Genomic DNA, 72,089 nt, shown 5'->3' with positions numbered 1-72,089 from the left:
CCTTTCCTTTTGGCATGATCCATATGATACAACGAAACGAGCAAGCACACAACTTTCACAAATGATTCTATTCTTAGAAGTACTAGGGTTGCCTATGTTCTGGATTCCCCATATGTCCTACTATTATATCGTCTGTTCATGGGTCTCATAACGTTCTGAGAGATCTTATTGACTTACTTATTGCATCTATTTATACATATATATTGACCCATTACCAAATGATGTTATATACGCGTATAGTATATGTATATGGGGTATATGGAAAGGTTATAGCGTTATATACGCACTACCACCTGATCAGCTGGTATATGTTTATTATTTCACCCATAGAGGATGAGATGATATGATGGGATGCTCTCAGAGGTTTGATGATGTTATCTATGCATATACCTATGCATGACATGACATTTATACATATATGCATGACATTATAAATGTTTCATGATTCACAGAGCTATTTAGACTTATAGGTTGAGTCCTTTACTCCATGTTTCTTTCATGGCTTTTATATGCTAATTTTATGCCTTACAAACTTGGTACATTATTCGTACTGATGCCTTTATTGCCTGGGGGCCTGTGTTTCATGCCCGTAGGTGTAGGTAGACAGACTGACGGTCCCCTTTCTTAGGATCCTTGCTCAGCGAGAGTTGGTGTGCTCCATTTGATCCGGAGCTGTTATTGAGATTTGGTACGGTACTTTTGTATACATATGGGTATGACAAGACCAGTCCCATCCTTTATACAGTGTACACTCTATTAGAGGTCTATAGACAGTCATATGTAGTTAGATAGTATGTGTCCTTGTCGGCTCGCCTTACCGTATTGTATATATGTCTTTTGGGCATGTTTTTCCGCATATGCTGTTCACATGAATCAATATTTTATTGCTAGGCATTATGCATGACCTACACTTATTTTATTTTTTTATCTTAGATATATGCTTAGGGTTGTTCGATAGGTAGAACTCAGGCATTCATCACACTCCATCAGTTTAGAGCCCAGTCGAGTTCTTGCATGTGTTGTGGCTCAGTCTTCATTAGTTGAGCGAAGCAAGGCTCGGTAATGAGATGATCCGCCCATTTTGTTTCTCAGAGAAATGGTACTATAGGGTGGTGCCAAGGAGGTTACATTCAGTGATGATGGTGTTCAGCGACTCTAGGGTCGCCTATATGTTCCTAATGTTGATTTCTTGAGGGAGAAAATTTTAGAGAAGGTGCACAATTCTCGGTATTCTATTCATTTAGGTGCTACGAAGATGTATTGTGATCTGAGGCAACACTATTGGTGTCGACGGATGAAGAAGGATATAGTTGAGTATGTGGGGAGATGTCTAAATTTCCAGCAGGTCAAGTATGAGCACCCAACGCCAGGTGGCCTACTCCAGCAGATGGACTTTGTTGTTGGGTTGGCACGGATATTGAGGATGTTTGATGTCTTTTGGGTCATTGCCGACAGGCTGACCAAGTCGGTACTCTTTATTTCGGTGATGACAACATACTCTTCAGAGAGGTTTGCCCAAATTTACATTCAGGAGATTGTTCGGTTGCATGGTGTTCCTCTTTCCATCATATCAGATAGAGGCCCCCAATTCACTTCACATTTCTGGACAGCAGTACAGAGCAAGTTGGGTACCCGAGTAGATCTTAGCACAACCTTTCATCTACAGACTGACAGGAAATCAGTTCTGACAGTTCATATTCTAGAGGATATGCTGAGAGCATGTGTTATTGACTTCGAAGGGCAGTGAGATAGATTCTTTCCATTGGATGAGTTTTATTAAAACAACAGTTATCAGTCCAACATTGAGATAGCTCCATTTGAGGCTTTATATGGTCGGCAATGTCGTTCTCCCATCATATGGTTTGAGCCCGGCGGCACTGATTTAGTGAAGGATGCCTTGGAAAAGGTAAAGTTGTTTTAGGAGCGGCTTCGCATGACATAGTCCAGACAGAAGAGCTATGTAGATAAGAAGTGCGTGATTTATCATTTATGGTGGGTGAGAAGGTTCTCTTGAAAGTTTTGCCGATGAAGGGCATCATGAGGTTCAAAAAGAAGGGCAAGCTGATCCTAAGATTTATTGGCCCATTTAAGGTGCTGAGGCGAGTTGGGGAGGTTGCTTATGAGCTTGCCTTGCCTCCCAACCTATCGGGAGTTCATCCGATCTTCCACGTGTTTATTCTATAGAGGTACCATGCCGACAGGTCGCATGTGTTAGATTACATCACGGTTCAGCTAGATAGGAGTCTGGGTTATGAGGAAGAGCCAATTGCCATTGTTGATAGGCAGGTTCGCCAATTGCCATCTAAGAAGATTGTTGCAGTAATGGTCCAGTGGAGGGATCAACCAGTTGAGGAAGTGACTTAGGAGGCCGAGGAGGACATGAAGAGCAGATACCTGCACTTATTCGGCACTCCAGGTATGATTCTAGACCCGTTCAAGGACGAACATTTGTTTAAGAGGTGGAGAATGTAATGACCCGATCGGTCATTTTGCTTACTAGATCCCCGTACCCCTAATTAAGACTCCCCATATTTTTTTTACTATTTTATCACTTGCAGGGATGGTTGGTTTAGGTTTGAAAGGGTTTGAGTTGAAATCAGAACACTTAGTTCCTGAATAGTGGCCTAAGATGGCCAAGTTTGACTTGAGTCAATATTTTTAGTAAACAACCTCGAAATAGGGATTTGAATGTTTCAAGAAGTTTGTATGATGATTTTGGAGTTGGGAGTGTGTTCGGATAGGGTTTCAGGTAACCCGAGAGTGTTTCAGTGCTTAATGTGGAAAGTTGGTTCATTAGAGGTTTTCTAGTTTTTTTAAATTTGGTTTGGAGTAGACTTGGTGTTATCAAGGTCTGTTTGGGATTTCGAGCTTGGGAATATTTTCGTATGGTGATTTATGACTTGTACGCAAAATTTGGTTTCATTCTGAGTAATCTAAGTGTGATTCTATGCGTTCGGAGCTAATTGAAAAGTTTGAAGTTCATAAGTTGATTCAAGTTAGTTTTGGGGTACAATTCTTGATTTTTATGTTGTATTACATGTTTTGAGAGGTTGAGCAGGTCCGTATTATGTTTGTGGACTTGTTGGTGCTATTGGTCAGGGTCCCCGGTGGCTCGGGTGAATTTCGGACCAACCGGAGCTAAGTAAAAAAAAATGATATTGCTGGTTCTGATTTCCTCCTTTGCGAACACAGAGGTGGAGTCACATTCATGGAGAAGGAATTGGGGACTGGGCATTTTTCCCTTCGCATTTGTGTACATAGGGCCACATTCCCGAAGGTCTGGGACTGGTAGCCTTCGAGTATAAGGTCTCGCGTTTGCGTAGAACAAATGGCCTAGGGTTGATCAACCGTGTTTTCTCTTCGCGCTCGTGAAAGGCTGACCGCATTCATGAAGCTTATAATGGGAAAGTCTTTGCGATCGTGAGACAGCCCTCGCATTCGCGAAGAAGGGCTTCACTGCCTAGGCCCGTTATGCCTTTGCGATCGCGAGGCTTCTTCCGCGATCGCGAAGAAGAAATCAGTGGGCATAATTGATTTTTAATGTGGGACTTGGTCTCTTTTCTCTCATTTCCCACTTGGTCTTGGGCTATTTTGAGAGCATCTTGTGGGGGATTTTCATTAACATCAAGAGGTAAATGAACCCTATCAATTCTTTAGTTAAATACACCGAATATATGTAGGTTTAACATGAAATAAAGGGAAAAATTGTGAGATTTTGTTAGAACGTAGGGTTTCATAAAAATAAGATTTGACCCAAAAAGCTATTATGTATTTGAGAATAAATTATATATTTGGGTTCGTGAGGTCACGAGTAACATTTATATTCGAATATTTTTGGAATCCAGACACATGGGCTTGGGGATACATTTTAGGAATCTTTCAAATTGGGTTGGGTAATTATTCCAATAGCTAAATTACGAAATTTTAAGTGTATATTTATTAGTTTATGCGACTTTTGTTTAGTTTCAGAGTCCTCAACATCGTTTGAGGAGTTCTAGTGAGGTTGAAGTGCCGGATTGAGGACTGGGAACCAAGGTAAGTCTCTTGGCCAACCTTGCAAGATGGAACTTATCCCCTTAGATTTATTAATTGTTATGTACTACTTGTTGTGTGAGAGCTACATATGCACGAGGTGACGAGAGTTAATAAGTAACTATATTTATGATATGTCCTGGTAGACTTAGAATCACATCAGGCCTTTAATTGTGCTATTTTATGCCTATCTTGTGTATTAATTGTCTTGATTAGGACTGAGATTTAGGATTTTTATTAGAGATATCGACTTATTTTCTTACTTTAGAAAATTGGGAAATACTCGATAAACTATAAATCAGTGCCTTCTCGTCTTGCAAGTGTTTCCGCGAGCGAGGTAAATTTCTCTACTCTTATGGGATCGGTCCATTCACCTCGGTAGTATGGTAATACTCTTATGGGATTGGACCATTCGCCTCGGCAATATGGTAGCACTACTCTTTTGGGATCGGGTCATTCACTTCGGCAGGTTGGTAACACTATTCTTATGGGATCTGGCCATTCGCCTCGGCAGTACTGAGTACCACTATTCCTATGGGATGGAGCCGTTTGCCTCAGGATCTTCATGCTTAATAATTGGAACTGGATGTGGTTTGGTAATAAATAGCGCCTTCACGACCGGCTATGATATGTTTAGTGATTTGATATAGACTCATGAGTGAATTTACTATAGTTACTTTTATTTGCTTCATTGATACTTGTTGTACACTCACCACGTCTAATTTATGTATTTATATTATTATTTGACCTCTAATAAATGTCAAGTCAACACCTCGTCACTACTACTTCGAGGTTAGACTAGATACTTACTGGGTACACGATATTTTTCGTACTTATGCTATAATTCTGCACTGAATGTGCAGGTACTGAGACATGTACTAGCAGTGGTCACACGAGCGTATAGTCGATTATCTATGGAGATTTAGTGGTGAGCTGCTTGCCTTGCTACGATCTGCAACACAGGAGTCTCCTTCTACCTTGTTTATTATTTTTGTCTATCACTTTCAGACAATAGTTGTATTGGTTTTGTATATTCTCTAGATTGCTCATGTACTTGTGGCACCGACTTTTGGAGACTTTTAGTATTTATGCGCTGCTGTACTTATTATTTCTATTACTACAATGGATGTACTTGTTATGCTAGTATTTTGTTAAGAAAAGAGTATGCATGGTTGCATGAGATCTTACTTATTCATTCTTTTAAAAGGAAAACTTTTATTTTAAATGTTGAAAAGGGGTAAATGAATAGTAGTTTCACTTATTGTCTTGACTAACAATGATATTAGGTTTCATCGCAACCTATTATGGGTTTTGGGTCATGATAGAAGCATCAAAAGGGGCAACACAAGTTAAGAAAATCTAGAATCACCAAACAACTGTTGAACTTCCATGAATTGTAGGAATGTAAGGAAACAAGGAACGAATTGTGATCGAGGCGGCAAGGCCTAACCTTGCAAATATGACACTGGCCATTGTCAATTCGACCATCGCTAGTCATTTTGAACTGAAACAATATATGGTATAAATAATAAAATCCCAAGGTTAATATGTGGGGCTGCCACACGAGGATTTGCAAAGACATATCAATACTTTTTGGAGATCATTGGGATACGACTGATCGTTCAATTTGATTATTTGAAGCCCATTTCCCTATTTGAAGCTTTCTACATGTGTTTTTGATTTTTTGTGACTAGCGCAGATGGGTGGTTTGGTTTTCTTGGGGTTGGGAAATGATTTGGAACACTTAGTTTTATTTTGGAAGCCTTAAGATGGAAGAGTTGACCAAGGTTTGACTATTGTACAAACGACCTTGGATTGGTGATTGGATTGTTCCAGTAGGTTCGTATGGTGATTTTGGACTTTGGTGTATTTTCAGATTTGGATTTGGAGATTCTTACAAGATTTTGAGCCTATTTACCGAATGTTGGCAATATGAAAAATTGAGGAATTTTTAAGTTTAACCTTATCTTTGATAATATCAAACTCCGAATGGTGTTCCGAAAGATGGAATAAGCTTTTTTGTGGTATGAAACTTGTGTGTAAAATTTGGTTGTGATCCAAGTTAGTTAAGCATGAATTATATGCTTGGTTGGAAGTTTAGAAGTTCTTAAACTTAAGAGAAGTGCAACTTGAATCTTGGTGCATGATTCTTGATTGTAGATGTAACCTTGATATTTTGAGCTTACAAGCGAGTTCGTATGAGGTTTATATACTTGTGTGGATATTTTAAATGGGGCCCAAGGGCACGGGTGAGTTTAAAACTTATTTCTAAGTTAGGATTTTTCTAGTGCTACAATCATCGCATTTGCGATGATCTGATCGCAAATGCGAGGTCCGCATTTGCGGACTGATACTCGCATTTGTAATAGGGGGCTAGGAAAGCCAGCTTCACAATTATAAAGTTAGTGTTGCATTTACGAGGGGTGTGTTGCATTTGCAACCCTGGCTCCGCAATTGCAACCAAGAGTTCGCAATAATGGCATTTGTAGCTGGGTTTATAGATGGAATTTTGGGATTTTAGTCCCTTTTCCTATTTTGAATCCTAGACTTGGAGAGAGGTGATTTTGCTTGGAGATTTTCATATAAAGCTAATAGGAAAGAGACTTTTACTTATTTATGTATTATTTCATGAACCTACATGGATCATTAACACCTAAAACATGAAGTTTTGGGATGAAATTTTGGATTTCTATCTACAACCTAAGAGAGTGAAAATTAAGATTTTGAGCTATGATTTTGATTTGGATTTGGAAACTAAACATATATTCGAACTCGTGGGGTTATGGGTAAACGGGAGTTTTCCCTAGACTCAAATTGTAACCATGTGGGCACGCGGTTGACTTTGTTAATATTTTGAAAATTGATTAAAGGTTAAAGCTTTACCATTTGGAATTGATTCCTATAGCTTTGTATAATATTATTGAGTTGTATTTGGCTTGATTTAAGACCGTTGGAGGTGATTTTAAAAGCAAAGGCGACTTTGGAAGGTTGATTTGGGCTTTTTAAGGTAAGTGTCTTAGCTAATCTCATTGGTGGCTAATCTCATTGTGAGGGAATAACCCTTAAGATATGATATATATCTAATTGGAATGTTTAAAATATTGTATATTCAAGGTTAAAGGTGTATATATGGGCTCTGTTTATGATTCATGGCCGCATTATACCGTAGGCTTCTATCATGCCTTTTTTGGACTGTGTGCTTTCTATGATTTATGTCTTAATCATTGAATGACTACGTGAACTTCTTGAATTATGGTAGAGATCATGTGTAGGTTTTGATTTTCTATTTGAACATGATACTCATTACATGCACCTTAACATGTTATTTTCCTCAGTCCACGAGTATTTGATTTGATATTCATTGTTCATATACATTTGGTCTTGTATATGCTTTCTACATGATGGACTGGATTGATAGAACATGAGTATCCATGCGGTTTTTATGATTATGGCACGTGAGTTGTCTGTGCAGCATGAGGATAAAGATTCATCCCCTTGCGTCGTATTCTTATATTTCTCATTGATGATGTTTCTCGGATTATGCAAAATTGATCAGTGTATGCACTTTTTATATCTTCTCTATATGCAAACTCCTTATATGTATACATGATTTTACAACATATCTTCTCTATATGCTAGCTCCGGAATGTGTACATGCCTTCTATGCATATCTTCTCTATATGTTGCTTTACTTGATGAAATATATCACTGTACATATCTTATCTATATGTCAAACGGTGTAACGTGATTTGTTAATTCTTGCATTGTGAGGTTGTATGTTTCAGACTCCAGTTGTGTTATAGCTTGTACTGTCGCTCGGTCTTTCTTGTTTGAGCGCATCAGGGAGTGGCAGTATGATGACCCTCATTTGCTTTTTCATGGGGACACAGTGCATCATAGTGATGCCAAGCAGGTTAGTGTTGGAGATGATGGTGTTTTGAAGATGTAAGTTCGTGTTTGTGTGCCTAATGTAGATGGACTTTGTGAGTTTATTCTTTAGGATGCCCGCAGTTCCTGGTATTCTATTCATCCGGATGCCACTAAGATGTATCAGGACTTGTGGTAGCATTATTGGTGGAGGAGGATGAATAAGGATATAGTGGTATATGTAGCTCGGTGTCTACAACGTCCACTTCCAACCAAGAGATTGTGAGTTCAAGTCTCCCCAAGAGCAAGGTGGGAAGTTCTTGGAGGGAAGGATGCTGAGGGTCTATTTGGAAACATCCTCTTTACCCAGGGTAGGGGTAAGGTATGAGTACATACTACCCTCTCCAGACCCCACTAAGTAGGATTATACTGGGTTGTTGTTATTGTTGTTGTATGTAGTTCGGTGTCTAAATTGTCAGCAAGTAAAGTATGAGCATCAGAGACCTGGTGGTTTGCTTTAGAAGTTAGAGGTTGATCTTCTTTATATGCAACTGTTGATGGATTATGTGATATCAAATGCATATATTTCCTATATGATGAACTATTAGTTTGTTTACGATGCTTCTGCATACCTTCTTTATGTGCACCGTTGGCCATTTCTATATTTCATGCTTAGATCTCGGTAATGCTATTGTGTGCATATATAATCATGAACTCAACAGGTTTGTTAAGTGAGTATCATTGCCACTCTCGCCACTCATCGTCGAGGTTAATCATGATATTGAGTACATGAAGTCAGTTGTACTCATACTATACTCTACACATAATTGTGAAAATCCAGGTGTTGGACCCAGTTGAGTATTGAGAGTTGTTGCTGTTGCAGGTCAGACACGTGGTTGAGCTGCTTCCTAATTGCAGTCCCTGGCATCTCTTTTTATACTGTTATTATTTATGACAATTTATTTTATTAGCAAATTTATATTCGTATATTGGAGCTCATGACTCAGAGTCACCAGTTTCTAGGGATTTGTTATATTAATTCGGTATTTATCTATGATTATTCAACTACTAGACTAACTTATTCTATATCTATTATTATTTTTCACAAATATTTATGATTGGCATGCCTAGAAAATAGAGTAAGGCACCATCATGGCCGGTGGTGGTTTTGGGTTGTGACAACTTGGTATCAGAGCACTAGGTTGCTTAGGTCTCATGAGTCATGAGAAAGTCTAGTAGAGTCTTGCAGATTGGTAATATTGAGACATTTGTACTTATCTTCAATAGGCTATAGGATTGTGAGGAAAAATTCTCTTTCTTTCATTATCTATTGTGTAGATTTGTTTATATCGAAGTTTGAATCTTTGCTCTTCCATTCTCTCATAGATGGTGAGAACATGTTGTTGTAGAGCAGATGAACAAGCACCAGTACCCCAGGCTAGAGCCACAAAAGGTTGGGGCCGAGGCAAAGGTAGAGGTGGAGCACGCGCTGCAGTTAGGGGCCCTACTAGAGCTAGCAGCCACCATGAAGCCACCTATATCTCCAATTGAGAGCAGATTCCTAATCTTATCGAGCTAGTGGGACCAACTCAGTCTTCGGAGGATGCTATTGCTACACTTAGACTCCAGGAGACTTTAGCTCATTTTCTTAGCATGTTCGAGGCTTTGACTCAGGAGGTATGATCACGGTTGTGCCAACTATTTCATAGGATGGGGGAGGAGCCCCAAATCCTACCTTACATATACTAGAGCATCTGGCTCATAGTTATCAGATACGAGAGTTCTATCGGTGCAACCCGTCGTTACAATTTAGCCCAAGATTAGACCAGCCTTGGCTACTGAGGAGCAGAAGAGTATGGAGTGGTTCTAGATAATTCATCCTCCCTACTTCAATGGAGAGCCTACTGAGGATTCATAAGGTTTTCTTGATTGGTGTTGCCATGTTCTATATAGTTTGGGTCTGGTTGACTCGAACATGGTTGAGTTTGTTCTTAGTCCCTACCGAGAGGGAGATGGTTAAGAGGTTCATTGAGGGATTCAACTTTGGTATTCGGTATGGGATGGCTCGAGTGGACGAGACTGGTGCTACGTTTCACCAAGCTTTGGATACTACTAGGCACTTAGAGCATATAGATAGGCAAGAGAGAGGTGTGGGATACCAAGAAGTCCCGTGGTTCAGGTGGTTTTAGTGATGCCTTGATTAGGAAGGCGGGGAACTGGGGAGTTTGGAATTTATTCCAGATATAAAGAGGCCTTTGGCTATGGATGCTCAGGCTTTGGCCAACAGATTTGTGAGATTGGATATTTTTAGCCTACCAGAGTTATTACTTACGTTGTTGAGCAGTCATTATTGTTTGAGCGTATCAAGGCTCTCCAGTATGATGATCCACACTTGTTGGTGCTTAAGTACACGATGTAGTGAGGTGGTGCTAATAAAGTGGTTATTGGGGATGATGGTGTTATGCGACTTCAAGATCAGATTTGTGTTCCTAATGTTGATGGTTTGAGAGATTTGATTCTTGAGGAGGCTCACAATTCACATTATTCTATTAACCCATGTACGAAGATGTATCATGATCTGAAGGATCATTATTGGTGGAGAAGGATGAAGAAATACATTGTTGGGCATGTTTCACTGTTTGAACTATCAACTGGTCAAGTATGAGCGAGCATAAGAAATCGAGTAGTTTGCTTCAGAAGATTGATATACCGAAGTAGAAGTCAGAGCATATTACTATAGACTTTGTGGTAGGTTTGCTATGGACATTGAGAAAATTTGATTCCATTTTAGTCATTATTGATTGGCTGACCAAGTCGGTACATTTCATTCCGGTTAGGACTTCTTATACTTCAGAGAAGTTGCCTCAGATCTATATCAGAGAGATTATTTCCTTGCATGGTGTACCCATTTCTATCATTTCAGACCGCGACATGCAATTCACATTGCATCTTTGGAGGGCTGTTCAGAGTGAGTTGGGCACATGGGTGAAGTTCAGCACTACATTTCATACTCAGAAAGATGTGTAGCCCGAGCAGAACTTTCAGATCCTTGAGGATATGTTGAGGGCATGCATTATTGATTTCGGAGGCCAGTGGGATAAGTTTCTACCTTTAGCGAAGTTAGCTTACAACAACATCTACCAATATAGTATCCAAATGACTCCATATAAGGCCTTATATGGGAGGTAGTGTCAATCTCCGGTTGGTTGGTTTGAGCGTGATGAGGCTAGATTGTTTGGTACAAATTTGGTTTATGATACTTGGGAGAAGGTGTAACACCCTATAATTTCAGATTAGCTAAAACTAAGTTCAACATCAAGGTAAGGATTTGATCTTTTAATATTAGAGCTGCTCGGAGGTATAAAAATGACCGCTTGCTTACCCGTCCGACTTGTTTGAGCTACTTAACATGTGTTCTGATTATTTAACGAGGATGAGACACACATTTAAGCTAATTAAGCAAGTAGGTTACAAGTAAGCGTGTCACCTACTTGCCAAAGGGAAAGGTGTAGATTAAATCACCCAAAAAGAGGCTGGTTGAGTTAGCAAAAAGATGACCCTTTTAAGGGCTGATCCTCTTCATTTATCTCTATAATTTAGACTGAAATAAATAAAAGAGAAACCCCTACAAGCTGTTCTCCCAAACGCTCCATAAAAACCCTAAGCAATTGCAAGGGTTACATGTCACAACCCAAATTTTTGACCGTCGGGACCGTGATGGCGCCTAACATTGTACCCGCTAGGCAAGCCAACGTTTTAGAATATTCTACCTTTTTTCTTTATCTTTCAAATATTTAAGGCTTATTCAATATAATCCAGCGGAAATAATTGCGGAAGAAAATTTGAAAGTTCAACTTTACACAATAAAGAAAACCAAAGTAACATCCACCCAAAATTGGTGTCACAACTCATGAACTGTTTAAGATTACTACAAATAAGAGTCTGAATGAAAAGTTTACATCTGTCTTGCTAGTATATAAAACAAAAAATGAAATAAGATAGAAGGGGACGCCAGGGTCTGCGGATGCCTGCAGGACTACCTTGGGTCTCCGATACGCAGTGATAGCAACCAACCTCACAATCAGCCACTAGCTCCAAAATCTGCATAGAAAGTACAGAGTGCAGTATCAGTACAACCGACCCCATTTACTGGTAAGTGCCGAGCATAACCTCGACAAAGTAGTGACAAGGCTACGGCGGGGCATACAACATATACAACCTGCAACAGTTTATACTAAACAAAAAAGAAGAAGTGTAATAAAACAATAACTGGCACTAAGTAAATCCGAAATCCAACTGTTCTACTACTACTTTTCAGCTATAACCAATCCTTAAGTTTTTTTTCAATATCTTAGTAATATACTTTCAATAGAAATAAATGCCAAGAAACATAACTGATGTGGGCTGCATCCCGATCCCACCATATAAACAAGCATAGTATAAATAATCCAACAATAACATTATCGATATTCAACGATAACAATATCAACATTCTCCCTTATTCCTCCTTGTTGCGGCGCGCAACCCGATCCCACCTATTCTCCCTTATTACTCCTTGTTGCGGCGTGCAACCCGATCCCACCAGACAATTACTTTCCTCCCTTATTCCTCTTGTTGTGGCATGCAACCCGATCCCAACATATGTATATATCAATACCAATCACAAAGAGTAAATATGAAGTATTTCACAAGCTAACTCTATTTCCACATTTCTATACTTCAACTCGCACAATGGGATATCACTACGATTACGAACTTCACCCATGAAGTCTAATCAGCAAGACCAACCAAGGTGCACCATATGGCACCAATAACTCAATACAAGCTAACAGTGTATATAAATGGAACCATGAAACAATTAGATACTCCAAATACGAGGGCAACAGTTAATATGAATCAATTAGTCATGGAGACATTTATGGAAAATACCAATTAAGGAATGTAAACAGTTTTAGCAGGTAGCAATTAAGACAAGGAATGATATAATAGGAAACGGGGAAGGGAACAAATTAAAAATGAAAATTTGGTGGCGCATAAGTACTCGTCACCACACCTATAAGCCACATACATGAGATTTCACATAGCACATAAGTCAGGGATTCCTATTCCCTCAAGTCAAGGTTAAACCAAACACTTACCTCAAGCCAACAGGTAATTTAACACTCAACCACCGCTTTACCTCTCGATTCCACCACAAATTCACTCGTATCTAGCCATAATTAATTCAATAACCTCAATAAATGCTAAATAAACCAATTATAATGCATGAGTATGAACTCCCAAATGTTTTCCCCCAAAAGTCAAAAATCGACCCCGGGCCTGTTTGGGAAAAGCTCGAAGTTCGAACCAAAACACGACTACCCATTCACCCACGAACCCAAATATGCAATTAGTTTTGAATTCCAACCTCAAATTGAGGTCCAAATTCCCAAAATTTGAAAATCCTAATTTCTACAAAAAAATACCCAATTTCTCATGAAAACCCTAGATTTTGAGATGAAATCATGTAAAAAGATGAAGTAGATTGAAAGGAATGAGTTAGAAGTTGTTTTCGTACGATTTGAGGAAGAACTTTTCTGTGGGAGCTTAGGGTTTGAAAAATTGAAAGAATGAGTTGAAATCCCATCAAAATCCCACTTAACAGGTCGTAGATGTCGCAATTGCGACAGGAGCTTCGCAATTGAGAAGCTCGCAAATGCGAGACAGGCTTCGCAATTCCAAACCTACTTCATGCCTACTTCCTTCGCATTTGCGACAAATAGGTCGCATTTGCGACTACTGAGAACATCGCATTTGCGAAGAAATACTCGCAAATGCGAGCAAGGCTGGCCATGGCATTCATCGTAATTGCGATCAGCCCCCTCGCAATATTGCGAGCCTGACCTCGCAATTGCGAGATCAGAGCCTCCAATATATACCTGATGAAAAATCAGAAATTTCCTAAGTCCAAACTCACTTCGTGGCCTATCCAAAACTTATCCGAGCCGTCGGAGCTCTAAACAAAACATGCATACAAGTCTAAAAATATCAAACGGACTTGCTCGTGCGATCAAATCATCAAAATAACATCAACAACTACAAATTTAACTTCAAATTCATGAAATTCACAAGATAGTTCAATTTTTCCATTTTCTCAACCTAGGGTCCGATTTATACCAAATCAACTTCGATTCTTACCAAATTTCACAGATTTGACTTAAATTATTATTTTAAACCTATACCGGTTTCCGAAACCAAAATACGGGCCCGATGCCACTAAGAACACACCTTTTCATTTTCAAAAGTCTTTACATTTTCCAGCAAACAATTTTCTTTAAAAATTCTTTTCTCGGGCTAGGGACCTCAGAATTCAATTCCGGGCATACACCCAAGTCCCATATTTTACTACGGACCTTACAAGACTGTCAATTCACACGTCCGGGTTCGTTTACCAAAAATATTGACCAAAGTCAACTTTAATCAATTTTAAAGGCCAAATTCCATATTTTTCCAATTTTTTTCACACAAAAGCTTTACGGTATCGCACCCGGACTGCACACGCAAATTGAGGAGAGATAAAAGGAGGTTTTCCAGAACTCAGAACATGGAAATGGATTCTAAAATAAAAGTATTCTCCACCTCTAAAACAACCATTCATCCTCAAACGGACATAGAAAAGTACCTGGATCGGTGAAAAGATGGGTATATCGGCTCCGCATATCAGGATCGGACTCCCAGATCACTATCTCAACAGGCTGACCTCTCCACTGCACACGAACTGAAGGGAAATTCTTCGATCTCAACTGACAAATCTGCCGGCCTAGAATAGCTACCTGCTGCTCCTCATAGGTCAAGTCCTTGTCCAACTGGACAGTGCTGAAGTCTAACACACGGGATGGACCGCCGTGATACTTCCGAAGCATGGACACATAAAACACTGGTTGAGCAACTAATAAACTCGACGACAACGCAAGTCTGTAAGCTACCTCTCCCACTCGATCAAGAATCTCAAAAGGACCGATGAATCTTGGTCTTAGCTTGCCATTTTTCCCAATTCTCATCACGCCCTTTATGGGCGACACCCGAAGCAATACTTGCTCTCCGACCATGAATGTGACATCACGAACCTTACGGTCAACATAACTCTTTTGCCTGGACTGAGTTGTATGAAGCATATCCTGAATGATCTTAACCTTATCCAAGGCATCCTGGACTAAATCCGTACACAACAATCGAGCCTCTCCAGGCTCAAACCACCCAACCGGCGATCGACACCGTCTACCATATAATTCCTCATAGGGAGCTATCTGTATGCTCGACTAATAGCTGTTGTTGTAGGCGAACTCCACTAATGGCAAGAACTGATCCCAAGAACCTCCAAAGTCAATAACACATGCTCGGAGCATATCCTCCAAAATCTGAATGGTATGCTCGGACTGCTCGTCCATCTGAGAATGAAATGTTGTGCACAACTCAACCCGTGTACTCAACTCACGCTGAACTGCTCTCCAGAAATGCGAGGTAAACTATGTACCTCAGTCAAAAATGATAGACACAGGCATACCATGAAGGCGAACAATCTCCCGGATATAGATCTAAGCTAACCTCTCTAAAGAATATAAGACTACCACAAGAATGAAATGCGCTGTCTTAGTCAGCCTATCAACAATAACCCATACCGCATCAAAATTCCTCTAAGTTCGTGGGAGTCCAACAAAGAAGTCCATAGTGATACGCTCCCACTTTCACTCAGGAATCTCAATCTGCTGAAGCAAACCACCAAAGTCTTTGATGCTCGCACTTTACATGCTGACAATTCAAACACCAAGCTACATACGCAACAATATCCTTCTTCATCATCCTCTACCAATAATGCTACCGCAAGTCTTGATACATCTTAGAGACACCTGGATAAATGGAATACCAGGAACTATAGGCCTTCACTAGAGTCAACTCATGAAGTCCATCCACATTAGGCACACAAATATGACCCTGCATCCTCAAAACTCCATCATCTCCAACTATGACCTGCCTGGTACCACCGTACCGCACTATGTCCCTAAGAACAAGCAAATGAGGGTCATCATACTACTGATCCCTGATACGCTCAAATAATGAAGACCGAGCGACTGTACAAGCTAAAACATGACTAGGCTCAGAAACATCCAACCTCACAAACTGATTAGCTAAAGCCTGAACATTCAAAGCAAGTGGTCTCTCACCGACAAAAATATACGCAAGGCTGCCCATACTAAGTGACTCCCTACTCAAAGCATTGGCCACTACATTGTACTTTCTCGGATGATACAAGATGGTGATATCATAGCCTTTAATAGCTCCAACCACCTTCTCTGCCTTAAGTTTAGCTCATTCTGCTTGAACAAATACTGTAGACTCTTGTGATCTGTGGCACCTAACGTGACACGCCATAAGTAATGCCTCCAAGTCTTCAGCGCGTGAACAACAACTGCTAACTCCAAATCATAAACTGGATAATTCTTACCATGAATCGTCAACTATTGTGAATCATATGCAATAACCTTGCCATTCTGCATAACATTGCACCAAGTCCCATACGAGATGCATCACAATATACTATATATGGCCCTAACCCTGTGGGCAACACCTACACCGGCGCCGTAGTCAAAGCTGTCTTGAGCTTCTGAAAGTTCGCCTCACACTCGTCCGACAACCTGAACTGGGCACCCTTCTGGGTCAACCTAGTCACTGAGGCTGCTATAGATGAAAACCCCTCCACAAACCGACGGTAATAGCCCGCTAAACCCAAGAAACTACGGACCTCTATAGTTGATGTGGGTCTAGGCCAGTCCTTGACTGCCTCTATCTTCTTCGGATCTACCTGAATACCCTCTGCTGATACAACGTGACCTAAGAATTCAGCTGAACTCAACCAAAATCACACTTCAAAAACTTGGCGTACAACTGACTGTCTCTCAAGGTCTGAAGAACAACTCGAAGATGCTGCTCATGCTCCTCTCAGCTGCGGGAGTAGATCAAAATAACATCGATGAAGACAATCACAAAGGAATCCAGGTAAGGCTTGAACACTCGGTTCATCATATCTATAAAATCTGTTGGGGCATTTGTCAACCCAAATAATATCACTAACAACTCATAATGTCCGTACCGAGTACGAAAAGCTATCTTAGGGACATCCGATGCCCTAATCCTCAACTAATGGTAGCCAGATCTCCAATCAATCTTCGAAAATACTTTGGCACCCTAAAGCTGATCAAATAAATCATCAATCCTAGACAATGGATACTTGTTCTTGATGGTGACTTTTTTCAACTGCCGATAATATATGCACATCCTCATCGACCCATCCTTCTTATTAACGAACAACACCGGCGCACTCTAAGGCGAGACACTAGGTCTAATAAAGCCTTTATCCATCAAGTCATGCAATTGTTCTTTCAATCCTTTCAACTCTGGCAGGGCCATACGATATGGCAGAATAGAAATAGGCTAAGTTCCCGGAGCCAAATAATGCAATAGTCAATATCCCTGTCGGGTGACATCCCCGGCAGGTCTGCAGGAAATACCTTTGGAAACTCCCGAACAACTGGCATAGAATACATAGAAGGAACCTCAGCACTAGAATCACGAACATAAGCCAAATAAACCAAACATCCCTTATCGACCATACACTGAGCCTTCATATAAGAAATGACCCTACTAGTAGAATGATCAGGAGTCCCTCTCCACTCCAATCGAGGAAACCCCAGCAAAGCCAAAGTCACGGTCTTGGCATGATAGTCCAATATGGTATGGTAAGGTGATAGCCAATCCATGCATCCCCAGAATAATATCGAAATCAACCATATCGAGGAGTAGGAGGTCTACACTAGTCTCAACACTCTCAATAACAACCATGCACGAATGATGGACACGATCTACAACAATAGAATTACCCACAGGCGTGGATACATATACTTGAGCACTCAAAGAATCACGGGGCACAACCAAATATGAAGCAAAATAAGAAGACACATAGGAGTATGTAGACCCTGGATTAAACAGAACTAAAACATCTCTACTACAAACTGAAATAGTACCTGTGATAAGAAAATTGGAGGACTCAGCCTCAGGCCTGGCTGGGAAGGCATAACATTGGGGCTGGGCACTACCACCAAAAACTATATTGCTGGGATGACCTCCTACTGGCTGGCCTCCATCTCTAGCAGCTTGGCCTCCACCTCTAACGTTCTAACCTCCACCTCTAGCGGGATGACCCCTAGCTCTAGTTCCCTGACCTTTACATCTAACCGGCTGGGTGGGCGGTGCCAGAATCATGGAACGAGAACTCTGTTGCTGCGATTGAACACCCACTAATCTCGGACAAGCCCTCCGGATATGACCATACTCACCGCACTCAAAATATCCACCTGAATGCTGCGGCTGAGGAAACTGAGACTGACCTTGGCGGGCCAACTGACCGTGATAATAGTTCTGAAGAGGAAGTGGTCTGATAGGAGCTGGCTGTCCTGAAGGAGGTACATAAGAACCACGCCCCCTGAAGCTCCATAAGATGCCCGAAGTGCTGAGCAAAACGGCCTGGAATGATGTCCCCTACCAAAAGAATCCCTTCCTCCAGATGAGGCACCACTGAACCTACCCTAATGACGAGGACTCTTGTCAGACCCCTGACAACTCCCCTGAGATAGAACTGCCTCAACTCGCCGGGCCACATTGGCCGTATCGTGGAAAGAAATCTCGCTCCCTATCTCCTTAGCCATATGCAATCTGATAGGCTGAGCGAGTCCCTCGATAAACTTCCTCACCCCTCTCTCTCGGTGGGAAGTATAAGAAGAACATGGTGGGCTAAGTCAATAAATCTGGTCTCATACTGAGTGACGGTCATAGAACCCTGTTGGAGACGCTCAAACTGCCTCCGATAGTTCTCCCTCTGATTGACCGGAAGAAACTTCTCTAGAAATAGCCGAGAAAACTGATCCCAAGTCAAAGTAGACGACCCAACTGGTCTAGCCAAACTAAAATCCCTCCACCATTTCTTGGCGGAACCTGATAAGCGAAACGCAGCGAAGTCGACCCCATTGGTCTCCACTATCTCCATGTTTCGAAGAACCTCATGGCAACTGTCCAAATAGTTCTGGGGTTCCTCTGAAGATGTACTGCCAGAGGTAGTAGTGAAGAGCTTGGTCAACCAGTCCAATCTCCACAAAGCATCCGAAGACATAGCTGATCCATCACCGGTCTGAGATACAACACCAGGTGGAACTACCCCAACTGGCTGAGCTGCGGGAGTCCGAAACTGGGGAGCCATCTGCTTTGGAGTGCGAGTAGCAGGAGTCTATGATCCTCCCCTAGCCTGATAGACGGTTGGTGCCACAGGAAGTATGCCTACCTAAGTGGCACTCTCCATAAGGCCCACAAAGCATCTTGGAGTACCGGGGTAGCTATGAACCCCTCTGGGACCTAAACTGGTCCCGCTAGAACGGTCTGGGATGGAACCTCATCATCAAACCCAACCTGAGTCTCCGCCGCCAGTGCTGCTGCTCTAGGCTGTGCTCTGCCCCTGCCTCGACCTTTAGCACAGCCTCGACCTCGTCCTCTGCCCTTCGTAGGAGCTGCCACTGGGGATCGGGCTACTGATCAGCTGATGAAGTAGTGCACATTCTCGCTATCTGTGAAAGAACAAAGTAGAGAATTCAATTAGCTTTGATATCAAGCCGCACGATAGAGATGAATAGAAGTGAAACTCTTCCTAACTCCGTAGCCTCTATGGGATAAACACAGACATCTCCATACTGATCCCTTAGACTCTACTAAGCTTGTCCGTGAATTTTGAGACCTAAGCAATCTAGAGCTCTGATACAAACTTGTCATGACCCAAATTTCCCATCGTTGGGACCGTGATGACAGCTAATATTGTACCCGCTAGGCAAGCCAACATTTTAGAATATTCTAGCTTTTTCCTTTATATTTCAAATATTTAAGGCTTAATCAATATAAATTAGCAGAAATAATTGCGGAAGAAAATAATTTTTAAAGTTCAACTTCACATAATAACAAAAACCAAAGTAACATCTTCCCAGAACTGGTGTCATAACTCACGAACTGTCTAAGATTACTACAAATAAGAGTCTGAATGAAAAGTTTTCATCTGTCTTGGTAGTAGATAAAACGGAAAATGAAATGAGATAGAAGGGGACGTTAGGGCCTGCGGACGCCTGCAGGACTACCTTGGGTCTCCAGTGCGCAGTGATAGCAACCAACCTCACGATCAGCCACTAGCTCCAAATTCTGCACAGAAAGTGCAGAGTGCAGTATCTGTACAACCGACCCCATGTACTGGTAAGTGCCGAGCCTAACCTCGACAAAGTAGTGATGAGGCTACGACAGGGCATACAACATATACAACTTGCAACAATTTATACTAAACTAAAAGGAAATACGAAGTATAATAAAACAATAACTGGCACTAAGTAAATTCGGAATCCAACTGTTCTACTACTGCTTTTCAGCTATAACCAATCTTAGGGTGGTTTTCAATATCTTAGTAATAGACTTTAAACAGAAATAAATGCCAAGAAACATAACTGATGCGGCATGCATCCCGATCCCACCATATAAACAACATCAATATCAATAATCCAACAATAACAGTATCAATATTCAATGATAACAGTATCAACATTCTCCCTTATTCCTCCTTGTTGCGGTACGCAACCCGATCCCACCCGTCCTCCCTTATTACTCCTTGTTGCGGCATACAACCCGATCCCACCAAACAATTACTTTCCTCCTTTATTCCTCCTGTTGTGGCGTGTAACCCGATCCCAATATATGTATATATCAACACCAATAATAAAGAGTAAATACAATGTATTTCACAAGCTAACTCAACTTCCATATTTCTATACTTCAACTCACACAATGGGATATCACTTCGATTACGAACTTCACCCATGAAGGCTAATCAACAAGACTAACCAAGGTGCAACATAAGTCACCAATAACTCAATACAAGCTAACAATGTAAATAAACGGAACCATGAAACAATTAGATACTCTAAATACGAGGGCAACAGTTAATATGAATCAATTAGGCATGGAGACATTTATGGCAAATAGAAATTAAGGCATGGAAACAATTTAAGCAGGTAGAAATTAAGACAAGGAATGATATAATAGGAAACGTGGAAGGGAACGAATTAAAAATGGAAATTTGGTGGTGCATAGGTACTTGTTACCACACCTATATGCCATACACATGAGATTTCATGTAGCACATAAGTCGGGGATTCCTATTCCCTCAAGTCAAGGTTAAACCAAACACTTACCTTAAGCCAACAAGTAATTCAACACTCAATCACCGATTTACCTCTCGATTGCACCACCGATTCACTCGTATCTAGCCATAATTAATTCAATAACGTCACTAAATGCTAAATAAATCAATTCTAGTGCATGAATATGAATTCCCAAATATTTTCCCCAAAAAGTCAAAAATTGACCTCTGACCCGCTTGATCAAAACTCGAAGTTCGAACCAAAACCCGACTACCCATTCACCCACGAACCCAAATATGCAGTTAGTTTTGAATTCCGACCTCAAATGGAGGTCCAAAACCCCAAAATTTGAAAATTCTAATTTTTACCCAAAAACACCCAATTTCCCACGAAAAACCCTAGATTTTGAGATGAAATCATGTAAAAAGATGAAGTAGATTGAAATGAATGAGTTAGAAGTTGTTTGCCTACGATTTTGGGGAAGAACATTTCTATGAAAAATCGTCTATGGGAGCTTAGGGTTCGAAAAATTGAAAGAATGAGTTGGAATCCTGTCAAAATCCCACTTAACAGGTCATAGATGCGGCAATTGCGATAGGAGCTTCGCAATTGCGAAGCTCGCAAATGCGAGATAGGCTTCGCAATGGCGAACATGCTGCATGCCTTCTTCCTTCGCATTTGCGAGAAATAGGTCGCATTTACGACTACTGAGAACTTCGTATTTGCGAAGAAGTGCTTGCAAATGCGAGCGAGGCTGACCAGGGCATTCATCGCAATTGCGATCAGCCCCCTCGCAATTACCAAACCTGATAGGCCCACAATTGCGAAGTCTGACCTCGCAATTGCAAGATCAGAGACTGCAATAAATACCAGATGAAAAATCAGAAATTTCCTAAGTCCAAACTCACTCTGTGGCCTATCCAAACCTCACCCGAGCCCTCGGGGCTCTAAACCAAACTTGCATGCAAGTCTAAAAATATCATACAGACTTGCTCGTGCGATTAAATCATCAAAATAATATCAACAACTATGAATTTAACCTCAAATTCATGAAATTCACAAGATAGTTCAAATTTTCCATTTTCTCAACCAAGGGTCCGATTTATACCAAATCAACTCTGATTCTTACCAAATTTCTTATATTTGACTTAGATTGATACCACCAAGAACACACACCTTTTCATTTCCAAAAGTTTTTATATTTTTCAGAAAATTATTTTCTTTAAAAATTCTTTTCTCGGGCTAGGGACCTCGGAATTTGATTCCGGGCATACGCTCAAGTCCTATATTTTACTATAGACCCTGCGAGACTATCAAATCACGGGTCCGATCCGTTGACCAAAAATGTTGGCCAAAGTCAACTTTAATCAATTTTAAAGGCCAAATTCCATATTTCTCCAATTCTTTTCACACAAAAGCTTTCCGTTATCGTGTCTGGATTACGAACGCAAATCGAGGAGAGATCAAATGAGGTTTTCAAGACCTAAGAATACGAAAACGGATTTCAAAATAAAAGATGACCTTTTGGGTCATCACATTGCAAGTGATTCTAGTGCCTAAAAACCCAAGTTCTTGCTCGTTTCTCTTTCTGTAGTTGCCTTGGGTGTTATTTCCAGGTGAAGAGAGTTTGAGTTTCAGTTGGTTTTGATCTGTTTAAGGTGAACTTATGACTCTCCTTCCTTTGTTTAAGCTTCTAAAAATTGTAGCTCGATTGTTGAGACTAGAACTTCTAAGTTTTGGAAGAGTTAACAGACTAATTGTGTTGAGCCATTGTTGGCTCTTGTGAACGTGTTTTTAAGATATATTCATGGCTGGTTTACATGGGAAGGGTCTTAATTATGTAGGATTGGATGTGCTACTAGACTTAAAAAAAGAAGAGTCGGAAACGTGTATTTTTGGTAATATGAAAATCTATTTTAAGTTGCTCAAATTGTTAAGCTGTTATAAGGTCATCTTTATATTGTATTGTGGCTGGAAATCAGTAGTAATAGCTTGAGTATGGCGTGGTTGCTGTTACTTTGTAGTCGAACGTTGTAATTTGTGGACTGATTTTAGGCGTTCGTGTGTATGGGCTGTTTTGGTGTGTTCTTCAACTCTATTCGGCTAGATACTAACGGGGTGCACCAAATACATTGTTATTTTGTTGTTTTGGTTGTTGTTGATAGGATTTTAGATTAGAGGAAGTGAAAATTATAGGGGAGGTGCTGCCAAATTTTCTAGAAATATATATATATATATATATATATATATATATATATATATATATATATATATATATATATATATATATATATATATATATATATATATATATATATATATATATATATATATATATATATATATATATATATATATATATATATATATATATATATATATATATATATATATATATATATATATATATATATATATATATATATATATATATATATATATATATATATATATATATATATATATATATATATATATATATATATATATATATTACATACTTTTGATAACGAGACATAAAGAGAAGTTTGTATTCCTAAATTTATTTACATTATCCTAGTCTCATAAGTTATAGTATTCTCCCTTAAGTTCAGAGAGAGTAGAGGGTCTATATATATGTACAATATTACAATATTTTCACCACCACTAAACTATCATCGGTGGGTAGGCCCCTATTGTGAAATCTCTGATTAGATGGTAAGATATATCCCAAGCCTAATGTGGCCGAGTGCCTATGAGTGAGCCCAGAATGACCTAGATTCCTAGCCTAATATGGTCGAGCGCCTATGAGCAAGCTTACTATGACCGAGCAGTTACACGTACCGAGTCTTATAGGATCAGGTAGCTATTTTGCTTACTATATTGAGAGAGTTGAATCACTATCAGCAAGTAAGCATACCTTTAGATCACCTTTGACTCCCAGTTACTTTCAGTTATTATATTATCAGTTCAGTTTCAGCTTTCAGTTATTCTATTGTCTTACATACTCGGTACATTATTTCGTACTGGCATCCCCTTTGCCAGGGATGCTGCATTTCATGTCTACAGGTTTAGATAGACAAACGGGTAGACCTTCTCAATAGGTGTTATCTGAGTTCATTTTGATCGGTAAGGTCCACATCATTCCGAGTTGCTGGGTCTAGGGTTTTGAGCACATATTATATATATGTATAGAGATTATATGGGTAGGCCGGGCCCGTATTCTGACAATAATACAACCATCAGTAGAGGCTTGTAGACATATCTTGTCATTCAGTGTAGTATGCTTGCCTTGTAGGCCTTGTGTGTATATTCTTTTGGCTTTTTAGTTTTAGCAGTTATGACGGCCTTGTCATCCCAACTTTATGCTAATGTTCAGTTGGAGCTAATCTCTGTTCTGGTTTACACTTTATTTCACAAATTGTCCTGTAATATGGCCTTGCCGGCTAAAGTATTGTATGTTCAGAGTCCCTCAGTCTCATGTTGGTATGCTTGGTCAAGTGAGGCATCGGGTACTAGTCTCTCCTCCCAGGATTGGGGCATGAAAAACTTGATATCAGAGCAGGTCTGTCCTAGGGAGTCTACAAGACCTATTTAGTAGAGTCTTTTGTTTATAGATGTGTTATGCACCACATTATATAAGTAGGGAACTAAAGGGCATTTAGGAGTTGGTTACCCTTCTTCCAGATCTATATCATGTTGTAGAACTGAGTTATAGGAAAATTGAGTTAAACTTACATATTGGTGTTTGCTTACAGAGATGTCGATGACTAGGAAGACTATGACTAGTCAGAGGAGAGATGCAGCAACAGGTGAGGGGACCGGTAGGGTACCCCCAGTAGATGGGGCCCCGTTTGAAGTCCAGGGCGAGACCGCTTCTCAACCATTACCGGCTCGTCCACCACCTAAGGAGATTCATACTATACCATACCTCTAGTTCCCCCCCCACTTCTGTTTGATCAGGACTTGAGAAGTGCGGTGCACTTGTTGATACAGTTGGTAGCTACCCAGCAACAAGCTTAGGCATCAGCTAGTACGAGATCTTTTAAGGGTTCTGGGAGTTCGAGAGTCTGAGAGTTTATTACCTTGAGCCCCCTAGAGTTCAGGGGGACAGATCGGGGGGAGGACCTGCAGGATTTCATAGACCAACTCCACATGATCTTTTGGGTTATGCATGCCACGAAGAAAGAGCCAGTTGAGATGGTAGCATTTTGATTCCGAGGTATAGCGTCCTTTGGTACAAGGGATATAAGAGAGGTCTAGGGGACGTGATGCACCTCCAGCTATTTGGGAGAATTTTTCAAATGCCTTCCTTGACCATTACTTACCGCGGGAGATACGACATGCTCGAGTTGATCAGTTTCTAGCCCTCAAGTAGGGCAATATTAGCATTTTAGAATATAATCTCCATTTCGGCTCATTTCCCAGATATGCTCCATCTATAGTTGTTGCTCTGTGGGATAGGGTCCACAGATTTATAGCTGGGTTGGCCCCAGAGTTGACCGAGGCATGAGCCACAGTTGCATTGCCGGATACTATATTTATCTCCCAGTCGTTCGCCAGAATATAAAAGAGGGCCGGCATCGGTAGCAAGGTACAGAGAGAAGTGAGCGAGAGCTATGTAAGGGGATGAGATTTGCCAAGTATCAGGAGCAGTATCAGAGTAGTTATAGGCCCCATTACTTCGGATGGCCACCCAGGCCTTCACCAACTCAGTCACAGGGTTATAAGTTTGATCGTTATGCTCAGTCAGGACCAAGTGAGAGCTCACGGGCGTCGGGTTTCTAGCAACGTTAAGGTTCAGGGAAGTCAAGGTCATTTTTGCCACAGTGTGACATTTGTGGTAGAGGACACCTAGGATAACACCGAACAGGCTCCAACACTTGTTATATATGTGGGAATCCAGGGCACATGATGCGAGATTTTCCAAGTAGAGATTCTAGGGGTATGGCACAACCGACAAGTTAAACAACATGATCATCTATGTCTGTGCATCCTCCAAGGCTCGGGTCTCAAGCTTTGATTTGTAGAGGTCGAGGCAGAGTTAGAGATTCTAGTTTAGGTGGTAATCAAGATCGTATGTATGGTTTAGTGGGTCGACGGGATCATGAGTCTTCACCGGATGTTGTGACATGTATATTGACATTTTACTCTCACGATGTTTATGCCTTGATAAATCCAGGATATATTTTATCATATATTACCCCGTTTATTATGGGGAAGTTTGGTATAGTGCCTGAAATACTAGGTGAGCTTTTTGCGGTATCTACACCGGTCGGAAAATCTATTATTGCTAGACGGATTTATCGAGGTTGTACAATGACGGTTTGTAGTCTTCAGACTAGTCAATCTAATTAAGTTATAGATGATGTATTTCGATTCTATCAAGGGCATGGACCGGTTAGCAACTTGTTACGCCACAGTTTATTGCTGAGCAAAGGTAGTGAGATTTCATTTTCCAGGTGAGCCAGTCCTAGATTGGGTAGGTACTGCAGCGATACCCAGAGGTAGATTTATTTCATATCTGAAGGTGAGGAAAATGATCACAGAAGGGTGCATTTATCATATTGTGAAAGTTAGAGATGCAGATGTTGAGATACCTACTCTTCAGTCTATTCCAATAATTAGAGAGTACACAAATATGTTTTCAGATGAGCTTCCAGGTATTTCTCCAAAGCGAGAAATTGATTTAGCATCGATTTGCTTCCGGGAAATCAACAAATATCCATTCCTCCGTATAGAATGGCTCTTGCCGAATTGAAGGTGTTGAAGGAGCAATTAAAAGATTTACTAGAGAAAGGTTTCATCAAACCTAGCTCCTGGCCTTGGGGTGCACTAGTATTGTTTGTGCAGAAGAAAGACGGCTCGCTCAGGATGTTTATTGATTATCGGTAGCTGAGCACGGTTACTATGAAGAATAAATATCTACTTCCGAGGATCGATGACTTGTTTGATCAGTTACACGGAGCTAGATTCTTTCCAAAGATAGATTTGAGGTCGGGGTACCTTCAGGTCAGAGTTCGGGAGAAAGATATTCCGAAGAGAGCCTTCAGGACTCAGTATGGTCACTTTGAGTTCCTTTTCATGTCCTTCGAGTTGACAAATGCACCTGCCGTATTTATGGACATGGTAAATAGCATATTTCGGCCATTTTTAGATCTGTCCGTGATAGTATTTATTGATAGTATCTGTTCGTGACAGTAGGTGGTAGGAAGCGATGCAACATCACTACATCAATAAGGTCAAAGAATTTGTGACGTTGCTGTAGAGACCATGTGTGCCGCATAAGAAAATAGGAGGCCGACGTTTGACCCTGTTTATTTACCGCCAGAGATAATCATCGGCGCACAGGTGCGGCTTGCCCGTGGTATATGTGCCAGGCATGGTCAGGGTAGGCAACATAGCTATAGGGCCAACGAGAATGGGAAGGATAGCATGGTGGACGTGGTAATCGGGATGAAAGTGGAGGCAGGGTTGTATATGCAGATTCCCATTAGAGAGATTAAGGTGATACTAAGGGCATAAGCATGATAGTTGATTAGGGTGAGTCGTACACAATAGGAACAGGTAGTCCACGTGGTCCACAAGCTCCGACCACAGATTCTTCTACATTAGCAATTCCCAGTCTTCCCGACTTGCGATCCAAATAGCCACCGTCTGTTCAATCGATCCAGTCACTAATTTACTCAGTTATAGGCGATCATTTATTTAGCTCACTTCCCGGAGAATCATATATTCTTTCATTTGATTGAGATGTCTAATTTGGTGCATAGTTTGACGCGAGTAGCTCACAGCAACATGAAATTCTAGGCACACGTGCTACAATAGAGACCCTTCTAGAACGATATGTGCAAGGTGGTAGATGGCTAAATTACGATTCGTCTCATATTAGTATTTTACTTTTAATCAAATGTTATTGTTACATTATTATTGCTTAATATCATATTAATAAATTTTTAAAAATATTGAAGGATACACCTCATCTGGCTTGCCATACATCTCCCCTAGTGGTTTCGGTTAAGGATCCACTTCATCCCGCAGCGCATGTAGATTCTACAGTACATTCTCTGATGGGTCCATCCGAGCATTTCACCGAGACACGAGTTATACTTTAATAGGTGCATGGGTTCGAATTTGACCGTCCACGACCAACGACGAGTACGGCAAATGACGGGGTCTCTTTGAGTTGAAGTCCCTAGGGAGACGACCTTAAGGCAAAAAAGAAACTGTACGACCCTTGTAATAGTGTAAGTCCATTAGGGGACATTAGGAATATTCCGTCGAATATTCCTGGTATTTTATCTTTTACAATTTAGAAGAGTTTCTCTCTTAGTATAAAATGGGGACAATAACCTTGTAACAAAGGGATTTTTGGAGAGATTATTATTCTTGAACGAAAAGAAACTTAACGACCATCTTCTCTTTATCTATTATTCTTTCTAGAAATTATTTTATTCGGCTATGATTTACCCCTTCATCTTTGATTGATTTGTTCAAAAAGGTTTAATATCTTTTGAGTCAAACAATTTGGCGCCGTCTGTGGGGATTTCTATAGCTGAAATCGTAGTTTTCATCTAGATTCTTGAAAGAAATAATCGCCTTTCTCCAGCTCCATAAAAGCCAACGATGGCAGGAAAGGGAGAAGCAAGGCTAAAAGCAATAAGGGGTGTCACAAATAACCTCCTGAATTCCCTCAATGAGGCCAGTGGAGAAGACATTGAAAATGCAACACCAAATGTTACACCTGAGGGTGAGATTTCACTTCCTCCGCACGGGGATCTAACGACCTTGTGCGAGAGAGGAACCTCAACATCCTCAGTAGGAGAAGCGCCACCAGCAGTCAAAAGGCTACTAGAAGAATGGTTAATGAGTGCCTTGAGCAACATGGTCGAGAAACCCATTCAGGTAGGTGTCGAAGACGCGCCACCCATAGAAATCGCAGCTGCTGCTGATGAGCCAAGCGCTACACGAACAGGTAACACCCGCACTGTTACTGATGCAGGTGATGATGCACTTATGGCCATCTTAAAGAAAATGGAAGAGATGGAAAATGAGAACAAAACACTCCGCGACCAGATGAAGGAACATCAGGAAATGGTCGATAAAATACCAGGCGCTCCGAAGCTGTTACCAAAACGCGATGTGGGCCGATTTGTCGAGCAACCGTATAGCGAAGGGGCAGCTCCCCATTCCATTCCAAATACCTTCAAAATGCCGCCATATTTGAAAATATATGAGGGCACCATGGACCCGAAAGATCACCTAATCCATTACGTTACCGCAGTAAAGGGTAACGATTTATCAAAAGAACAGGTGCCGTCTGTACTGCTGAAAAATTTCGGCGAAACTCTGACAGGGGGAGCGCTGACGTGGTATTCCCAACTACCAGCACGGTCGATATCCACGTTCGAAGAAATGGCAGACAAGTTCTTTACCACGCACGCGGGAGAGAAAAAGGCCGAAGCTAGGGTCAATGATATCTTCGCCGTTAGGCAAACGACGGGCGAGGGACTTCGAAATTTCCTAGCCCGATTCAACAGAGTAATGATGAGCCTACCAAACGTGTAAGAAGGGATGGAAGTAGCAGCCTTTCAAAATGGGCTAAACAGAAACGGGTCAAAAGTAACCAAAAAGCTACTCAATAGACTCATGAAGTACCCCCTACCACGTGGGAGGAGATCCACAATGCTTATTGCGCCAAAGTGAGGGCAAACGAGGATGACCTGAATGGCCCGCTTCAGCGATTAACATCAGTCCAGACCGAGACAAGGAGAGATCGCCGCCATGATGGGCAAAGGGATCAACTACTACGCTTCAATCGAGAAAGACACCAACCTTACATCCGAACATCCAATCCTCCACCTCCACGATATACAAACACCGCGCCTCAACATACTGCACCCTCCCAAAGCGAAAGAGGTATGCCTCAACTGCTATCTGCTCATAATTTTTGTGTTTCCCCCCTCAGAAATAGTGTACGCACTAGAGAAGCTCGGCACGAAGGTGCAGTGTCCACAAAAGATGAAGTCGGACCCAAGCACAAGGAGGTCAAATGTCCTGTGTGAGTTCCACTAGGAAAGAGGACACAAGACCAAGGACTGCATAGGTCTACGATAAGAACTAGTAAGAATGTTAAATCGGGGATACCTGAAAGAACTGCTGAGCGACAGAGGACGAGCGAACTTCGCTCGAGGGCGCAATCAACCTCAAGGACCTCCAAAGCCACAATCACCCGCTCCTACCATACAAATGATCATTGGAGGCGGCGACGACACGGTAATCAACCATGTGAAATTCACCAACACACATAAACTCAAACGGACAGTCGCCCACGAACAGTATGACGACCTCGAAGATAGTATCATCTTCGATAAGTCAGATACCGACTGTTTGTCTTTCCATCACTATGATGCTTTGGTTATAACATTACGCATTGCAAATACTGATGTAAAAAGAATAATGGTGGATGACGGAGGCGGCACATGTATTGTTCACCCACGAGTTCTCATGCAAATGAGGCTCGAGGACAAAATAATACCGCATTGCATAACATTAACAGGTTTTGATAATGCAATAGAGCAGACATCTGGAGAAATAATGCTACCTGTCCTGGTAGGAGGGGTTACCCTGGAAACGACATTCCACGTCATGAACCAGGAAACGATCTACAACGTCAAAATAGGACGACCATGGATACAGGCCATGCGAGCCGTCCCTTCAAGCTTCTATCAAGTAGTCAAATTTCCCACCCCATAGGGGATATTCAGCATCTGAGGCGAGCCACGTACCACCCAAGAATGCTACCGGATCGCCCAAGATTGCGCACATACCAAACAACTAAAAAGGGCAAGTGCGGAAGCATAATAATCAGCCATGTCGGGAACTAAACACGACGTACAAGTAGAGGCCATCAAAGACCCAGACATCGTAGAAGCTTGCAAGGCAACCATAGAAGATCTCGATCCCATCCAATTGGATAACACTGATAGCATAAAAAGGCTTATGTTGGACACAACCACTTGGAGCCAGGTAAGTATCGTGAATTTTTAACTAACAATGTCGATTTGTTTGCTTTTCCCACTCAGATATGTCAGGAATCCCAAGGGATATCGTCACACACAGGCTGAACGCCGATCCACTTTATCTGCCGGTATGGCAAATGAGGAGAAAGTTCAATGCCGCAATCAATGAGGCGGTCAACGAGGAGGTTGATAAATTGCTCACCAACGGTTCATCAGAGAATCGAAATACCCCTAGTGGGTCGCCAATGTGGTCGTGGTCAAAAAGAAGAACGGGAAAAGGCGAATGTGTCTTGACTTCACAGATCTAAATAAAGCATGCCCGAAGGACTCTTTTCCGTTATCTCACATCGACCAACTTATCGATGTAACAGCGGGGCATGAACTGCTGAGCTTCTTGGACGCCTACTCCAGTTATAACCAAATTCTATTGGCTGAAGAAGATCAAGAAAAGACCACTTTCATCACTCATCAAGGAATGTACTGCTATAAGGTGATGCCATTCGGGCTCAAGAACGCAGGGGCCACGTATCAAAGGTTAGTCACCAAAATGTTCAAAGAACAACTTAGTAAGACCATGGAGGTTTACATCGACGATATGCTAGTGTAGCCGACAAAGAAAGAGGATCACATTGGTCATCTGAAGGAAGCCTTCGAGATATTAAGGCATTACCGTATGAAATTGAACCCCGAAAAGTGCGCCTTTTGCGTAACTTCAGGAAAGCTCCTCGGTTTCCTGGTGTCACAAAGGGGAATCGAGGTCCCGGATCGAATTAGGGCCATCGATGCAATACCGGAGATACTGACCAGCAAAAAGCAGGTGTAGAAATTAATAGCGTGAATAACCGCCCTATCGAGGTTCATTTCACGATTCTCAAATAGTTTCCACAAATTCTTCAATTGGCTAAGGAAAGACTGTGAGCACGTGATTTTTGCCCTATATGAATTATTCCAAAAAATTCAAAACAAAATAATTTCTTTCAGTGTTTGCAATTTTGTTGGATTTCGTGGCATTTTCTGTTAATTATTTGCATTTGTCTGTGCACGTTTATTTTATTTAATTCATGAAAAATACAAAAAATATGTTGCATCTACATTTAGGATTTAATTTTATATTTTTAGATTAATTATCAAATTAGTTTGTTTTATAAAAATGAAAATCAAAAAATTTTTTTTTTGCATTGTTACTTTTTAATTTTGAATTGTATAATTTTTCTTTAAATTTAGGATTTAATTAATTATTTTAAATACCATGATGAGTGATTAATCTAATTGGGTAGGTTAATTTAGTTTAAAAATTATTATTAATTAATTTAGGTTTTATTTTAATTTTGGAAAAGAAAAGAATTTTGAAATTGAAGAAGAAAAAGAAAGAAGTGAAAGGAAATCCAAATCTGGGCTCAAACCAATTTAATTGTCCCAGCCCAAATGAAACTCACCCAATACCCGGCCCAAACCACCCTAACCCGGTCCGGTTTCCCCCCCCAAACCAAACGACGTCGTTTTATGGGCAACAGATCAGGACCGTCGAGGTTTCTTTATCGGACGGTCCTGAAGCTGCGATCATTTGATACTTAAATGTCCGAACCTTTCAGACCCCCCTCTCTTCGTCTCTCACCATATCTGAAACCCTCCGTTAGCTCCGCCCTAAACCACCGCCATCCGCCCGCCGGAAATCGCCCACGGCGGCGTCCGGCGTCCAAACCCTACCAAATTTACACCCCTAACTCCTCCCCACCTCCCCATTTCAAAACCCTAAACCGTTTTTCTCAAATCCCAGCCCTATTTCTCGAATCTTCGATAAAAAATCAGACCAGAACTTGACTTTTCCCAAACGGCCCCAGATTAACACCACATAGCCACTACGACCCCCTCATGTCGTATCCTCACTCCGTTTCCCTCAAATCTCATTGGAGATGCTCGAATCTTAGATTTGGGTTCGAGCCTTGAAAGTTCAAAAGCTCTTTTCTATCGGACTTGATGCATGCATGGTAAGAAGGGCTGTTCTTCGAGTTACGAAGTCTGGACACAAACAATCAGCGTTAATTTTGTTAGGCCAGTGTTTCCATTAGGTTTCGAGCCATGACTTGGTAAGTTCCTACTCCCCTCTTGTATTTTCTTTCACCGTTTCATCTTCCTTCTCATCCTTTCTCTTTTGGTTTGGGCAAAGTTTGTTTAGGTTTTCTGAAGATCAAATTGGTTTCATCTCCTATTATCTTTTTCTCTTCTTTTCTTTTCGTTGTGAAAGCCTGATTATCTGATGTCTTTTGTACACCTTGTTTTGTTCGTCTAAGTCTTTCATCATAAGTTTGATCACCTAGTTAATGAAATTAGGCCCATGATTTAGTTAAACTGCTGGTATGAAATTAGATTGGTTAGTTCATTATTTTGTTTTCGGTTTCGGCTGCTTTTAAACAAATGGTTCCAGGCTTCTTTGTTTAGAGAAAGCTTGGGGCAGTTTTTCAAAATTGGAATCATCATTTGATTTCAATAGGACTCTGAGGAATCAGAAGCCCAAGAAAGAATTGAACCTGGGTTTTTTAACACGTATCAAATCAGGCTTTTGGGTCAGCTTGACCTATGAGTTGTTGAGTGTGATTAAGGGGCATTTAGGGGGGGGGGTAGTTTAGGTAATTGGTTGAGGGAATCTCTCAAATAACTGCCTAGGAAGCTTCCTAGAAGCTAGGACTGGGACTTATATGAAATGCTGATTCTAAAACTGAGGACATGAGAGCAAAAATGAAAATTCAAAAAGGGTTCAAGTGCAAAACTGAACCCATTCTTTGCTGCCCTAGTGGCTTGCCTATAAAGGCAGCTTTATTGCCTTTCAAGTCAGACCTAAGAGACGAGAAGGGTTAAATAAAAAATTCCGAAAAAAACCAAAACAACTGAAAATTACTGTTGCATTGAAACTCTGATTAGAACTTTTAAAGTTTGTTTTTTTTACTGCTGAAGAATACCTGATCCTATTTGAGGTTCAAAATAGTTTGAACATTGGGTAATGAAAGCCTTGCTTTGAGTTGGGGAATTGGTTTCTCTCTTCTGGACTGATTTTGTTGCTGGTTTTGTTGAATCTAGGTGAATTTCTATTACCGCTGACTGCTGACTTTGCATCTCCGCTATCCGTCATTTATTTCCAGGTATATCCATAGCCCAGAAGCACTGACATAATGCTGATCATGTAAATCGAGTGGGAATTCCATGGAATACAAGTTGTGTTTGATCTAGTTTTTCTCTGATTTTTACTGTCTAATACCATGTAGTATATCTGTGTTGTTGGTTGTTAATTGAGTTGTCACTGGTATAGTATAAAATTGGATTTGTGTTTGGAACTAAAGGTTCAATTTCAATTTTAAAGAGCATGTTTGGAAGGTGTATGAATAGGTTTTGTGGGTGTTGTTCAGTATGACAGGTGAATTATGGATTTATTTGCGTAGCTTCATGTCTGCTTTGTATTATGGGTCATAGTTTGCTAAAATGCAGCAGGTTTTAGTGTTTTGAAGGGCTAGAATATAGATGCTGGCTTGTATATGTATTAATTCATGCAAATACTATTTTGGTAAACACGACTACTGCAAGTTTAAAGTTCAAGATTCATGTTTGTTCAATAGGACACTTCACAGATTTCCTTCTACCATCTCGTCTAGATTAAACCAGCTTTCGAGCAAAATGATTGTTTTTTTATTGATTCCATGTCATGATAAACCAATGTTTGATATGGGGGCATTTGATTGAGCTAGTTATCCGTCATTCCCTGTTAAGATAGTATGTGTTTGTGATCGGATGTAACATGGATTTCACTTCATGATTGGTTCGCTCTTCATTCGTTAATTTCGCTGCCTTGCCTCTTCTAACTTTCACGTTAATTCGATTTGGAGGAACACAATATGTTTGTCATACTATAGAGCTCGGTTTTGGGCCCAGTTCTTGTTAGCCCAACTTAGCCCAATTCCAAATGTAGAGATCTTGGAATGCCATTTGGGAGGGAAATATTTATTTTGCACTTAAATAGATCAAGACCATAATTTAACTGAGGAGAGCCATGATAGATGAACGACTAGCTCATGGCCCTCACGAGTTAGCATCAAAACCTGCTAAGATGGCACGACCCTCATTTTATTTTAAGTTTGGCTCAATCCTTATAATTCGAGCCTTGCCTTTTAGCTAAATTCCATGGCCCTCGCAAAGTTAAAAACACGTAGTTACATTAGGCGCGTTATTTTAATAATATTACTTTCCCAAACTCGGGGTGCATTTCATGTGGCGCGGTCCAAAGACATGTTTTATACGACGTTAAATTTTCTTTAAAATAAATAAAAGCGATTTTAAGTTAAAAATGTATCATAGGCTAAAACATGTATTAAAATCAGATAATTAAGCCGAATATAACAGTTAAGCGACCGTGCTAGAACCACGGAACTCGGCAATGCCTAACACCTTCTCCCAGGTTAACAGAATTCCTTATTCGGATTTCTGGTTCGCGAATTGTTAAACAGAGTCAATCCTTTCCTCGATTCGGGATCTGAACCGGTTACTTGGGACACCATAAATTATCCCAAGTGGCGACTCTGAATTTTAAATAAAATAATCCCGTTTCGATTGTCACTTCAAGTTGGAAAAAAACTGCCTTATACATTCGGGTGTGTAAAAAGGAGGTGTGATAGCTCTGGCGACTCTGCTGGGGACCGAACCCAGAATCTCTGGTTCAGGATTCAAGAATTCGAGCTTAGAATAATTGTTATAGTTGGCTTTATCCATTATCTGAATTTGTTACATGATTTGGGCCTAAGGTGCTAATTGATTGCTTTTTCCGCTTTGATATTCCGTGAACTGTATATAAACTGTTGTGTAATCCCTCTTCTCTCTAAGTCTTCTAAATCATGAAGAAGTGTGCACTTCGTGCAACTTCTTTTCTGTTAGAGTCATATTCCAATTTTAGAACGAGGTTCGGACAAGTTGCAAAGCCGGTAAAGCTTCTGTATTCCCGGTACGCTGCCCCCCCCCCCCCCCTCGGCTCGAATTGTCCGCTCGAGTAAGCCAGGTCTAGAACAAATAAACCCAGGTTTAAACCTAGTATAACAAATACCTCATGCCGGATCCCTAGTAGGAACGTTTGTTTGCATCATGTGCATTTTGACTTTGGAGACTCGACACAGGGGTTGGGTCTGTCTAGGACAGGTGCACCCGAAACAAAAAGGCCATCCTGAGGCATCTTTTTTTTTGGCAATCCGCTAGGCAAGCACCTAGGGCTAGTTTTTTATTAATAACAGAAAAGAAAAATACAACAATTAGGAAAAGTAGAAATAAGGGGGGACAATAACACCGGTATTGTTACCCATATAACACAAACCGGACTAAACCTTACCTTACTAATCCTATTGAGGCATAAACCTTACCTTACCTTACTAATCCTGATGCATCTTACTTACTACTTGTGCATTTATTTGCTTCGGACTTGCATGCTGACCGGCTTATGAATATTGGAAAGAGAAATAGCAGTACGAGGGTTAAAAATAGTTAATCGCCTCTTCTGAAAAAAAACCAATGTCCAAATAGTGTCGAAACTCTGCCGAATTTTTGAGAAAATGAAAACAAAAAAGAAAAAAAGGGGGAGGAAAAACAAAAGTTGGTGTTTTCAAAAGATAGTTTTATTTGCCAATGAAATGAAAAAAGAAAAGAAAAGTCTTGTTTTAAAAAATAGATTGTTTTATTTGCCCGAACTACGCCAGTTTGATTCTCACAGGGTGTGAGATACGTAGGCAACCCCCATCGGGTCCAAATTTCCTTTTTGCGAAAGTAGCCAAAAGAACAAAAAATTGCTTTAATTTAAAAATAATTAGGGTGATGCCATTATTGTCAGAAATAATCGAATGTCCCTAAAAGGGCACCGGAAGGCTGTTTTTGCAAGAACAGCCATTTTTTGTCACTTTTAAAGGATTTGGCTGGTTAGCTGACACAACTTTAAAATCTTCGTTTTTGAAGTGCTGAAAGGCCGTGTTGGCAAGGCCGGATGTTTTGTGGAAATTTTGAAAAAATGGTCATTTCTCTTAAGTCAAAACGAGTCATGGTTCTCTTTTATTTAAAATCACCTTAATAAATGTGCAGGATGAGCACAAATCAAAATGAACCATTCTCAGTCCGTGAAGAGATCCCTTTGGAGCTACATATGTGTTGGCATGATTTGGGGGGCGACAGCAGGAAAGTTGTGACAAAAGCATTGGGCGGTTTTTTTGGGCTCTTGAAGGTCAAGCCCAGAAAAGGCGTGATTGAGGCCTTGATACCGTTTTGGACCCAGCACATAATGTGTTCCACTTTGCTGATTTCGAGTTAACTCCTACGCTAGAAGAGATAGCAGGCTATGCCGGTTTCAAAGGGAATATCAGAAGTCAATACCCGGTAGCACCAAGAACAGTGACCCCCCACAAATTTTTGGACTTGTTAAGCATCAGTCGGGACACCCGAGACGGAAATTTGGCCAAAAGATTTTGTACCTTCTACTTTCTGTATCGACGTTACGGGAATCCCCGTGGCTTCGAAATGCCAGATACCGGTCTTACTCACGCTGGAAATCAAGACAAGTGGGAAGCTCGGAGATGATTAGCTTTCATAGTGGCGCTCCTAGGTATCTTGGTTTGCCTGAGAAAGACGGGAACATAGAGATGTGGCTAGTAGGGATAGCCAACTTTATGATGAAAAAGGCAAATGGGACTATAGTGCCGCTGATCTTGGCAGAAATTTACCGAGCTCTCACTCTCTGTCGAGAAGGAGCAAAGTTTTTTGAAGGGTGCAATATGCTGTTACAAATATGGATGGAGGAACACCTTTGCCATCGTCCCGGCTACTTGAATTGCGGTATGTCCGGCCTTGAGTGCATTGAAAAACATGAAAAGCGAGTAGAGGGTTATGAGTTTCCGGATGGTACGGAAGCATGGCATGCTCATTTGAGATCTTTGACCGCAAATAAGATCGAATGGACATTCGTATGGCTCTCGGTCAACAAAGTAATCTATATGTCGGTTGAGGTGTGTTTTTTGCTGTTGATAGGTCTGCAGAGTATCCAGCCTTATGCTCCGCACAGAGTCTTACGCAAGTTAGGCTGATACCAGACCATCCCATACAATGAAGATTTGAGTCGGCAAGTCATTGAGTTAGATCCAAAAGTTTCCTTCCCAGAAGAGAAAGTGCGTCGGATTTGGCATTAGTACAGATTCTTAGGGCCTAATACTCAAGTATGAGACCTATCCAGAGACGAGGTGGAGCCTAGTTATACTGCTTGGTATAATAAAAGATCCCGAGTTCAATATGAACCTGACAGGCCCGCAAAGAGAACCCATGCCCAACAATTCACAGATGAAGCACAAGTGCAATGGGACTGACTGACCAAAGAAGACGAGTACAGGGCTACCATAAGCAAATTGGAAAAGCAAGTTAGGGAACTTCAATTCGAGAATAGCTTGCAGGTCGCGGCGGATGAAGGAGAAAAGAAAAAGCTAGCCAAAGAAAATGAGGCCCTTCGAGCTCAAATTCAGAAAATGAAAGTAGCGGCAGAAAATCCAGCCCGAAGCGACAGACGAAAAACTCATCGCTAACCTGAGGTAGAAAGTAAATGACTACAGTTTTGATTTGAACAAAGCAGAAAGTGAACTAGCCAAGGTTCAAAAGCAATTGGCTAAAAATGCAGAGGAACGAGTATGCCTGGTTAAGCAATCAAGAGAAAGGTACGACGATGAGGTCGCAGGGTTAAAGAAAAGGGTCATCGCCACGGAAAACAAAATGATCAAACAGGAAAAAGACTTCAAAGTTGAAAGGGAACATTTTTATACAGCATTGGCCAATTAGAAATAGATTTGTAAGAACTTCAGGAGCAAAATCATGCGGCTTAGCAAACTTTGGAAGCCAGGATTGGGCGTTTGTTATAAGAAAAGGGTGACATAAGAGAGAGAATTAGAAGCATTGCCGACTACATCATTATGAAGTGCCAGATTTGTGAGGATATGACTCGTACTACCTTCTTGGCAGCAGTAATGACATTTGTTAAACAGATAATGAACGACTTGGATCGACTTCAAAGGGAGCTTGCATATAGGCCTGCGACGAGACCGAATAATGTCTCGCGGGCACCAGGAGCATTGATGTATTCATGATTTTTTTGCTTGAGTCTGCATTTCCCTTTTGTTAAGCGTCTGTCAGTCATGTTGAGTTTTTCTTTCTGCTAGAGTCCGTCAAATTGTTTTGGAGTATGTATTTTCTTCTGTTGGAATATGATGTCTATTTTCGGTGTCTGTATTTCATCTTTGCATCGAAATCTATTAATCTTTTGGAAGTCGCTAGTTTTGAGTTTTGTAATGGAAGCATTTGTTTTTTTATGAAAACTAAAAATCCCAAAAATGTTTTATTTCGCACTTATCTCCAAGAACTACGCTTGGTCTGATTCATGCAGGGTCATGATACGTAGGCAATCTCCATAGGATTCGACCGTAACCAAATAAAAAAAAACAGAGAAAGAAAATACGAGGAAAAACAAGAGAGTAAAAGAAAAAGAGAAAGGATAGAGAAAGAAAAACAAGAGAGTAAAGAAAAGAAAAGAGCGGAAAAACAAGAAAGAAAAGAGAGAAAATAAGAAATCAAGAGAGAGTGAAAACAAAGAGAGAACAAAAGCAAGAGTGAAAGGAAGGAAATGAAAAATAAAGAAAAGGGGAAGTTTGCAATTACAAGTCAGAAAAGGCCGGGATGACGCATGCAACCGATCAAATACATAATAGAGACGGTTAACTGTTTAGGTGCATTCATGCCCAATGTGCAGTTACCAATCTGTTAAAGCCTAATCGCTAACAAGGTTGTTGTTTGATGTATTAAGTCTAGGTAGGTGGTTAGTTGACTGACATTCTAGCAACTCACTCATACAACACCTAATCGAAAGACAAGCTGAATATGGCCAACCAGGAACCGGAAACAAGTATTGTCGACCCATCGAAAGAGGTGGAAGAAATGGATGTTAATGCGATAAGGGAAGAAATGTATAAGATGAAGCAGCAGATGACTGAAGTACCAAGCCTGGGCGAAAAGGCATCCACCACCGGTTTATCCCGCCAACCCTACTTATATCCCACCATCAGCCCAACCCCCGGAGCCTCCCACTGTAAACTTATCTCCAGCCTTTCCCCTCTACTAACAATGTCATGGTGCCACTTCCCATACTTCTCAAGCTCCACCACCCAAACAAGTCCCATACCCCCCTCCACCAATTACACATGTTTTTTGTGGCACCTCCACCTGCTATATTACACCGATCTTCTAGTGAACCTTTTGTTCCAAACTCACGACAACAAGTACTATCCCCCTGAACCCACCTTCAAAGTTCCAGAACCATACCCTTACACCCCTCATCTTGATCTCCCGGTAGAGACCGAGAGACCGCCCAAAAATCCCGAGCATGAAGAGATGATCAGAAAGGTCAAAAGCCTAGAGTAATCATTCCGAGATATGAGGAGGATGGGAGGTCAAGTGAGTGTGGCCTATAAGGATTTATGTCTGTTCCCAGATGTTTAGTTGCCATCAGGATTCAAAATGCCCAAGTTTGATCTGTACGATGGACATGGTGACCCAGTAGCACACTTAAGAGGATTCTGTAGCAAGATGAGAGGAGCAGGTGGAAGAGATGAATTGCTGATGGCATATTTCAGCCATAGTTTGAGTGGATCGGCTTTAGAATGGTATACCAAACAAGATCACAATAGGTGGTACACATAGGACGATTTGGCCCAAGCCTTCGCCTGCCATTTTCAGTACAACATCGAAATTATCCCAAATCGTCTGTCATTGACAAAGCTTGAGAAGAAGCCCGGTGAGAGCTTCAGGGAATATGGATTCCGTTGAAGAGAGCAAGCAGCGAGGGTTGACCCTCTGATGAAAGAAAGCGAGATGGTTGATTATTTCTTGCAGGCCTTGGAACCCACTTATTTCGGTCACTTGGTGTTAGCAGTAGGTAAGTCCTTTAATGAAGTCATAAAAATGGGAGACATGGTTGAAGAGGGACTCAAGTCCAACAAGATCATGAGTTATTCGGCGATCAAAGCGACCACTCGGCCATTCAAAATGGTACTGGGGTGTGCTCGGGAAGAAGAAGGAGGAGGATGTTGCGACAATTGAGTTAGGAGCTTGGGTTGGATCCAGGAACCTTCTCCGTTACTACAACCAGCCGCGACCCTATCCCAAAACTTACCCCCACACTCTATATAACCCACCACAACACTATTTCCCACCTCCAGATCCCCATTTTTCTGTCCATCACGCACAAACCTATACCCAACCTCCCGCTCATGCACAATGGCGTGCGCCAGCTCCACAAAACCCATACCAAGCTCCACAAAATAACTATCGACCCCCCAAAGTCTATAGAAATCCTCCTGGAACAGGTTTTTGATCCAATCAAGCCTTTAAGAATGAAAGATTGCAGAAGCAAAAGACTTTCACTCCATTGGGAGAATCATATACTAGTCTATTCCACAAACTAAGACAGTTGGGTATGTTGAATCCGATCGAGGCTAAATTGCCGAATCCCCCTCCCAGAAATCTTGACCGCTCGGTGAGTTGTGAGTATTGTTCAGGGGCCCCGGGACATGACACAGAGAAATGCTGGAAATTGAAAACAACCATTCAAGAACTCATTGACACCAATCGGATTGAGGTCCAAGCTCCGGAGGTGCCCAATATCAATCAGAATCCCTTGCCAGCCCATCATGAAACAAATATGATTGAGATAGTGCATAGGGGAGGGGAGCCTAAGAAGCTTTCGCAAACCGTCATGATGATTCGGGCTAGTGAAGCCAGGCATTTAAAAAGTCAACCAGTGAGAAGTCTGTGATCAAGTTGAACAGAGAAAATAATGAACCACATGTGGAGGTCAAGAAGGGGTCCTCAAGTGACGTTGTAGGAAAACATAAAAAGCAAATATGGTTGTGCCAGGAGTGAAGAATAAACATGTGGTAATTGTGAAGGGCACCCCCACAGATCCTATCGTTATCAAACCAGTAACTCAATTACCAATAGTTAACAACAAGGCAGTCCCATAGAATTATGAACGAGTGTCAGTGACTTACAAGGGGAAAGAGGTTAGAGAAGAAGTGTGTGAGACTCATGGTTTGACTCGATCGGGGAGATGCTTCACCCCCGAAGAGTTGAGAAAAGCTAAGACCTCAAAAGATAATCCAGTGTTGGTGAAGAAAGCGGTGACTGAGGAAGAAGTAGATGAGTTCTTGAGAAAAATGAAAGTGCAAGACTATTCCATTGTGGAACAGTTAAGGAAGACACCAGCTCAGATCTCGCTCTTGTCATTATTAATCCATTTAGACGAGCATCGTCGTGCTTTGATGAAGATCTTGAATGAAGCCCACGTTCCTGACAAAATCTTAGTAAACCACTTGGAAAAGATAGCTAACAAGATATTTGAGGTAAACAAAGTCACTTTTTCTGATGGTAAGTTGCCCGTGGAGGGTACCGAGCACAATAGAGCCCTCTATCTGATGGTGAAATGCAAAGATTTCGTGGTTACTCGGGTACTGGTTAACATTGGGTCCGGTGCAAACATTTTTCCTCTCTCCAAATTGAACAAGCTGCAAGTGGAGGATGAAAGAATTCACAAGAACATCATTTGCGTTCGGGGATTCGACGGTGGAGGGAAAGATTCAGTCGGGGACATAGTGCTTGAGCTCATAATAGGGCCAGTTGAATTTACCATGGAATTCCAGGTGCTTTCGATGTGGCTGTTTCGTACAATCTGCTATTGGGACGACCTTGGATCCATGCTGCCAAAGCAGTCCCGTCTACTCTGCATCAAATGGTCAAGTTTGAATGGGATCGACAGGAACTTATTGTACATGGCAAAGATAATTTGTGTGTGCCCAATGGTGCCATTGTTCCGTTCATAGAGGTTGACGATGGCAAGGGATCATGGGTTTATCAGGTTTTCGACACAGTATCGGTAGAGAAAATTCCGAAAGGAAAGTGCGCTCCAACTCTAAATTTGGCTGCTGCATCAATCATGGTAGCTATTGAAATGTTGAAAAATGGTTTCGTACCGGGTACTGGTTTGGGTGCAACTCTGTAAGGTATTGTGCAGCTAGTTTCTCTTCCAAAGAATCTGGATACTTTTGGTCTGGGGTTCAAGCCTACCATTGCAGACGTGAGAAGAGCTAGAAAAATGAAACAGAAAGCATGGGCATTGCAAAAGCCAATCCCGCGTCTGTCCAGATCATTCGTCAGGTCGGGTATCAGAAAGTAACTGTTGTCAAAAGTTCCTGGATCACTGATTGGTGCCGATGGAGACTTGGAGAAGGGGTTCAAAAGGTTATTCGCTGAGGTTAACATGGTTCAGGATGGGGAAGGGTCCAGCAAGGCAGATGTGCAATTTGTGGGACCACGTGCAAAAGTCAACAATTGGGAAGCTACTCCTCTTCCTACCCGGAGGGAGTCCTTGTAGTGGGTTTTGATTTTCTTTTAGTTGTCTGGATTATTCTAAGGTCTGTAATTCAGATATTATGTTCCGTCCAGTTGGATGTGTTAAAACCCTGTTATCTTAATATTCAATGAAATACAATTGTTCCTTTTCCTTCATTTCTTCTAATTCTATTTTTGTTTTCTTCTTTTGTATAGTCCTTTTTATGCTGGTATCAATGACATGACATGCATGAGGAATCTTCGTCCCAGTTTTAAAAGCCAATCTAACTCTGAAGTAATAATACAAGAAATTGAGCGTGATGACGAGTTGGAATTTGATGATGATGAGGCCTACGAAGAAATTAGTAAGGAACTAAGTCATTTTGAGGAAAAGCCCAAACCTAATTTGAACGATACAGAAGCAGTTAATTTAGGGGACCAAGAAAATGTCCGTGAAACTAAAATAAGTGTCCATCTGGAACCTCAACTCAAGGATGAGATTAACAAAGCACTGTTCGAATACATAGATGTTTTTGCATGGTCCTATGATGACATGCCGGGTCTGAGCGCTGATTTAGTGGTTCACAAGTTTCCCACTAACCCGGCATTCCCTCATGTCAAACAGAAGCTGAGAAAGTTCAAAACGGATATGAGTGTAAAGATCAAAGAAGAGGTCACCAAGAAATTCAATGCCAAAGTCATTCGGGTCACCTGGTATCCCACCTGGTTAGCCAATGTTGTGCTTGTGCCGAAGAAGGATGGCAAGACCAGGGTGTGTGTCGATTATCGGGATCTAAACAAGGCAAGTCCAAAATTGGCCGAACATCCATATCTTGATCGATAATTGCGCCAAACATGAGATTGGTTCTTTTGTGGATTGTTACGTGGGTTATCGTCAGATCTTAATGGACGAGGAAGATGCGGAAAAGATGGCATTCATCATGCTGTGGGGAACGTACTACTATCGGGTCATGCCATTTGGTTTGAAGAATGCTGGGGCAACCTACATGAGGGCAATGACAACAATATTCCATGATAAGATACACTAGGAAATCGAGGTGTACGTGGATGATGTGATCGTGAAGTCTAGAAAGCAATTTGACCATGTCAGGGATTTGCTGAAGTTCTTCCAAAGGCTTCACAGGTACAATCTCAAGCTTAATCTTGCAAAGTGTGCTTTTGGGGTGCCGTCTGGAAAGGTGTTGGGGTTCGTAGTCAGCTGCCGGGGCATCGAACTGGATCCATCGAAAGTCAAGGCCATCCAGGAATTGCCACCTCTGGGAACAAGACCGAGGTGATGAGTTTGTTGGGGAGATTGAATTATATCAGCAGGTTCATCGCTCAGCTCACGACAACTTGCGAGCCTATCTTCAAACTATTCAAGAAAGATGCTGCAGTCAAGTGGATAGATGAATGTCAGGAGGCGTTTGATAAGATAAAGGGGTATTTGTCAAATCCACCCGTATTGGTCCCGCCAGAACCAGGGCGACCTTTGATCCTATATTTGACTGTTTTGGACAATTCATTCGACTGTGTATTGGGTCAACATGACATCACTGGCAGGAAGGAGCAGGCCATATATTATCTCAACAAGAAATTCACGCCGTACAAGGTCAAGTACACTCATCTGGAGAGGACATGTTGCGCCTTAACTTGGGTGGCACAGAAACTGAAACATTATTTGTCATCTTACACTACCTATCTCATATCTCGCTTGGATCCATTGAAGTATATCTTTTAGAAGCCTATGCCCACAGGGAGGCTTTCAAAGTGGCAGATCCTGCTCATAGAGTTTGACATTGTCTACATGACTCGAACTGCAATGAAAGCACAGGCCTTGGCAGACCATTTGGCCGAGAATCCAGTTGACGAAGATTATGAACCTTTGAAAACTTATTTCCCTGATGAAGAGGTGACGCACATTGATGAGTTGGAACAAGTCGAGAAGCCTGGATGTAAACTTTTCTTTGATGGGGCTGCAAACATGAAGGGTGTGGGGATAGGAGCAGTACTTATTTCTGAAATAGGGCAACACTACCCTGTTACGGCTCAGCTTCGTTTTTATTGTACCAACAACATGGCTGAGTATGAGGCATGTATTCTGGGTTTGAGGTTAGATGTGGATATGGGTGTCAGGGAAGTCTTGGTCTTGGGTGACTCGGACCTCCTAGTGCACCAGATTCAGGGAGAATGGGAAACACAGGATTTGAAACTCATACCGTACAGACAATGTTTGCATGGTCTTTGTCAACGGTTTCAGTCAATAGAATTCAGGCATATCCCAAGGATCAATAATGAAGTCACCGATGCTTTGGCTACTCTAGTGTCAATGTTACACCATCCAGATAAGGCTTATATGGACCCTTTGCAGATTCAGGTCCGTGATCAGCATGCTTACTGTAATATGGTAGAAGAAGAACTTGAAGGGGAGCCATGGTTCCATGATATCAAAGAATACCTCCGGATGGGGGTATATCCGGTACATGCCACAGGTGATCAGAAAATAACAATTTGACAATTGGCAAGCGGATTTTTCTTCAGCGGAGGGATGTTATACAAAATAACTCCAGATCTTGGATTGCTAAGATGCATAGATGCCAGACATGCCACAATTATCATGACTGAGGTACACTCCGGAGTTTGTGGACCGCATATGAGTGGGTACGTTCTAGCAAAGAAGATTCTCCGAGCAGGTTATTACTGGCTCACTATGAAGCGAGATTGCATCAGTTTTGTGCGCAAGTGTCATCAGTGCCAGGTGCACGGAAATTTGATTCATTCCCCACCATTTGAATTGCATACAGTGCCGACACCATGGCCCTTTGTTGCTTGGGGCATGGATGTCATTGGGCCGATCGAGCCAGCAGCATCAAACGAACACAGGTTTATTCTGGTAGCCATTGATTATTTCACCAAGTGGGTTGAAGCGAAAACTTTCAAATCTATGACCAAGAAAGCAGTGGTCGATTTTGTGCATTCAAATATCATCTATCGGTTTGGGATTCCGAAGGTAATCATCACGAAAAATGGTCCTAATCTCAACAGTCATCTGATGACGGAGACCTGTCAGCAGTTCAAGATTATACATCGCAATTCCACCCTATATAACCCCAAAGCGAATGGAGCAGTCGAGGCAGCCAATAAAAACATAAAGAAGATACTTTGGAAAATGGTGGAAGGGTCCAGACAATGGCATGAGAAGTTACCTTTCGCATTATTGGGTTATCGCACTACTGTTTGCAGTTCAGTAGGGGCCACTCCTTACTTGTTGGTGTATGGCACGGAGGCAGTAATACCCACAGAAGTTGAAATTCCATCCCTTCAGATTGTCGCTGAGGCAGAAATTAATGACGTGGAATGGGTCAAATCCCGCTTGGAGCAATTAAGCCTGATTGATGAAAAGATATTGGCAGTAGTAAGTCACGACCAATTGTACCAACAGAGGATGGCGAGAGCATATAACAAGAAGGTACGTCCACGGAAGTTCGAAGTGGGTCAGTTAGTGTTAAGACGTATCTTGCCTCATCAGGTTGAAGCAAAAGGAAAGTTCACCCCAAACTGGCAGGGGCCATTTGTCGTAACTAGAGTGTTCTCCAATGGAGCACTATATTTGATAGATGTGGAAGGGAAATGTGTGGAAATGGCTATCAATTCCGATGCAGTTAAGAGATATTATGGATAATTTCTTTATTTGATTGTACTTGTTTGTATTTGTCATATTTTGAAGATTGAAATGACGAAGGCATTTTGTTCTGCTATCTAAACACTTGATCCCTTGACACCCCTTTTGAGCCTTACTTATTTTCTTTCTTACCCCTCTTTCGGAATCAGTAGTGAATATCAGAAACACAAGCGCGAAAGATAAGAAAAGGAAGAAAATAAAAAGAGAAAGAAAGGAGAGAGAAAGAAAAGAAAAAAAAGAAGGAAAAGAAAGAGGAAAAGAGAAAAGAAGAAGAAAAACAATAAAAAGTAAAAAAAAAAGAGAAAAAAAAAGAGAAAAAAGAATCGAAGAAGAAAGAGAAAAGAAAAATCACAACAACAAAGTAATTTCTATGACATGAACTACGTTCGACCTGATTCCTTGTAAGGATACGTAGGCAGCCTCATGGTTCGGTCTCGTCAAATAAAATCCAAAAGCCCCAAGCAAGAAACTAGGGCAGAAGTCGTGGTTGTTGTGAGAAACCTGATTCTGAAAGTTGTAACTTTAACCCATTTGAATCGTTTTGAGCCTTTTATACCCTTTCTTTCTAACCCTGTCCAAAAGCCCACATTACGGTCCAAAGAAAGACCTCCTGATCAGTCTTTGAGAAATGCCAAGTCGAGCAGGTAAAGGTAATTCATGTCAGGGGCAACACTCTGGTTCAAGCAAGAAAAATAAAATGAGAAAGTTTTATTGGTGAAATCCTTCACAGGCACCGTAAGGCGACAGGAGTTGAGAGAAATAAAATGAGAGAGTCTTATTGGTGAAAACCTTCACAGGCACCGTAAGGCGACGGGAGTTGAGAGAAATAAAATGAGAGAGTCTTATTGGTGAAAACCCTCATGGGCACCTTGAGGAGAAAGTGAGTTGAAAAGTCAACAATTGAGAAAGGCCTGTTGGTGGAAAACTGTTTCAAGGCACCGCAAGATGAACAAGGTCAAGGTTTGGGTAAAGTAATCAGGTCATGGAAATTCTGAGGCAACAAAGTACGGCAACTGAAAGTTGATTAGTTGGACAGATTGGGCCAATTAATCCGAAATGCATGTCATGACTATTGGTACCAGTTGTTCCACTCAGATAAGTTTCTTTTTCTTTTTCCCTTTGTAGCAGTTATCTGGTTTTTGATTCTTCTTATCCTTAACCTGCAAAGTCATTGCATTTCATTTCTTTTAGGTTTATTTGTCTAAGAGGTTTTAATGTCAGGCTCGTCCCAAGTAAGTGGAAAGGAGTTTCAAAGCTCACTACCAACTTCCAAAAAGGACTGCCTTTTAAAATAACATTTTTCATGTGGAAAGTGTGGAAAGAAAAGCTACCTTTAGATGATTTCTTGAAAAGGATAGGCTACTGCATGCCATCAAAATGTTGGTGTTGTGTACAATCTGACAAGGAATCTCTTCAGCACTTGTTTTTTAGATCAGAAACTGCAAGGACAACTTGGAAGTATTTTCTATCGAGGGCAGGAATAGCTGTGGAGGGACTAACATTGCACCAAGCAATCACAAAATGTTGGACTGCAAATGTGTGCTTAAGGCTCAAACCAGTAATGCAAGCACTCCCCTCATGTGTAGTCTGGGAACTTTGGAAAAGAAGAAATAGTATGAAGTATGGTGATGCTGTGACAACTAGCAGGGTGATTTATCAAGTTTCATCAAATCTCCAGGCATTGGTGAAAGTGAGAAAGCCTGGGATGGACATGGTACCTCACAAATGGCAAGATCTATTAGCTATGATGGAAAATTTCACTCCTAAACTTAAGGTTACCAAAGTCATGTGGGAATTTCCAAGTGCAGGATGGCTAAAAGTTAATACGGATGGTGCATCGAGGGGAAATCCAGGCAGGAGCTCAATAGGTTTTTGTATAAGAAATGAAAATGGTGACATAGTTAAGTCAGTAGGGAGGGAGATTGATGAGACAACAAATACAGTAGCTGAAGTGAAGGCCATGGTAGAAGCACTAAGGTTCTGCATATTTCAACAATACTCTCATGTATGGCTTCAAACTGACTCAATGTTATTAAAAAAGATAATGGATAGGATCTGGAAACTACCATGGATCATATCTGAGCAGGTAGAGGAAATGATGCAACTAATGAATGTGGGCAATTACATAGTTACTCATATTCATAGGGAGGGCAACAAGCTGGCAGCTCGCTTGGCTAATTATGCTTTAGATCATGGAGAAATAGAATGCCAACAATTTGGCATCTAGATGCACAGGGAAGGAGGTTGGTTAATGAAGATAAGCTGCAATGTCCAAGTCTAAGGGTGAAGGCGGACAGGAGATAAGAAGCAAAGAGAAAAGGAAGAGCAGGAGGCATGTCAACTTAATCGACCAATATATTCAAATCCTAAGGTAGGAGGATATAATGGTTGGTATTTCTAACTATCTTTTCTCTCGTGCAGGTGCCACTATGTTATCACAATGCTTATGGCACTCAATGCTGCAACTTTTCGAGATAACCTATGCTAAAGAACAAAAATACATCAATAATCGAGAATAACAACAAAGACTAATGGCATTGGAAACCCAACCAGCATGGGGTGCTCGCGTGCATTAAATTCATTGGATATACAACCAGCATGGTGCAGAAGTGTTTAATTTCGAGGAGAATCTGCCATTTAAACAAAAGCAAACGCAAATTTTAATAGCTTGGAGTATTGCCGAGATTCACTACTTTACATACAATTGTACAGAAGCAGGAAATGCAATATTAAAGGGACAAATCTGGAAAAATGTGGGTGAAGGCATGCTGATTTCGAGAAAAGCTGGAAGGCATCGCGGTTTTGTGAATTTAACACATGCATGGTTCAGTTAGAGACAGGATCTGGGAATATAATGAGTGCTCTTCATTTCGAGCACAATAAGAAGCAAAAGGCATTGGAAACACAACTAGCATGTGCAGAAAGAATGTCTTCGAGAAAAGGTGGCAACAGAGGCCAATGCAGTGTTTTGATTTTTATATTCATTCCTGCTTCGTCCAACAGCTGGATTGCATGCCTTTTTATGGCATTTTTAATGGAAGCATGCTTCTACCTGGGATTTCATCAATCAAAACCAGGCATAGAGGCACAACAACAGTCACAAGCAGCCGAATACAAAAGCTTGGCAATGTCACGTAGAAAAAGAGAGCTACTGGAAAAGATGTCTCGACAAGGAGTAAATGTACGCATGCTCTTAAAGCCTATTAAAATAGGAACTTAATGCACACATAAAGAATGGGGCAAGGCATCAGACATCACAACTATACTTTCTGCTCGATTTACTACACGGCAATGTACTTTAAGAACGCATGTGAAGAGATGCTATTCACATGTCATATAGTCAATTTTTATTTTAGACCACATGTGATATCAATAGTGAGTGCTCTACTCAGTATTGGTAATAGGAGGAATGTTTCGGTCAACGTTTATCTCTTTCACTATGTAACACCTCCTAACAATGTAACTGTTCCATTTAAATTTTATATATAAAAAACTAGCCCTAGGCGCTTGCCTAGCGGATTGCCAAAAACAAATTGCAAATCACAATGTGGTCAGAGCATACTAAAGACAACATGATGTAAGGTAAGGTACAAGGAATGACCAGAAGTTTCATTGGTGGAATGGTCCGGTAATGTCATCGGGAGAGGCAAAGGTTCGGACAGAGGGGTCAGGGGTTGAGATAGCAACATGGGTATAGAACACTCGGTTCGTCAAAGGTCATGGGATTTGAAAGTTAGTCGGAAAGTCAAAGCAGTTCAGGGCCAGTTCGGGAAAGCCATTCAGAACAAAACAATACAGTGGAAAGATCTTCAGCAAAAATGCCATCAGCTAACCACCACTTTAAACTGACAAATTTTTCTTTGATTGAAACAGGGGCAGAAAATTCATTTGCTTTGGAGAAACTCTCCGCAGGGGAAAAAGCAAGCATTAAAACAGGTTTGACCGTAAACTTTCAGGACCCTCCTGGAAAATGGGACCTAGTTTAAAGTTCAGAAATAGCATAATCTAGCATAAATGTATCCCAAAAGAATATAAGTTAGCTTAGAAGTTTGCATGTCCGAGATAGGATTCAATTAGGAGTTTCCAGGACCCTCCTGAATAATAGGACTTAACTTTAAGATTTCGATTAGATAACAACAATTTAGCATAAACTCTGATGTAGGGTAGTATAACAATTTAAAATTGTCGTTTAGTTAAGAGTTGTCAGGACCCCCCTGCATAATGGGACTTAACTTTCAAATCCTTAGTAATATTGGGTAATAGGATTCAGTTTAACATTTACATTTGTGCCCAGCCACCAAATTGGGGCAGAAAATATTTCTTTGTTTTATCTATTTTGAAGTTAGGAGCCCGCCTGGAGAGCAGGGAATACATTTCAAGTTGAAGTTAGGAGCCCGCCTGGAGAGCAGGGAATACTTTCAAATGCAGTAGTCAGGAGCCCTCCTAGAGAGCAGGGAATACATTTCAAGTTGAAGTCAGGAGCCCGCCTGGAGAGCAGGGAATACACTTCAAGTTGAAATCAGGAGCCCACCTGGAGAACAAGGGAGTACAATTTATGTTTTGGCTTTCAAATTCTTTGTTTTTTCTATGTTGAAGTCAGGAGCCCCCCTGGAGAGCAGGGAATACATTTCAAGTTGAAGTTAGGAGCCCGCCTGGAGAGCAGGGAATATTTTCAAGTTGAAATCAGGAGCCCGCCTGGAGAGTAGGGAATACTTTCAAATGTTGAAGTCAGGAGCCCGCTTGGAAAGCAGGGAATACTTTCAAGTTTAGCCGTCAGGAGCCCGCCTGAAGAGCAGAGAATACTTTCAAGCGTAGCAATCAGTAGCCCGCCTGGAAAACAAGGGAGTACAATCTAAATTTTAGCTGTCGAATTCTTTGTTGAAGTCAGGAGCCCGCCTGAAGAGCAGGGAGTACTTTCAAATTAGTAGTCAGGAGCCTGCCTGGAAAGCAGGGAACACTTTCAGATTAGCAGTCAGGAGCCCGCCTGGATAGCATGGAAATACATTCACATTTTGAAGTCAGGAGCCCGCCTGAATAGCATGGGAATACATATCAAGTTCAGCAGTCAGGCATCCGCTTGGAGAAAGGGAAGCATCTCAGTTTACAATTCAAGACGGCAACAAAGGAATATTACCAAGAGAATACAAGACAACAAGGAAACAAGAAACACAAGATCAAGTTTGAAGATCAAGATAGGATTTTGTAAAACATAGATCATAGTCTAGTCTGGCTTCTTTTATTTTTGACACGGTGTAATAAGGGGTTCAGTGAGCAGCAGCAGTGAAATCACAACTCCATGGTAGTCCCAGCTACCAGACATTCCCGAACTACACTAACCTGATTCCTTTTTAGCCAAGAATATGTAGGCAACCTCGAAAGTAGGGTGCGGCCAAATCTTTCAAAAATGCTTCCCACGGAGTATTCAAATGAGCTAAAATCGCTCGTATCTGCTCACTTATCTTTGCACGAAAACTCTTCGTGTTTCCGGGCAAAGAGAGGCAGCTGTGAGCACGTAATTTTGCCCTATATGAATTATTCCAACAAATTCAAAACAAAATAATTTCATTCAGTGTTTGCAATTTTGTTGGATTTTGTGGCATTTTCTGTTAATTATTTGCATTTGTCTGTGCACGTTTATTTTATTTAATTCATGATAAATACAAAAAATATGTTGCATCTGCATTTAGTATTTAATTTTATATTTTTAGATTAATTACCAAATTAGTTTGTTTTATAAAAATGAAAATCACAAAAAAATAATTCATTTTGCATTGTTACTTTTTAATTTTGAATTGTATAATTTTTCTTTAAATTTAGGATTTAATTAATTATTGTAAATACCATGATGAGTGATTAATCTATTGTGTAGGTTAATTTAGTTTAAAAATTATTATTAATTAATTTAGGTTTTATTTTAATTTTGGAAAAGAAAAGAATTTTGAAATTGAAAAAGAAAAAGAAAGAAGTGAAAGGAAATCCAAATTTGGGCTCAAACCAATTTAATTGTCCTAGCCCAAATGAAAATCACCCAATACCCGGCCCAAACCACCCTAACCCGATCCGGTTTCCCCCCCAAACCAAACGACATCGTTTCATGGGCAACAAATCAAGACCGTCGAGGTTTCTTGATCGGACGGGCCTGAAGCTGCGATCATTTGATACTTAAATGTCCGAACCGTTTAGAACCCCCCTCTCTTCGTCTCTCACCATATCCGAAACCCTCCGTTAGCTCCGCCCTAAACCACCGCCTACCGCCTGCCGGAAATCGCCCACGGCGGCAGCCGGCGTCCAAATCCTACCAAATTTACACCCCTAACTCCTCTCCACCTCCCCATTCCAAAACCCTTAACCGTTTTTCTCAAATCCCAGCCCTGTTTCTCATATCTTCGATCAAAAATCAGACCAGAAATTTCCTTTTCCCAAACGGCCCCAGATTAACACCACATAGCCACTACGACCCCCTCATGTCGTATCCTCACTCCGTTTCCCTCGAATCTCATTGGAGATGCTTGAATCTTGGATCTGGGTTTGAGCCTTGAAAGTTCAAAAGATCTTTTCTATCGGACTTGGTGCATGCATGGTCGGAAGGGCTGTTCTTCGAGTTACGAAGTCTAGACACAAACAATCAACGTTAATTTTGTTAGGCCAGTGTTTCCATTAGGTTTCGAGCGGTGACTTGGTAAGTTCCTACTCCCCTCTTGTATTTTCTTTCACTGTTTCATCTTCCTCCTCATCCTTTCTCTTTTGGTTTGGGCAAAGTTTGTTTGGGTTTTCTGAAGATCAAATTGGTTCCATCTCCTGTTATCTTTTTCTCTTCTTTTCTTTTCGTTGTGAAAGCCTGATTGTGAGCGCATGATTTTTGCCCTATATATAAATTATTCCCAGAAATTCAAACAAAATGATTTCTCTTTATTTTTGCAATGTTCGCGAATTTTGGTATCATTCTCTGATAATTGTTTGCATTAATTCATATGAAAAATACAAAAATACGTATTTGCTTATGATCCAATCTCATATTTTAGGTTAAGTTGTTTTAGAAAAAAATATGAGAAAAATAACAAAAATGGTTCACTTTTGCATTTTTATTGTTTTAATTGTGAATTCATCACGAAATAGTTTTTTTTAAAACAATTTTAGGCATTAATTAGTTTTAATTTTGAAATATATTAGGACTTTATTTTTGCAATTTTGTAAAATCAATAAAATACAAATGAAAAAACTAAAAAAAGGAAAGAGGAAAAATTAGAAAAAAATAAAAGGAAAAACAATTAAAAAAGGAGGTGGTCTTAAAAAGACCCAAAGTTTGGGCCAATTCCGTTCTTAAACCCCCCCCCCCCAGCCCAAACGGATCCCAGCCCCAAACGGAAACCTGGCCTACCCCTCTCCTAACCCAAACGACGCCGTTTGGCATCGTCAAATCTGAGCCCTTAATCGTGTTAATCCAACGGTCCGCAACCCTGCCCTATTTTGACATAATAATGTCCGAAATCCCCATTAAACCTAAAACTAGTTGCTTCTTCCTCGTACCCTCTCTGAGCCTCGCCCAGTTGCTTCTTCCTCGTACCCTGCCCAGTTGCTTCTTCCTCGTACCCTCTCTGAGCCGTTCACTCCCAAATTTACACCACAGATTCCCCATGAACTCCCCTTTCCAACCCTACCTTTGGTTTCTTTTGAATCATAGCCAAGCATCTCGAATAATCCTTCAAAGTTTTCTGGCCAGCCCATCACCTATGCCAAATGACCCCAAATTTACACCTTGTGACCACCGGAACCTCCTCTACCCAATCCCCATACCTGTTTGTCTCGAATCTGCCTAGATTGGTTCGAATATAAATTTCAAATTTTCCGGCCAAAAACCCTAACGCAAAATCTTTATGACTTTGGACCGTAATATCCTTAACCATATGTTTTCTTGTGAAAACACATGGTTAGGGATGCTACGTGTCAAAAATCTGGAAAGATTCGGACAGCAGTGGTTGACTGGAGCTTTCTCTCCATCGGTGAGTTTCTCTTCAACTTTCTAAGTTTGATTTCCATCAGTGTAGCCTAATAGTCTCTTCTTCTTCTCTGTTCAATTTGGTCGATTTTGAAGACCATTCATAGTTAATTCTGAGTTCATGCATGTTCGATTTTAATCTCGTCATGTTAGTTTAACTTCGTTTGGATTCTTTAGTCTAGTTTCGTATTGATTTTAAGTAGCATTAGTCCAGCCTTGCATTTCGCTTAACTGTCAGAATAACTCTTTGATTAGTTCGTTGAATCCTGTCTCTCTAGTTTTGATTCGATTTTACTGTCTTGGTTTAATTCTTATTCTATTGGAATTGGTTGTGATGCAGTTCACAATTATGTTCTATTTTTAGTGTTTAATCCGTGTTTACTGATTCACGATGCTAGTTTTATAATTTCAGGGTTGTCTGTCAATCACCAGTCTATTTCTTTCGTTTAACTGTTGTTTACTTTAGTTTAATGATAGCACTGGTTGAAGCATTTAGGTTAGTTAGGGTTAAATCTTAAGTTGTGTTGGTTGGTTATAGCTGGTTTAGACTCATTAGGGTTAACTTCAGTTGGTTCTTAACAAGGGTAAGGGGTTTTGTGTAGTTAGCATTAGTTTGTAATTCCAGAGTGAAAGTAAGGGTAGTTTAGGCATGGGAAAGGGTAACTTTTATTAAGTTTGGCAATTTCAAAAGCAGGGCAGGGGTAGTATAGGCAATGTACAGCCAAAAGAACCTTCCAAGACATTCCAAATGGGGTTTTAGTGTAAGTTTTAACAATTTTGGTGGTAGTTACTTAGAGAACAAGCTAGGAAATAAGGGACTAAGTTTGAAGCAGAAAATTGAAGGGCTTCCCTTATCTTTGCCTATAAATGGGCATTTTCATGCCTGGGGAGGGGGGATTTTTTTTTGTTCTTCAGCCATAAAAATCACCCCTCACAAACATTCTCTTCATTTTAGATATGAGAACTGAAATTCAAAACTTCAAAAACCAAAAACAAATAAAAACTTTAGAAAATCAAAAAAAAAACTCACTGTTTCTTTGGAAATTGTATGTTAATTTTGATGTTCCATTTATTAATTCACATCTCCCTTGATCTCTCTTTAATTGCTGAAAGTCCAGAGGTGTTCTAGTTTGATTTCGAGCAGTTTTTGAGTTCAGTCCTTCTGTTTTGGGTGTTTTGTTGCTGCTGCTGGGTTTACCATTCTATCCGGTCTTGGTTGAGTGCATTTTCTGGGTTAAGTTCGAGTTTGCTGTGTTGACTGAGCAATTACTGGATTTTGAAACTCTCCGGAGTCGTTAGTTCTGTTTTTTTCCTGGGCTTTGCTCATTACTGTTGCTAATACTCTAATTTATGCTGTTGATCCTCATCTCCTCTTGTTGAAATTCAATTTCCTGGTACATGTTCGAAATTACATTGATATGACCACAACTTGGAGTGAATGCAATGGAATTGATTGTTCTGTGTTCGTCTTTGGATGCATATAGTTGTAACTGTTCAATTAGAAAAGATGTATATGTGACTCATTGAATTCGACGAGTAATTAGGGCCGTTAATGTAATGGACTGTATAAGTAGGTTTGTGAAAATTGATACATAATTTGCTCTCAACAGTTATAAATAGATTCAAATGGACTTATATTTTCAGCTTGCTATATAGTGGTCCCGTTGTAAAGTCACGAACCATTTAGTTGACTAGTGTTAGTTCAAAAGAGATCTAGGAATTACATTAAGTTCGTTCCTACAGAGTGCTACTGCTACTGTTGCTTGAAGCGATTTACAACTTTGCTTGTTAATTGTTGGCTTTAGTAAATGTTCACCAGTAAATAGGGATCAAAATGAGCAGGAATTGCACTTCAAACAAGCAGTGCTGTATAATTACCGGTCTCAATAATTAAGTGTATAAAATGTCAGTTGAATTAATTCGAAAATAGTTAGGCCTATTTTGTATTTCAAGCTGATTTGTTAGACGTTGCTTCCGTAGTTACCCGTGAATGCATGCTAAATTAATACTGTGGCCAGTTTTAAGCTTCTGTTAACTTTCACGTTAGAAATATTCAGGAATTAAAATTCAAAACGTTGATATCTAAATTGACTTGGACGAATGCCTTGATTTCCTTTTGTAAATGTTAAATGATCCCTCAGTTTTGCCATTCATGAGACTCGATTTGCTACCCCCCCCCCTTTTCCTACGCTCTCTGATTTGATGTGGCCTGATTTGGGCTAAATTCAAGCCCAATGATGTTGGCCATAGGGAAATTAGACTAACGTGTACCTGAGTTGGTTTTCTTTTATTGTTTTCATTTTTGAATGGTTATTAAAATAATTAGACTTTGGGAGGTCCGTTTAGCGAATTTCACGGCCTTCCCCAAAATAATAACATGTTGGAATCCTTAGGCACTGTTTAATTAAATTATTTTCTTAAACTCGGGTGCGTATTGATGCGACCCAAATCTAAATCTCGACGAAATCAAAATGTGTTGACAATCACGGGTGCATTTTTTGTGACGTGGTTCGAAACGCGTCTTCACGACGTCGTAATTCTTATAAAATAAATAATGATCGAAAATAGGTTCATAAAATGAGACGAGCCTCACCGAAAAAAGATAAATAAATACGGGGCCCTCAATAAATGGTTGTTAAAACTGATTAGAACTTGGGAGGGCCGTTTAGTGAACTTCACGGCCTTCCCCGAAATAATATTACGTTGGAACATTTAGACACGATTTAATTAAATTACTTCTTTAAACTCGGGTGCGCATTGATGCGACCCAAATCCAAATCTTGACGAAGTCGAAATATGTTGACGACCATGGGTGCATTGATTGCGACGTGGTTTGAAACGTGTTTTCACGACGTCGCAATTCTTTTAAAATAAATAATGATAAAAGCGGTTCACGAATAAAAGGCACATAAGATAGTATGTATTAAAATTAGATAAAATCAAATATAATAGTTGAGCGACCGTGCTAAAACCAAGGAACTTGGGAATGCCTAACACCTTCTCCCGGGTTAACAGAATTCCTTACTCGGATTTCTGGTTCGCAGACTGTAACATAGTCATATTTTTCCTCGGTTCGGGATTCAACCGGTGACTTGGGACACCATTAATCTCCCAAGTGGCGACTCTGAATAATTAACAATTAAATCCCGTTCCGATTGTCCTTTAATTGGAAAAACTCCTTTACGCCCTTCCGGGGGTGTGTGTGAAAAAGGAGGTGTGACAGCTCTAGCGACTCTGCTGGGGACCGAACGCAGAATCTCTGGTTCAGGGTTCAGAATTCGAGCTTAGATAAATTGTTGTATTTGATTGTATTTGATTTTCCTACATGTTTTGTGCTGAATGTGCTAAATGTTACTGCTTTGATATTATCTGAACTGTATATAAACTGTGCCGACACCCTTCTCTCTTCACCTCCGGGGATGTGCTTACTGGTTGAGACTCCCTATTCTGTTAGTGTCATACCTTAAAACAAGAAAGAGGTCGGACAAGTTATGAAGCCGGATGGCCTTTTGGTTACCGGTAAGTTGCCCCCTCCTCGACTTGAGTGTCCGCTCGGGTACATAGTCTAGAACACCGACTCAGAATTTGAACATAGAATAACATGACTTCATGCCGGATCCCTCGTAGGAACAATTATTTGCATCTTGTTGCATTTGACATAGGGGACTCAACACTGGGGTTGGGTCCGTCTAGGACTAGCAACCTGAAATGAAAAGACCATCCTGATGCATCCTATTTGTGCTGTGCATTTATTTGTTCCGAACCCGCATGTTGACCGGTTTTTTTGAATCTCGGGAACGTTGGAAAATTGAAAAAAAAGAAGAGGAGAAAAAGAGAGAAATAACAGTTAGGGAGTTAATTGATTATTTTAGAAAACCCCAATGCCCAAACACTGTCGAAACTCTGCCGAAATTTTGAGAAAAAAAAAAGGAAAATATTTTGTTTTGTATTACTAAAAAAGGCAAAGAAAAATAGGAAAAGATTCTTTTATTTCTGGAAAGTTGGTTGTTGAAAAGAAAAGGGATAAAAGAGTCTTTGTTTTAATTTGAAAAAACAACATAAGTTGTTTCATTATTTGTTGAAAAGAAAAAGGAACAGAGTCTTTTATTTTTAGTTTGGAAAAATAGGTCGTTTATTGTTTGTCGAAAATGAAAAAGAAAAAAAAAGAGTCGTTATTTTGTTTTGTTTTCAAAATAGAAAAGGAAAAATAGTTTGTCGTGTCATGGAAAATGAAAAGAAAAGAGTCTTGTTTTCAAAGATAGTTCGGTTAATTTGCCCAAACTACGCCGGTTTGATTCTCATAGGGTGTGGGATACGTAGACAACCCTCATCGGGTCCAACCTTTCCTTTGCAAAAATAGCCAAAAAATGTCAAAATTTTTATTTTCGTCGTGAATAAGTTGGGTGATGCCGTTTTGTCAAAAATAGCCAAATGTTCCGAAACGGAACGCCGAAAGGCTGACCTTGCATAAATAGCCACCTTTGGTCATGTTTTCATTTTTCAATCCTCACAGCCTTAAGTTTTCTCCCTCAAGCATTGAAAGGCCGTGTTGCAATACCGGATCTTTTATTTTAATTTGAAAAAAAAAGTGAAGAGTTATAAATAAGTCAAGTAGGGCCGTCTTGTCATAAATAGCCAAATGTCCCCAAAAGGAACGCTGGGAGGCTGACTTTGCAAAACAGCCGTCTTGGGCAATTTAAATTTTTGACCGGTTGACTCTCGCAACCTTAAAATCTTTGTTCCTGAAGTGCTGAAAGGCCGCGTTTGAGAATCGAGTCCTTCATTTTCAAAAAAAAAATCTGAAAAATATACAAATAGTTTAATTTTGAGTCGAAAATATATAGATAGTTTTATTTTGAGTTGAAAAAAATATATAGATAGTTTTTATTTTGAGTCGAATAAAAGTTTTTCTTTTGCTTAATCGCCTTAATAAATGTGCAGGATGAGCACGATGCTAAATGAACCCTTTTCAATAATGACCAAATTTCCTTTTGAGGTGCGATTATGGTGGAATGACTTAGGCAAAGAAGGGCAAGACGAAGTGAAAAAGTATTTGAAAGATCTCCTGGATTTATTAGACATCCAGCCTCGGGGGGATATTATCAGGGCATTGGTCGCTTGTTGGGATTCGACACATAATATATTTCATTTCTCGGACTTTGAGCTCACCCCGACATTGGAAGAAATAGCGGGGTACATCGGAAGTGATCAAGCTCCGTTGAGGTTCAAATACTTAATTTCTCCCAGGGCCGTTACCGTACACCGATTTTTGGATTCCTTAAAAATACCCCGAACAGTTCATCATCCAGATTTTGCAAAGGGTTTCTGCAGTTTCCGCTTCATATATGATAGATATGGCCACGTGGGTGGGTTCAATAATCCAGACTTTAAGTTATGCAGTAGAAGTAACCGACAAAAATGGGAGGAACACAGACGGATGGCTTTTATGATATCCTTTTTGGGCCTCATAGTATTCCTAAGGAAAGATGGAAATATTGATTTGAAAGTAGCTGGGGTCGTCAGTACCTTGCAAACCATGGGAAAAAGCACTTTAGCACCTATTATCGTGGCTGACATCTTCCGGGCTCTCACTGCTTGCAAAGCTGGGGGCAATTTTTGTTAGGGATGTAACTTGTTGTTACAAATGTGGATGACTGAGCATTTATGCCACCGCTCTCAACTCTTGAGTTATGGTTCGTTTGAGAAAACTTGTATAGGAGAATTTTACACAAGAATCAAAGGGGCTAGTCTACCTGAAGGAGTCACGGCTTGGACATCATTATTTCGGACCCTCACTGCCAGCCAGATACAGTGGGTGCTCGGATGGTTGCCTATCGAAGAAGTCATATATATGCCAGTAGCCAGACCACATTTTCTGTTGATGGGACTCAAAAGCATCCAGCCCTATGCGCCGTATCGGGTTCTGAGGCAACTCGGGAGGTATCAAGTAGTACCGAGAGATGAAGATCTGAGTACCCAAGTGGTCGAAATTAGTCCTGACGGTCGGTTCCCCGAAGAAGAAGTTCGCCAAATCTGGAGTGAGTGTCAACATTTGATTGTGAACACTTGTGTGTCAGATAGGGCTAAAGGAAAAGTTGCCCCGGGGTATCATGATTGGTTCAGAGGTGACGTGGCGTGCGGGAGACCGGCTAAAAGACCTCATCTCGAAGATTTCGCCGAGTCGTCCCAAGAGCAGTGAGACTGGTTAGCAAAGGAAGAAGGCTATCGAGCTGAGATTGGTAAGCTGAAGCAGCAAGTTGATAGTCTGAAATTCGAGAACAGTGTACAGGTTGCCGCAGATCAAGGTGAGAAGAACAGACTGGCTCGAGAAAACGAGATGCTTAGGGCCCAAATCCGGCAATTAAGAATAACCGTCGATAAGCAACCAAGGAGCCGATCAGATGAGCAATTGATAAATGGGATGGAAAATGAAGTCAGGGAATGTCGGGATGAGTTAGAAAAATCTGAGAATATCATGGCAGAGCTTAAGGCACAGTGGGATACAAGAATAGAGGAGCGTCGCCAGTACTTGAATTAGTTGAAAAGGGACCACGAGAAAATTGTAGCCAATCTAAAGAGAAAGGTGGTTGCCCTTGAGGGTAAAGCGGTTAAGCAGACTAGAGATTTTGAAATTGAAAGTGGACATTGTTACGTCTTGTTGGACCAAATGGAGACAGAAGTGCAACAGTTGCAAGATCAACACCTACAGGACTCTTGAGCATTAAAGACGTGCAACGATTAGATAAAACGCTTGCTTATAGAAAAGAAGCAAACAAGAGACAGGATTGGAGCCATTGCTCATGCCATTTTCAGGAGATGTCGGGTTTGTGAAGACATGACCTATACTACTTTTGTCCCAGCAGTAATGATCTATGTGAAGCGAACCATGAATGAATTAGAGCAGCTTGAAAGGGATTTGGATCCTAGGCCCGTGGCGAGGCCGAACGACGCCCCGCGGACACCTGAGTTTGAAGCATTAGAGTATGCATAGTCCGTGTCTGTAGTTCTCTACTTTTGAGTCTGTCTTTTATCTATCCGTTGTCTTTTCATGTCAAGTATGTTTGTAGTCTTGGAGTTTGTGTTTGTTTTAGTTTGCGTTTGTTATTTTCATCCTGCAAAAGTGTCTAGTTTGTAATAGTTTGTTTTAGCAATGAAACTAAGATTCCAAAAAGTATTTTATCCTTTGTTTTTGTAGTTATTTTCACGAACTACGCTTGGTCTGATTCATGCGGGGTAACGATACGTAGGCAATCTCCATAGGATTTGACCGTAATCGTAAAACGGAAAAAAAAAAGAAACAAAGAAAGAGAGAGAGATAAAAAGAAGGGAGAGAAAATAAAGAGAAAGAAAGAAAAGAGCGGAAAAACAAAAAAGAGAAAGAGAAAAAAAAGAGTGGGAAACAAAAGAGAAAGAAATAGAAGAAAGAAAAGGACACAAGAAAGGGATAGAGTGAGAAAATTGAAAGAAAGGTAAAAAGAAACAAAGAACGAAATGCCGGGATGACGCATACAATCGAGCAAACGCATAATAGAAATGATTAACTGTATAAGTGCATTCATGCCAATGTGCGGTTGTCAAATCTGTTAAGACTTAATCGCTAACAAAGTGGTTGTCTAAATGTGTGAGTCCAGGCAGGTGGTTAGTTGATTGGCAGTTCTGGCAACTCACCCGTACAACACCCGGCCGAAAGATAAAGTAAACATGACATGACAGGACTCGGAAATCAGCCTCGTGGACCCTTCAAATAAAGTTGAGGTAACAGATGTGGGTTCTATGAAAGAAGAGATGAGGAAACTAAAAGCGCAAATGGCCGAAATGCATCGGGCATGGTCTCAAGGACATCCGACACCACTATACCCCGCTAATCCATCTTACATCCCACCTCTGGCTCAAGCTCAGGAGCCCACCACTCCCCACGCATCTTCAGCCTTCCCTTATCACACCCAGGGCTATGGTACCACTTCATACGCCCCTCTAGCTCCACCACCCAAACAGAACCCTCCCCCACCTATGGGTCCATTCTTCGTGGCACCTCCCCCAGCCACGTTACATAGATCGTCCAGTGAGCCGCTATTCCAAGCTCACGACACCCAAATTTACCCTCTTGAACCCAGTTTTAAAATGCCTGAGCCATATACCTATACTCCCCATTTTAAAATCCCGGGGGAAGTTGAGAAACCGGTTAAGAATGCAAAACAGGAGGAAGTGATTCTTAAAGTCAAAAGCCTGGAGCAATCCTTCAGGAACATGCATGGTTTAGGCAACCAAGTCAGCGTTGCATACAAAGATTTGTGCCCTTTCCCTGATGTCCAGTTGCCCGCAGGCTTCAAAATGCCCAAGTTTGATTTGTACAAGGGACATGGAGACCCGGTAGCCCACCTCCGGGGTTTATGCAGTAAAATGAGAGGAGCTGGGGGAAGGATGAATTGCTGATAGCCTATTTTGGTCAAAGTCTGAGCGGGTCCGCACTGGAATGGTACACGAGACAGGACCCCGGCCGATGGTATACATGGGATGATTTGGCACAAGCATTCATTGGCCATTTTCAATATAACCTTGAGATAGTCCCCGATCGTCTGTCATTGTTGAAGCTGAAAAAGAAGCCCGTGGGAAGTTTTAGAGAGTTTGGTTTCCGCTGGAGGGAACAAGCAGCAAGGGTTGATCCTCCGATGAGGGAGAGTGAGATGGTAGATTACTTCTTGCAAACATTGGAGCCTACCTATTTTGGTCATCTAGTGACATCTGTCGGAAAGTCATTTAATGAAGTGGTAAAAATGGGAGCCATGATTGAAGAGGGATTGAAGTCTAACAAAATCTTGAGCTACTCGGCATTGAAAGCAACCACCCAGGCCATCCAAAGCGGTACTAGTGTTATGCTTGGAAAGAAGAAGAAGGAAGAAGTTGCTATGGTTGACACTAGAACTTGGGCCAGGCCCAACAACCCTCCACCCTACTATAACCAACCCAGACCCCACCATCCAAATTATCCATATACCATGTATGGCCCACCACAACATTACTACCCACCACCAGAACACCACTTTTCTGTCCACCACGCCCAGACATATACTCAACCTCCGGCGCATCCGTAATGGCGTGCACCGGTTCTCCAAAACACATATCCACCTCCACAAAATGCCTACCCACCTCCCAGGGCTAGTAGACCAGGAACTAGCTTTCGCCCAAACCAAGCTTTTAGAAATGAGAATGCCCCGAAACAAAAAACATTTACTCTGCTGGGAGAATCTTACACCTCTCTCTTCCACAGATTGAAACAGTTGGGAATGTTGACCCCAATTGAGCCCAAAGTACCAAATCCCCCTCCCAGAAACCTGGACCATTCTGTTAGCTGTGAATATTGCTCAAGGATGCCGGGACACGTTACTGAGAAGTGTTGGAAATTGAAGAACGCAGTGCAGGAACTTATTGACAATCGCCGTATTAAGGTACAGGCTCCGGAGGCGCCAAACATCAACCAAAACCCGTTGCCAGCACATCATGAGACTAACATGATTGAACTGATACATAAGGGAGCAAAGCCTAAAAAACCCTCGCAGACGGTCATGGTGATCCGTTCTACGGAAGCCAAGGTCAAAGAAAAGACAGTTAGCGCGAGGCCAGCGGTTCAGCCAAAAGCGATAAGAGATAAGCCAATATTGGTAATGGGAAAAGAACCATTTGTTGCTGCAAAGAAGCCAGAGCCAGTCAAGTTAGTGATACCAGGGTCATCATCTACACCCGTGGTTGTTGTGAAAGGGGCCTACATAGAACCAGTTGTCATAAAGCCGGTAGTCCAATTACCCGTGGCTAATAGCAAAGTCGTGCCGTGGAAATATGACAAGGTAGTGGTGACATACAAATGAAAGGAAATTGAGGAAGAGAGTTGTGAAACAGAAGGATTAACTCGGTCGGGACGTTGTTTTGCTCCCGAAGAGTTGAGAAAGGCTAGGGGCACTAAAGACAATCCAGTGCTAGTCAAGAAGGCGGTGACAGAAGAAGAGGCAGAGGAATTTCTGAAAAAGATGAAAGCACAGGATTATTCCATTGTTGAGCAACTGAGAAAAACACCGGCTCAGATCTCGTTGTTATCATTACTGATCCACTCGGACGAGCATCGCCGAGCTTTGATGAAGATATTGAATGAAGCTCATGTGCCCGACAAAATTTCAGTCAATCATCTGGAGGCAATCGCCAACAAAATCTTTGAGGTAAACAGGGTGACATTTTTTGACGATGAGTTGCCTGTGGAAGGCACAGAACATAATAAAGCTCTCTACTTGACGGTCAAGTGTGAAGATTCAGTGGTTACTCGGGTGTTGATCGATAAGGGGTCCAGTGCCAATATCTGTCCTTTGTATACATTAAACAAGTTGAAGGTTGATGATGACAGAATTCGTAAGAATAGCATCTGCATTCGAGGGTTTGATGGTGGTGGTACGGATACAGTGGGCGACATCATACTTGAATTAACAATTGGTCCGGTTGAGTTCACCATGGAGTTTCAGGTGTTAGACGTGGCGGTGTCTTACAATCTTCTATTGGGGCGACCATGGATCCACGCTGCTAAAGCGGTGCCTTCTTCATTACATCAGATGGTCAAATTTGAGTGGGACAGACAATAAATCGTGTTATATGGGGAAGATCCCACATGCGCCATGAATGATGCCATTGTGCCCTTTATAGAAACTGAAGATGATAAGGGACCATGGGTATATCAGGTCTTCGACATGGTCCCGGTGAACAGAGTGCCCGAGGGAAAAAGCATTCTATGTCCCAGGGTGGCAGCTGCGACCGTCATGGTTGTATCAGAAATGCTGATTAATGGGTTCGTGCCAGGAAAAGGTCTGGGGGCTGAGCTTCGGGGCATTGTTCAACCCGTTTCTCTGCCTAAAAACCTGGACACTTTCGGACTGGGGTTCAAACCAATAATAGCGGATGTTAGAAGAGCTCGTAAGTTGAAAAAGAAAGCTTGGGTTCTTCCCAAATCGATTCCACGCTTGTCCAGGTCCTTCGTCAGGCCGGGTGTCACGAAGAAGTCATTGGCAAAGGTGTCGGGTCCATTGATTGGTGCAGAGGGGAACTTGGATAAGGTGTTCGAGAGGGTATTTGCTGAAGTGAACATGGTTGAGGCCGGGGAAGGGTCAAGCAAAGCAGATATACAGTACATCGGACCATGTGCTAATGTCAACAATTGGGAAGCTACTCCTCTTCCAATTCGGAAGGAGTCGTGGTAGTGGGTTTTGTTTTCCTTTTATTCACCTGGATTATTCCAGGGTTTGTAATTCAGTTGCTATGTTCTGTCCGTTTGGATGAGTTAATACCCTGTTATCTTTACATTCAATGAAATTCAATTTTCTTCTTTCTTCATTCCTAATTTTGTTTCCATTTTTTTTCTTTTTTTTTTGTACAGTTCTTTTTATGCTGATATCAATGACATGACATGCATGAGGAATCTTTGGCCCAGTTTTAAAAGCCAATCTAACTTAGAAAAAATAATACAAGAAATCGAGTGTGATGATGAGGTGGAATGCGACGATGACGAGGCATATGAAGAAATTAGCAAAGAATTAAGTCACTTTGAAGAAAAACCCAAACCTAACCTAAATGACACAGAAGCAGTTAATCTAGGGGACCAAGACAATATTCGCGAAACTAAAATAAGTGTTCATTTGGAGCCACGACTCAAGGAGGAGATAATTGAAGTATTGTTCGAATACAAGGATGTTTTTGCATGGTCGTATGATGATATGCCGGGACTATGTACCGATTTAGTGGTTCATAAATTACCCACTGATCCGGCACTCCCTCCTGTCAAGCATAAGTTGAGAATGTTCGAAACAGACATAAGTGTGAAGATCAAAGAAGAGATTACCAAGCAGTTTGAGGAAAAGGTCATTCGGGTTACACGGTATCCCACTTGGTTAGCTAATGTTGTGCATGTGCCGAAGAAAGATGGCAAGACCAAGGTGTGTGTCGATTATCGGGATCTTAACAAGGCAAGTCCAAATGACAATTTTCCACTGCCAAACATCCACATACTGATTGACAATTGTGCCAAACATGAGATTGGTTCTTTTGTGGATTGTTACGCGAGTTATCGTCAGATTCTAATGGACGAAGAAGATGCAGAAAAGACGACATTTATCACGCCGTGGGGAACGTACTGTTATCGAGTCATGCCGTTTGGTTTGAAAAATGCTAGGGAAACTTATATGAGGGCAATGACAACAATATTCCATGATATGATACACAAGGAAATCGAGGTATACGTGGATGATGTGATCGTGAAGTCTAGACAGCAGTTTGACCATGTCAGGGATTTGAGGAAGTTCTTTTAAAGGCTTCGCAGGTACAATCTTAATCTCAATCCTGCAAAATGTGCTTTCGGGGTGCCATCTAGAAAGTTTTTGGGATTTATAGTCAGCCGGCAGGGTATTGAACTAGACCCGTCGAAGATCAAAGCTATTCAGGAATTGCCACCTCCAAGAAACAAAACTGATGTGATGAGTTTGTTAGGAAGATTGAATTATATCAGTTGGTTCATTGCTCAGCTCACGACAACTTGTGAGCCAATTTTCAAGCTGTTAAAGAAAGATGCTGCAGTCAAATGGACTGATGAATGTCAAGAGGCTTTTGATAAGATAAAGGGGTATTTGTCGAACCCACCCGTGTTGGTCCCGCCAGAACTAGGGAGGCCTTTGATTCTATATCTGACGGTTTTGGATAATTCATTCAGCTGTGTACTGGGGCAGCATGATGTTACGGGCAGAAAGGAGCAGGCTATCTACTATCTCAGCAAGAAGTTCACATCTTACGAGGTTAAGTATACTCATCTGGAGAGGACATATTGCACCCTAACTTGGGTGACACAGAAGTTGAAACATTATTTGTCATCCTACAACACTTACCTCATATCTCGCTTGGACCCATTGAAGTATATTTTTCAGAAGCCTATGCCCACGGGGAGGCTTGCAAGGTGGCAGATCCTGCTTACAGAGTTCGACATTATCTATGTGACACGGACTGCAATGAAAGCACATGCATTAGCTGATCATTTGGTTGAGAACCCCGCCGATGAAGATTACGAACCTTTGAAAACTTATTTCCCTGATGAAGAGGTGATGCACATTGATGAATTGGAACAAGCTGAGAAGCCGGGATGGAAACTTTTCTTTGATGGGGCTGCAAATATGAAAGGCGTGGGAATAAGAGTGCTACTTATTTCTGAAACAGGCAGCATTACTCTGTTACAGCTCGGCTTCGTTTCTACTGTACGAACAACATGGCAGAATATGAGGCGTGTATATTGGGATTGAGATTAGCTATAGATATGGGTGTACGGGATGTCTTGGTCATGGGTGACTCGGACCTACTGGTACACCAAATTCAAGGAGAATAGGAAACACGGGATTTAAAGCTTATACTGTACCGGCAATGTCTGCATGAGCTTTGTCAGCGGTTTTAGGCTATAGAGTTCAGGCACATTCCAAGGATTCATAATGAGGTTGCCGACGCTTTGGCTACTTTGGCGTCGATGTTGCATCATCCAGATAAGGCTTATGTTGATCCGTTGCAGATTCAGGTCCGTGATCAGCATGCTTACTATAATATGATAGAAGAGGAACTCGACGGCGAGCTGTGGTTCCATGATATCAAAGAGTACATCAGGACGGGAGTATATCCGGTACAGGCCACCGGTGATCAGAAAAGAACGAATCGGCGATTGGTAAGCGGGTTTTTCTTTAGTGGAGGAGTGTTGTACAAAAGAACTCCAGACCTCGGGTTGTTAAGATGCATGGACGCAAGACAGGCCACATCTATCATGACTGAGGTACATTCCGGAGTTTGTGGACCGCATATGAGTGGGTACGTTCTGGCAAAAAATATTCTCCGAGCAGTTTATTATTGGTTCACTATGGAGAGGGATTGCATCATTTTTGTGCGTAAATGTCATCAGTGCCAAGTGCATGGAGATTTGATTCATTCTCTACCATCAGAACTACATACGATGTCCGCACCATGGCCTTTTGTTGCATGGGGCATGGATGTTATTGGGCCAATTGATCCAGCAGCATCAAATGGACACAGGTTTATTCTGGTAGCTATAGACTATTTTACCAAATGGGTGGAAGCTAAGACGTTTAAGTCTGTGACTAAGAAAGTTGTGGTCGACTTTGTGCACTCAAATATCATCTGTCGGTTTGGGATTCCGAAGGTAATCATCACGGATAATGGGGCTAATCTTAATAGACATTTGATGAAGGAGACGTGTGAGCAGTTTAAGATTACCCATAGGCATTCTACGCCATACCGTCCCAAGGCAAATGGTGCGGTTGAAGCAGCCAATAAGAATATAAAGAAAATACTCCGGAAGATGGTTAAAGGGTCTAGACAGTGGCATGAGAAGTTACCTTTTGCATTGTTAGGGTACCGCGCCATTATTCATACCTCGGTGGGGGCGACTTCTTATTCATTGGTGTATGGCACCGAGGCAGTAATACCTGCAGAGGTGGAGATCCCGTCGCTGCGAATCATCACGGAGGCTGAGATCGATGATGATGAATGGGTGAAAAGCCGCCTCGAGCAGTTGAGTTTGATCGACGAGAAGAGATTGGCATCAGTGTGTCATGGTCAACTGTACCAGCAGAGAATGGCAAGAGCGTACAACAAGAAAGTGCGTCCGAGGAAGTTTGAAGTCAGACAGTTAGTGCTAAGACGTATTCTGCCTCATTGGGCTGAAGCAAAAGGAAAATTCGCCCCAAACTGGCAGGGGCCATTTGTTGTAACCAGAGTTTTGTCTAATGGTGCGTTATATCTGACAGACATAGAAGGAAAATGTGTAGAAATGGCCATCAACTCCGATGCGGTCAAGAGATACTATGTATGATTCTTTATTCTGAATATACTTGTTTGTATTTGGCACCTTTTAAAGATTGAAATGACGAAGGCATTTTGTTCTGCTATCCAAACACTTTATCCATTGCTATCCCCTTTGAGCCTTAATTGTTTTCGTTCATACCCCTCTTTCGGTATCAACGGCATAATCAGGAAACGTAGGTGTCGGATATCAAAAAAAAAGGAAAGAAAAAAGGAAAAGTAAAATAAAGAAAAAAAAGAAAGGAAAAGAAATAAATGAAAGGAAAAATGGAAAAAAAAAAAGGAAAGAAGAGAAACATAACAACGTAGTCTCTATGACGTAAACTACGTTTGACTTGATCCCGAAAGGGTACGTAGGCAGCCTCTCTGAGGTTCAGTCATACCCAAAATAAAAATCCAAAAGTCCCCAAGCAAGAAGCTGGGGCAGAAGTTGTGAGAAGTTGGATACTGAAAGTTGTAATTTGAACCTATTTGAATTGTTTTGAGCCTTTTATACCTTTCTTTCTAACCCAATCCAAAAGCCTACATTACGGTCCAAAGAAAGACCTTCTGATTAGTTTTTGAGAAATGCCAAGTTGAGCAGGTCGAAGTAACTCATGATAGGGGCAACACTCGGGTTCAAAAAAAAACAAAGTAAAAAATGAGAGAGTCTTATTGGTGAAAACATTCACAGGCACCATAAGGCGGCGGGAGCTGAGAGAAAAATAAATGAGAGAGTATTATTGGTGAAAACCCTCGCGGGCACCTTAAGGCGAAGTTAAGTTGAAAAATGGTTAATTGGCAAAAGGTCTATGGGTGAAAAACTGTTTCGAGGCACCGCAGGATGAACAAAGTTAAGGTTTGGGTAAAGTAATCAAGTGATGGAAATTTTGGGGCAACAAAGTATGGCAACTGAAAGCTGGTTAGTTGGACAGATTGGGCCGATTAATCCAAATGCATGTCATGACCATTGGTACCAGCTGTTCCGCTCAGATAAGTTTCTTTTCCTTCTCTTTTTAAACAGTCATCTGGTTTGGATTCTTCTTATCCTTAACTCATAAAATCATTGCATTTCATTTTCTTTTGAGGGTTTTATCTAGCTAAGATGTGTCAGTGCCAGTTTTGTTCAATGCAAGCAAAAGGACTTCAAAGCTCACTACCCTCTTTCGAAAATGGTAAAGCATAATGTTGTTAGAGCATGTCAACAACAACATGATGTAAAAATGGAATATGGGAAGTCGCAGGAGGTTTCATCGGTGGAATAATTGGGCAATGTTGTGGGAAATGTAAAGGTTCAGACAAAGGGGTCGGAGGTATGAAACAACTGCACGGGTACAAAACATTCAGGTTGTCAGAGGTTGGGGAATTCGAAAGTCAGTCAGGTGGTTCAGGGTCTGTTCAAGGAAGTCAGTCAACGTAAAGCAAGGCAGTGGAAGGATTTTTCAGCAAGAATGTCATCAACTAACCACCGTTTTAAACTAACAAAATTTTCTTTGATTGAAACAGGGGCAGAAAAGTTAGTTGTCGAGGAGGAATTCTCTGTGAGGGAAGAGCAGGTATTAACCCACTTTAATTGCAAGTGTGGCATGGTTAAAATACAAGAAAATGAAGAGTAGCATAGAGAGATGTAAGTTGTTTCAGGTCTACATTTTAGAGCAAATTGCACAGTGTTGAGGTTGGGAGCCCGCCCCTATAACAGAGGAATACATCTCAGTCTGTAACTTTTAAAGCATGTAAGTTTTAGTTTTCAACCCTTGTTAGTAGGTGGTAACAAGCCCCAATTTCCCCAAACTGGGGCAGAAAGTTTTTTTGGTTCGTTTATTTTTGTGAAATCAGGAACCCGCCTGGATAATAGAGGAATACATTTCAAGATCAGATGTCAGGAGTCCGCCTGGAGAATAGAGACATTCAATTTCAAATTCAGAAATCAGGAGTCCGCCTGGAGAACAGAGACATACAATTCAAGT

The 72,089-nt window shown here is 41.2% G+C and overlaps 4 protein-coding genes across 4 annotated transcripts; 2 read left to right on the top strand and 2 right to left on the bottom strand.

Annotated features, from left to right (window-relative positions):
• Positions 1 to 14,519: 14,519 nt before the first annotated feature.
• LOC138868668 (uncharacterized) lies at positions 14,520 to 14,987 on the bottom strand. Its single transcript, XM_070146233.1, has one exon. It carries the CDS (start codon positions 14,985 to 14,987, stop codon positions 14,520 to 14,522), a length of 468 nt encoding a protein of 155 aa, XP_070002334.1.
• Positions 14,988 to 18,679: 3,692 nt separating this feature from the next.
• LOC138868667 (uncharacterized) lies at positions 18,680 to 19,186 on the bottom strand. Its single transcript, XM_070146232.1, has one exon. It carries the CDS (start codon positions 19,184 to 19,186, stop codon positions 18,680 to 18,682), a length of 507 nt encoding a protein of 168 aa, XP_070002333.1.
• A 9,574-nt stretch (positions 19,187 to 28,760) lies between these two features.
• On the top strand, positions 28,761 to 29,702 carry LOC138868666 (uncharacterized). The gene has a single exon (XM_070146231.1). It carries the CDS (start codon positions 28,761 to 28,763, stop codon positions 29,700 to 29,702), a length of 942 nt encoding a protein of 313 aa, XP_070002332.1.
• An 18,871-nt stretch (positions 29,703 to 48,573) lies between these two features.
• LOC138868665 (uncharacterized) lies at positions 48,574 to 49,497 on the top strand. The gene has a single exon (XM_070146230.1). The coding sequence runs from the start codon at positions 48,574 to 48,576 to the stop codon at positions 49,495 to 49,497; it is 924 nt and encodes a 307-aa protein (XP_070002331.1).
• Positions 49,498 to 72,089: the final 22,592 nt, after the last annotated feature.

The sequence above is a fragment of the Nicotiana sylvestris genome, chromosome 5, assembly GCF_000393655.2.
Source record: "Nicotiana sylvestris chromosome 5, ASM39365v2, whole genome shotgun sequence".
Taxonomy (NCBI): domain Eukaryota; kingdom Viridiplantae; phylum Streptophyta; class Magnoliopsida; order Solanales; family Solanaceae; genus Nicotiana; species Nicotiana sylvestris.
The sequence above is the reverse complement of the archived record's forward strand: the minus strand, read 5'-3'. Positions and strand labels throughout refer to the sequence as shown.

What these genes read in the sequence shown, in the direction of transcription:
- LOC138868668 (XM_070146233.1), bottom strand. Translation starts at nt 14,987, where the DNA reads ATGGTCGGAGAGCAAGTATTGCTTCGGGTGTCGCCCATAAAGGGCGTG.
- LOC138868667 (XM_070146232.1), bottom strand. Translation starts at nt 19,186, where the DNA reads ATGGCTCCCCAGTTTCGGACTCCCGCAGCTCAGCCAGTTGGGGTAGTT.
- LOC138868666 (XM_070146231.1), top strand. Translation starts at nt 28,761, where the DNA reads ATGGCAGGAAAGGGAGAAGCAAGGCTAAAAGCAATAAGGGGTGTCACA.
- LOC138868665 (XM_070146230.1), top strand. Translation starts at nt 48,574, where the DNA reads ATGTGGAAAGTGTGGAAAGAAAAGCTACCTTTAGATGATTTCTTGAAA.